Below are 72,089 nucleotides of genomic sequence, written 5' to 3' on the forward strand. Positions count from 1 at the left end.
TCCTTGAAAGGTGATGCTAGTCGGCTGAAAAGGTTATTATTTGAGGCAGACAAATCCTTCCCCAGACCTTTTTATCTCTCATGCAACAACAAAAAGGAGAGGAATCAAAAGAATAGAGGATTTTCTCCCCCACCTCCTTTGTTCCTGCTTCCATTCTGTTCCCTTTCAATTTCACTTCCACTGAGATGGCTGGAGATCCTTTTACATTTGGCATATATTAAAAAGCAGGGAGAGGACTGGCAGCGTTCAGATGCCAAGCTCTGGGAGAGGGAGATGCTGCGACTTTGCTTGCATGGTAGAAAATTGCATTAGTTTTCTATTTATACAAAACCACCAAGTGGAGATGCAGGTGACTGAAGGGAGATCAAAAAAACAGTGTCATCCTACAAGAACTGACGTGGTTGGAGAAGTGGTTAAATACTAGGGCTGAGCACGAGTCTCCCGATCCAATGCAGGGCCTGAAGCAGCACTTCAGAGTGGCCCCCACCTGACCTGGGCAATCCAAGGTTGACCACACCCAATTGGGGGTTCATGTGTTTAATCTCAGTTTCAAACCCTGATTAAACATGTGGTTGGAAGCAAGGTGAGAAGAAGACACACACAGCCTGCTTGCCTGCCTCTGCCACCCTCCTGTTTTCCTCGCCGCCAGACTGCCTCGTTTTGACCCCTGGACCATTCCAAGTAGACCTGAACTGGGATGATCCAGTAGAGCCTCAAGACAATGTGGCTGAATTCCAGGTCAACCCAAATTAGCCCAATTTGGTTCATTATGTAGGATTTGGCATGATCTGGTGCACAGTCCTAGTAAAGACAGCAGCAACAATGTTCTTCATGGAACTGGAGATTAGCAACAGGTTTTAAGAAAGCGGAAGGTATTGTGAGGAACAGCAGGGCTTGAAGGTGGACTTCATGAGAAGAGACTGGGTTTTGTGAATGGCCTGAACTTAGTGGACAGTTCTCCAGAAACACTGTCAGATGCAGATGGGAACAAATGAGCACAAAATCACACTGAAGCCAGTATAAGTTGCACTTTCAGCTGAATTTGGGGAAACCAGCATCCATTGTGTTGAGATATTTCAATTGATTTTGTTTGATTTGCTCATTGCAAACAGCTGGAAGTCTGTAAAGCTCTAAACTCGATTTCCAATGGGGATTGAATAATTTCGATTGCAACTGTATATGCAGACCCTCCAAGTGTCCCTATTTTCCAGGGACAGTCCCGGATTTACAGAAGCTGTCCCAGTTTCTTATTTGATCCCGGAATATCCCGCATTTCCTTAGGATGTCCCTATTTTCACCAGAGAAATGTTGGAGGGTATGGAGTTATGCGACCTCTGAGCCAAGGAGATAAATAACTATAAAACCTTTAGAAGACATTTGGAGGCAGCCCATATAGGGAGGATTTTTAAATGTTTAATGGCTAGCATATAAATAATAAAGTGTTATTATTATTATCACTATCATTATTATTATTATGGAATAGGATGTCCCTATTTTCACTGGAGAAATGTTGGAGGGTATGTATATGGTATTTCTTTTAACTTGGTTATGTCAATTATGATGATGATTTGGTGATTAGGTGTTATAAAAACACAATTAAAAATTATACAAATATTTGTGTGTGTGTGTGTGTGTTCTCACATGAAAATGACAGCACATTATCACAAACGTATCCAGCATTCAAGGAAGGGCCTGTACCCCAGAAGTGCCTAGTTGCAGCCTGAGGGCACTACATTGCCTACGCTGAAGGAATGCGAGAGATTTCTTTTCCAAGCTGTGCTTGGCTCCATTTAATCATTCTCTCCCTATTCAGAATGTCAGGCATTCTTCAGTGTTCACATATAATGCCGTGAACTGTTGCATTTCCATCAGGGAACGCTAATTTTTTCAACCTCTAAAGGAAATGTTGACAGAGTCTGGCTTCTTCCCTTCATTTCTGGAAGATTACCGGTCATAAGTAGAGATGGAAAACCTCCTCATGTCCGGAAGGCAGACTGGCCTTCAATTTTATAATGATTGTGCTGCTAACTGGAGTTATACTGTTCCATACTTCTTTTTTTCTAATCTCTTCTGCCTGCAAATCACATAATCCACTTGGTACACAGAGAGAGGGACTGCTCTGTACTGCAAACGCTGGATCAAGATCCACTGGCAAATCTCGGAATGATTTGCAGCTGATCAGCAGGGATCTTAACTCCCAGCTGTTTAATAGCAGCAGCAACAAACGGAACATTTTATTCCTTCTAAATTATGCCCCAACGAAGCTCCTCCAGGTGTCCTTTTTGATTGTGCATTTCTGATCACTTGTGCTCATGATTCTATCAGGTTGGTCATACACGATCCCACTTTCAATAGTATTTGCATCTGCAAAGGTCTGGAGGTAGTCATACTGCTCCATTTCCCATTAGTACATAACCTACTGAAATTCCACAGCTTTTCCTACCACAAATGTTCTATTTTGGGTACTACTTTTGTTTTGCTGTAGCCCCTCCAGACATCAATAATGTAGTCGCACTAGGGAAGCATCCCAGGGGAAATCAAGGGGTGAAATCCCCCCTAATGCATTACTGACCCTATTCTCAGCATGTGTATTCTCGAGACCCTGTTCTAGAGAGCCAGCGTGGTGTAGTGGTTAAGAGTGGTGGACTCGTAATCTGGTGAACTGGGTTCGCTTCCCCACTCCTCCAAATGCAGCTGCTGGGTGACCTTGGGCTAGTCACACTTCTCTGAAGTCTCTCAGCCTCACTCACCTCACAGAGTGTTTGTTGTGGGGGAGGAAGGGAAATGAGATTGTGAGCCGCTTTGAGACTCCTTAAGGGTAGTGAAAGGTGGGATATCAAGTCCAAAGGTGGGATATAATGTCCAAAGGTGGGGTATCAAGTCCAAACTCCTCTTCTTCTATGTGCACAAACTCAAAGCAAATGGTGCCTTTCTTCCCCATGAACTATGACTCCCTTTGGAGGGAAGCGGTCATGTTCCTGATGCATCTTTGGAGGAAAAGAAGGGGTTAAACAGTCTCGTTTCTGAGGTCCGGCCAATTCTCCGGAATGCTGCATGAGAGACCAATCAAAACCTGCCTGTTTCTCATCACTGGGCCAGCCTTGTTTTCCAGACCCCGGCTGCAGTGATTGATAGAAGTGATAAGGAGACATTGAAATAACACACGCCTGCAAACACAAGCAGAAATGAAGCCGTTGGACATGTTACAAACGGAACGGGCAGACATGTGCTCTGAGCCAACCTGTTGTGTTTTTGAATGCGATTTTGGATAAGCCTCTGTGACCTTTAACATGCACGCAGCTCAGAAAGGGGTTTTGGGAGCTGGTGGAGGCTGCAGCAAGCTCCCCGATTTGATCCTGAATTTACATCAAAAGAGAACGGGTCCCTATGAAGGGAAATGTACTGCCTTCCATTCAAACAGCAAAATGAGTCATCTCTTCATTTCAAAAGGAAGCCGGCTCCTCCAGAACCAGCCCCCCTGGAGAGTTTTGTGCTCCCAGCCCACATTCTCATGCGGCTTACAATGCAGTTACCAGAAACAACAGTCTGTTTGCTGAACGCATGAGAAGGCAGATCTGTCATCCCACCCGTGTCTAACGATGTGTTTTATGCAAATAACTTCCACTGTTGTGAACTAATGGCAAGGGAGATGGGGAATCTTGAATGCAAAAAACGCACACAGAATCCAAGGCAATGCTGGTGCTTACAGTACAACTAAGGACACATTGGTGGGAGGGTGTCAGCAACCCAGTGATGGATGGTGGTGGCCCAGATCCAAGTGGTTATGCTAAGACGAAGCCTAATGCAAGAGAGGGGCTTACCTCTAAGCCAAGCCTGCGCAGGACAGAACAAACCATATAATCATCAAGGCAGTGGATTGGTCTATTGATATTGTCTGGTAAGTAAAGAACGGTAAAGCCCATCAATGCTATGAGTACAACCAAGGTCAGTTTGATGAAGTCCTGTCTAGGACCTCAAGAACTTCCTGTATCCTTAGAGATGGAAGAGCATCCACACACAGAGGACTCTTTATGGGGCAGACTCACCTGTTCGTCACACTAAGTCCTTTGAAGCAGGTGGTGCAAGGGAGAGAGGGTGGAGCTCATGCCAGAATGACGGGTTCTTGGTGAGGTGGGCTCAGAGATTGACCACAATGTAAATACAAATTTTACTTTCTTTTTTGTGGGGTGTGGAAAGAAGGACAGGAGGACCACTGGGATGGCTCAGTCGGTAGAGCATGAGACTATCTTGATCTCAGGATCATGGGTTTGAGCGCCACGTTGAACAAGAGATTCCTGCCTTGCAGGGAGTTGGACTTAGATGACCCTTAGTTCTTCTCAACTAGACTGATCTGTCCATCCCTCCCTCCTGTCGTCTGGGCTGCATCAGCTGTTGTAACCAAATTCTAGGGACATATTCCTTTCTGGGCAACATCCTGGGGGCCACACACAGCGATGGCTGAAGCCAGAAGCAAAGTGGGCAGATCCACAAGTTTAAATTTCACCTTTATACCTTTTATACAGTAGGGTGGTTTCTACCTTCACCCCCTCTCTATCTTCCATCCAGGAGAGCAAGAGGTTTGTGGTGAGTCTTGAGGGTAAGACAGAAACTTAGAGGGCTGAATTCAGTTAATTAATTAATAATAATAATAATAATAATAATAATAATACTCCACCCATCCGGTTAGATTGCCCCAGCCACTCTGGGCAGCTTCCAACACATATAAAAACATAATAAAACACCAAACATTAATAGTAACAATCTGATCCAATACAAAAAGTCACAATAGCTTTAAAATAATCAGTTTATACAAAATAAAGCAATATTAAATAATTCATTAAAATCTAATAGTAAACAGTAAAATTAAACATAAGAAATAATAATTAAACACTTTACACTTATCACAATAAAGTATTACTAATTACTCATACGTAGAGAATGACTAATCTATAACCAATAAAAATCACATCAAAATCACAATGTATAAAATACCACAAAACATACAAAAGGATCATACTGAGAAACAAGGACACACAACTTATAAAATTATTTATAATTTTGAGTAGCCCAAGATCACCCAAAGAGGGAGCTTCATGGCAGAGTAGACAATGGAACCCTGGTCTCCCGGGTCCAAGCCCAACACTCTAACCACTAAACCACACTAGCTCTCTCAGACATGCTGTCTCAGCAAGTCCAAAGAAATGATTGCTACTATCCAAGGGTTTTGTCTTTCCTAGCAAGCAAACAAACCAGACATCCATTAAGGATAATTTCTCCCCCTCCTGCAGTTCATTTTCCTTCACCACCACCAAAAATCAATGCAAAGAGGATACTTTGCCTCTCCTGTCTACCCTTTTTATAGCAAAAATAAAGCCTGTGGACCTTTTCCTTGTTATTTACCAGAGCAGTTGTGTTTTTTTAATGTGTCTTTTCCCACCTTTTAAATACATCAAAAGCAACTGGAGGAGATATTGTTAGCGACTCTGTTTTATTTTTAAAGGCACCAAACTGGTGGCAAGAATTCTAACTGACAGGCAGAACTTTCCAAAGCAGCAGGAGATGATTTTATACTCTTTTGTTTTTGTATTCTGCATTCATCTACCAAGCATTTCCATGAGTCAGGACCAATCCCTGCAGGTGAATCAGGTTATGAGCTCTCGGAAGAGGTTCTTTGATGAAGAGAATGCCTTTATCTTTATTTCTTAGGTTGCCTTGTGTAGCTGAGATGGGCCCTGGGTAACAGTATGACCTGAGCTGGGAATCCAGCTGGTACCCAGGAGGAATGAAGCAGAAGACAGGGCTGGGGGTCAAACCAGGAGACAGGACCAACAAATAATGAAGGATACCAGAGCTGAGGAAATGAGCAATTAAATAGGCCTGAGATGGTATGTTTGATGTTGTTGAGTCCAGTGATGGTGTTGTCTGGGTGTATGCAGCAGCAAAGTTGGCATCTGGGTTTATTGCAGGCTCTAGTCCCAGTGTCCATATTAAGTCTGGTTGCTGTATTATTGTGGGTGAGGAGTCATTTAAGGTTGGATGGTTGTCTGTAGGCAATGAAAGGTCTTCCCCCTAGAGCTTGAGAAAGAGAGCTGTTGTTGTCCAGAAGAGGTTGTAAATCTCTGATGATGCCAACAACATCAAGCATACCATCTCAGGCCTATTTAACTGCTCATCTTCTAAGATTACATAGAGCTGAGGAAGACTGCGTTGCTCAGGTGAGGCTCAACCAGAACAGGAAGCCTTTGATACTTCTTCCTGTCCAGGAGGATTCAGTGACCTACCTGGGCTGACAGTCTACAAGCATCAGAAGTTTGTAGTTCCATATTATTCATTTTCTTTTCATTTCTATACCGCTTTATAACAGTGGGTTTTTTTCTGGGGGTACTCAGGGATACATATACCCCCTAAAAGTTTTGTGAATCTGAGTTTGGCTTCATTGAGGGGCAGTATTTCAATATAAGTAGGAAAATGAGAGTACCCCCAAACATTTTTTTTAGGGGGAAAAAATCACAGGCTTTATATTTTTAGGATGGGGAAAATCTCAGAGCTATTTGCAACCTGCATTAAACCATAAAGCAATCCAGAAGAAAAACATGACAGAAGAAAGTCAAATATAACATATATATTCAAAGCCAGCTACTGTAATTAACAGGAAACCAAAATGTTATCTTAAAGATTTCAAAATGAAATATTACAAAGGTTGTAGGTCAGCTACAGAATGCGCATTTAACATAGCAAACTTAACAAAAAAAAGTCACATTAAATATTTCAAAAGAAAACATTATTAAGGGAAGTCAAATATAAAATGCACATTTCATACAGAATAATTAGCAAGAGGAGAATACACACACACACACACATATCATAAGCACAGACGGTACCTACTACCTTTGCTTGCAATCCTGCCAATGGTGGTTCAGGCAGGAGGAGGTTTGGGAAACTCAGGCTACATGACCTGGGTCTGTATCAACAGCAGCCAAGATGGTCTCTGTCCTCTTCTACAGCCTCAGCTTTTGTAGCTGGAGTCAGTCAGGCCCTTCCCTCCTAGGTGGGTGGGAAAAGGCCTGCAGGATTCACAGCCGAGATAACTGTTTTTTGGACTGTTGTTAGACTGTTTTTAAATGTTTTTGCAAAATGTTTTATTATTGACGTGTTTGCTACCCTGCACTCCTTCAGGAGTAAGGATGGGATATAAAATGAATTATTAGTACTATTAGTATTAGTATACAGTGGTACCTCGCAAGACGAATGCCTCGCAAGACGGAAAACTCGCTAGACGAAAGGGTTTTTGGTTTTTTGAGTTGCTTCACAAGACGATTTTCCCTATGGGCTTGCTTTGCAAGACGGAAACATCTTGCAAGTTTATTTCCTTTTTCTTAACACCGTTAATACAGTTGCGACTTGACTTCGAGGAGCAACTCATAGCACGCGGTGTGGTAGCCTTTTTTGAGGTTTTTGAAGACTTTGGTGATTTTTGAAGCTTTTCCAAAACTTTCCCGACACCGTGCTTCGCAAGACGAAAAAAATCGCAATACGACAAAACTCACGGAACGAATTAATTTCGTCTTGCGAGGCACCACTGTACTAATAGTCATCCCAGCAGCTGCATGTGGAGGCGCAGGGAAGTGAACCCGGTTCACCAGATTATGAGTTCACCGCTCTGGCTCTCTGAAAACAGTAAGATGTGTGGGGTATAAATAGCAAAATTGTCATTATGGAATACAGTGGTACCTTGGGTTAAGTACTTAATTCGTTCCGGAGGTCCATTCTTAACCTGAAACTATTCTTAACCTGAAGCACCACTTTAGCTAATGGGGCCTCCCGCTGCGGCTGCACCACCGCCACACGATTTCTGTTCTCATCCTGAAGCAAAGTTCTTAACCCGAGGTACTATTTCTTGGTTAGCAGAGTCTGTAACCTGAAGCTTATGTAACCCGAGGTACCACTGTAGGACGTCCCTACTTTCATCAGAGAAATGTTGGAGGGTATGTTCTTTATTTCTATACTAGATCATTTCATCAGGCTTTCCTCACCACACTGCTTCCTCCAAATCAGGGCAGTCCAACTTTTCATTCCAAGTGGGCTACAAGAGTACTTCAACACAGAACCTGTGAGCCACAAAATGCGTTGTCACATGTGGAGTAGTTCAGTTGGGGACTGCAAGGCCAAAATTTGAGGGGGTGGCCCCAGCCTCATGCTACCTTCCCAAAGCCAGATAAGTAAGGCACTAGGCTTTGGGAAGGACCACATGTGGCATCCGGACCATGTGTTGGACCATGCTGCTCAGACTACAGTTCCCATCATTCCTGAGAAGTGGTTGTGTGGCCTCGGTTCATGGAAGCAGGAGCCCAATAATGTTCCGAGGGCACCAGGTTGGGAAAGGCCGGATTGCACAGGGCAAACTCTTGACCTTAAACAATTGCTTCAGTCCATGCATGCAGAGTGCTAAATAGGCTCTTCCTGCTGTGGCAGACCCACTGACAGATAAAAACCTCCCTCAGGAGAACGTCTACAGACTGGGTAAATAAACTGTGAAGTGTCCACTGGGGTCTGTGCCTCAGGATAGCTAAGGAAATGTTTTAAGAGAAAGCTGAAAATGTGATCTGTCTTTTTCGATTTGACCTTGGCATCTCACTGTCCTTGGCAAGTCAGCCCCGGCAGATAAAGCTGTTGCACATTGGAAATTGGGATTGATTTATTATGAAATTGATCTCACTTCCAGACTCGGGCTGATGCTAAGGCATTAGTGATAATGATATCCGTTGCCTCAGCACTTTAAGCACACAGACACCCCAAAGGATTTCCCAACAGTTCGTTTCTGGTGACAGTCTTTTCCAGACCTGACATACAGGAGACATGATGACCCTCACGGCCACAGAAGTCTGTGGATTATTATTCATGTTTGGGTTACTTCTAGTATGAAGTCCATTTCCCCAGAGATTCTTCGACATATGCTGCCTCAGGAAAAGGGCAGCTGCAAGGGGCACCTGAAGGCAGAATGTTCCGGTGCGGAGTGCTTCGTTTCAACTTTCCATCCAGCCATAACCTCCCCTAGAATACTCCATTCACCTTCCTCACTGCTTTCTTTTTCTTCCAATAATTTTTTTATTAAGGTTTGAAAGAAAATGTACAAAGGTTAGTATCAAATATCCATTTTTTTCATATCAGAGATAAAACCACAAACCAAAGGAAGGAAAAGAAAAAAGAAAAGAAGACAAAGGAAGAAAAAAGAAAAAAAGAGAACAGATTCTTTGTCTGTCAAGAGTATTCAAAACATCCACTCCACGATACCATTCAACAACTCCGCTTTCTATAAACCAATATTTTCTGCAGTCCTCAGTGGCGTAGCATGGGTTGTCAGCACCCGGGGCAAGGCAAGTAATTTGCGCCCCCTAACCCGTGGATTTTAGCACCCGAGTGCGAGCGCGCGCCCCCCATGTTGCACCCGGGGGCGGCCGGCACCCTTGGCACCCCCCCACGCTACGCCACTGTTCCCACATTCAGCTTCACTGGATGCCCACGAGTTATATTGTACAGAGAGAGGGATAAAAACTTTCCTCTCTGTCCACTCTCTCCTTGCCATGCCTTAGTTTTGCAGGCTTCTCTCCTGTCGCCTCTTGCTTGCCTTTTCTCTAAACTAAAAACAAACCCATTGCTGCCGCCTTTCCTCAGGGCACCGGCTCCATCCCCTTGCTTAGATTCCCTCTACCAAAGCTGAAAGCAGCCTGAAGTTCCTCCTGATCGTGAATGGGAAACAGCTGGCGAAGCTGGCGGCCTGCCAGGGAAGGGATCTCTTCCTAACCTGCTCCACGGAGCCCGTTCCTTGCAAGCGCTCCGTGTCCCTCGGATGGCGAGCGCCTTTGGAAACGCGGAGCAGGCGCTTGCCGGCGAGCAGCCCCCCCCCGCCCCTTCCCAAGCTAATCCTTTTAAAACCGAAAGCCCCTTAACCCGCTGGCGAGAGGCTTAGCCGGGCCTCGCCCGCCCACCGGCTTCCTCTCGGAGGTTTTTGGGGAGCGCAGGGCGCAGTGAGGCCCGGCGGCGCGTCGGGGTGCGGAGGCTGCCCGTGCCGGCCAGGCGTCGGTGGCGGCGTCGGCGCTGCTGCAGCGGCTGCTCCTCCTGCGAGCAGTAAGTGGAGCGCAGCTGCAGCGGCGGCGGGGGGCGCGGGCACGCTAGGGCGCAAGGCTGGCGGTGGCTGCGGGGAGCCCGGCGGAGGAAGGAACTTGTCCCTTCCCTCTAGACTCGCGCCCCCCAGATGTTGCGCCTGGTGCGGCCGGCACCCTTGGCACCCCCCACGCTACGCCACTGGCAGTCCTCAAACCCAGATATCTTAAGTTCATTTTCTTTTTTTATGCAAAAAGCCTATAAGGAGTTTCCAATCTTTAGTAATATCGACAATGATTTTTCTCTGATTAGATATGTCAACTTTGCCATCTCGGCTAAGTCCAGTACAGTGGTGCCTTGCTTCTCTAACTTAATCCGTTCTGGAAGTCTGTTCCAAAACCAAAGCGTTCTAAAACCAAGGTGCGCTTTCCCATAGAAAGTATTGCAAAATGGATTAATCCATTCCAGACTTTTTTTAAAAAAACAACAACCCCAAAACAGCAATTTAACATGAATTTTACTATCTAATGAGACCATTGATCCATAAAATGAAAGCAATAAACAATGTACTGCAGTCTTACAATCAATCAGTAGCTGAACTGGGTTCCACACAGTCACAAAAACAGAACAAAAAAGCCGCAAAAATAAAAACACAAAATAAGTAGCAAAAACAGACAGACTTCAGCAGTAACACTCAAAATGGAAGTGTGTCACCCCAAACGGAAGTGTGTCACTCAAATCAGAAGCGTAACACTCAAAATAGAGCACATTCGGCTTCCAAAAAAAGTTCGCAAACTGGAACACTAGCTTCCAGGTTTGCAGTGTTCGGTTCCAAGTTGTTTGAGTATCAAGATGTCTGAGAACCAAGGTACCACTGTAAGTTTAAAAACCGTTCCTTCATCATAGGTAATGATGAATCTTTCCATCTTTGTGCATATAAAAGTCTCACCGCTTTGACCTTCCCCATTGTTTTCTGTACTCTCACATGCCCAGTGTTTTTTTCTCCCTAGGGGTACTCAAGGGTACGCAGTAGCAGCACCCCTCTTTTTTGTTGTTAGAAAGTGTGGCACTTACTATAACAACTCCATGGTGAGTACCGACACCTATTTTTCTAGGAAAAAGGCACTGTCCATGCTCTCCATCAGTCAGCCAGCATGGCCGCTGATCAGGCTTAGCTCTCATCAGGCTGTTTCGGGGTCTCTCCGCCCCCCTATATTTTTTTCTACAAGGTTTTTTAAATATGTACTTCTGCAAAACTTTAGATTCCCCTCCAGCCTGCATATATGTACAGATTGTTCCATTTGGATACGTAAGGATCCAAATACTTGGAGAATGATGACACATCAATAGTCAGGGGTGGGTAAATCGCTAAGAAAGGTGAAAAGTTAGGGGTCTAGACTACAGGAAAAGTTGATTTTTATCCAGAGCCCCAAATTTCTTTCTTTGGACCTGCTGGTCAGTGGGAAAGGTACGCTGTGGTCTAGTGGGCTAGAAGCAGCACATGTGGAGGTGGGGGTGCAGACTGCGGACTTCTGAACAAAATGTAATGGAAGGAGGACATGTTTCTTGGAGATTTTGCATACTGCCTGGAGAATGTGCCTATTTGCCTGGAGAATGTACAAAAGGAAGTGTAAATTTCCTGAGGCCTGTTGGGGATTATGCATAATGATTAACTGAAAACATGCAACATTTAGCTGATATATGCACATTCCTCAAGACCTGTTGATTATGCTTAATGGCCAGAGAATGTACAGAATTCAGTCATTACATGCACATTCTTCATGAGCTGTTAGTGATACTGCATAAAGGTAAAGGTAAAGGGACTCCTGACCACTAGGTCCAGTCGTGGTCGACTCTGGGGTTGCGGCGCTCATCTCGCTTTATTGACTGAGGGAGCCGGTGTACATCTTCCGAGTCATGTGGCCAACATGACTAAGCTGCTTCTGGCGAACCAGAGCAGCGCACGGAAATGCTGTTTACCTTCCCGCTGGAGAGGTACCTATTTATCTACTTGCACTTTGATGTGTTTTCAAACTGCTAAGTTGGCAGGAGCTGGGACCGAGCAATGGGAGCTCACCCCGTTGCGGGGATTTGAACTGCCAACCTTCTGATCGGCAAGTCCTAGGTTCTGTTGTTTAACCCACAGCACCACCCTCGTCCCTAGTGATACTGCATACTGACCAGAAAATGTGCACAATTCCCTCTTTATGACTGGATTAAGTGCACATTCTCCTTGGTCAAGATGCACATTGGGTGGTTGTTATGCACATTAACCTCTCAAGTTATATTCCCCCTAATACATGCACACAGTTTTGGATCGTGACCAATGGACATTCATAGGTTTCCATCACATGAGGCCTTTGTGAGTTGTCAGAGAAAACTGTGTAGACCACACTGATGCGGCCTTTTGTTTTCCTGGATTCCTGAAGGCATACACTTATCTGGCTGTATCGATTGTCCTGTTAATGTTATCTGATGAACAAGGGGCATCTTCAGCCCACAAGCTAATGCTACCTTGTGTCAGTTTTAATTTGAGCACCTCCAAATTGAAAGCGATCTTTGCGCAAGCCCTTGGCTCAGCCTCTGCCACTTAGCAGCACACAGTATAAATGGGAGACCTATGCCATGAGCCTTCTCTGACGTTTCTTGCTGGAACCAGCTTGGCTGAAGCATCTGAGTATGCATAACGCTGTTGTTGGAAATGTGGATTGTACACAATCACAGTCATCTTAATTTTGGCTGTAGTTCCAAAGCCACCTGATAACTGGTTGACTGTTGTTGAAGTGGACCCTTTTATGGTGCATTTATCTTACGGCAATAATGAATGACAGGCTGAGATCCAAGTAGCCTTTATTTCATGGAGGATATATCAATCAGTAGCCATGACAATAAATGTAATTTCCAGATTTAGAGGCAATATCCCTGCGATTATCAGATGCTGAGGATGAACAGCAGCAGATGATTCTTTCCAACTTGCTTTCAGTGGCACTCTTGAAGTCTTTCCCTGGCATTCATGAAATCTCTAGGTGCCCTCTCTCACTGCCGCCTTGGTCATGGAGTGGTGAATGTTGCTCTTTTTCTCTTCTTTGAGAAGTACATACATGAAGCTGAATGAGGAAGTTGGAAGAGCAGTACTCTTTCCCAATGGAGAAGGACCATTTCTCAGTGGTAGAACACCTGTCTTGAATGCAGAAAACCCCAAGTTAAATCCCTGGCAGCCTGTGTTGTTTGAGAGATAATATTTCTGTCTGAGACGGGGGAAAGTAGCAGCCTTTGTTTTTCTGGGCTCATTACTGTTCAGAACTTCCTGTGTAACCCAAAAGAGGAATTTGCCTTTTTGTTCTTGGCTTGTTGCCATTATATCACTTAATTGATTTCCCCCTCCCTGGAGATTTCCAATTGCCATAGTAACTCTTATCAAATAGCTTCCCACAAACAACTCTGTCGCTTCCAGGGTGTCTTGACAGAAGACAACTCTGACACTGCATGGCTTAGCAGGGTAAAAGGTAGTTGGTTTTTCATCTCCTCCCTCCTTCCAGGTTTCCTACTGTCAAGGTTAGATAGAATACATGTCTTCTTTTCTTTGAACAATCAAAATGGTTGACCCAGGGGTGAAGCAAGGTGGGAGCGGTGGGGGCAGGCCGCCCCGGGTGTCATTACCAAGGGTGGTGACATTCGGCGTGCCGCCCGCACCTGATTTCCACCTATGGTGATCCATCGGGGAAGGGGTGAAGTTGTGCCACTTTGCTGGTGGCCTTCTCCCTTCATTCTGACAGTCCTGTATCCCTGAGCTGCTGTAGGAGGCATGCAGGCAGGCAGGGAGAGGACAGGAAGGAGGCAAGTGAGCAAACAAGCAGAGGGTGACTGGAAAGAGAGAAGCAGAATCTCCCTCAACTCAGGACCCCAACCCTGTAACCCTGTAACCCCCTACTCTGAGTAGATCGCAGTCTCTTGGGAGTCCAACTAGATTTCAATGTGGGGGGAGGGGTGACAAGAAATTTTCCGCACTGGGTACCACCTGACCTTGCTACGCCACTGGACTGACCAGCTCAAGGAAGAGTGAATACTCATGAGATCTGGCACAAAGAATACGGCAGTGAATCTGAGGCCCAGGGTCCAATTGTAGTCCTCCCCCCCCCATCGCTACCTGTCCCTAAGAATTTGCTCAAGACCACTCTTATCTTCCAAGCCACACCCCTCGCAGGCCAGGCTCCACATCATAAATGTTTGTGCCTGGCTGGAATTTGCCCTTGAACCATGATATCGCCTTTTGGTTGCCTGGATGGAGTGGGTGTCTACCTGAAGGAGCATCTTCACTCCCATCGTTCAGCCCAGACACTGAGGTCTAGCTCTGAGAGCCTTCTGGTGGTTCCCTCATAGTGAGAGGTAAGGTTACAGAGAGCCAGGCAGAGGACCTTCTCGGTAGTGGCACCTGCCCTGTGTAATGCCCTCCCATCAGATATCAATGAGATGACAACCTTTAGAAGACATCCGAAGGCAGCCCTGTATAGGAAAGTTTTAAATGTTTAATGTTTTATTATGTTGTTGTATATGCTGGAAGCCGCCCAGAGTGGCTGGGGCAACCCAGTCAGATGGGTAGGGTACAAATAATAAAATTAGTAGTAGTGGTAGTAGTAAAATTTACATTAACTTGCTCCACCGCTGGTGCCTGAACCTCTGATGCTTGCCCAGAAGTGAAGGGTTTTCCATCCCCAGGGTTGGAAGATCAGCAACACAGCCTATCTGAGAGATCTAATGCCCAACATGTAGTCCTAGTGCAGGGATGGATGGGGGACTTCTATACATGAAATGCATGTTTGTTTTTCACCTCAGGCAGCAAAACATCTCAGGCAAGCCTGGCCCCTAGCAAAACCACCATGCAGAGAGAATGGGTTGAGCTTGGCTTGGTGGTTCACAAGCTGCGTGTGCCAATTCCAGTCCATGGAACAATTGCTGAAAACTCTTTTAGCAGGACGAGGGAAACATGGTGCTTCCCTGCCTCTTCGCATTCCTTATCCTTACTTCTTTTTCTTCCTTTCTTTTTTTAGCAGAAGCAAAAGAAAGAAGAAAAAGTCACCAAGGTTTTCTTCTTATTCAGCTTAAGAGAAAGGGAACGGAGTTGCCAAGTGCTTTGGTTCAGAAATAAGGAAAGGTGTTTGGGGGGGGGCAGAATCATCAAATGCCAAAACACAGCAAATGTGATTACACAAAGCCAAGAAGACCATAATTAGATCATTACCATGGAAACAACCTAATTACACAGGGAAAGCAGGAAGGCCTGAGTTACAGATCTGAATGAGCATTTGCTGCTGTTCGACAGGGCAATTGCACTGTGCGGGCTCTTTTCCATCCTTTCTGCGTCCTTTGCTACGATTGAACTTCCTCAGGGAGCAAAGCATATTGAATCCTGGAATCATAGAATTGTAGAGTTGGAAGGGACCCTAAGGATCATCTAGTCCAACCCCCTGCAATGCAGGAATATCCAGATGTGCCATATGGGGATCAAACTTGTGGCCTTGGCATTATCAGCACCATGCTCTAACCAACTGAGCTGAATCAAATGTTGTTTAAACAGCATTGCCATGCGGGATTCATCCCTGACCACTGGCCCTGCTAGCTAGGAATGATGGGAGTCGTAGTCCGTAGTATGTTTCCGAGCACAATTCAAAGTGTTGGTGCTGACCTTTAAAGCCCTAAACGGCCTCGGTCCAGTATATCTGAAGGAGCATCTCCACCCCCATCGTTCAGGCCGGACATTGAGATCCAGCACTGAGGGCCTTCTGGCAGTTCCCTCATTGCAAGAAGTGAGGTTACAGGGAACCAGGCAGAGGGCCTTCTAGTAGTGGCACCCACCCTGTGGAACACCCTCCCTTCAGATGTGAAGGAAATAAGCAGCTATCCTAACTTCAAAAGACATCTGAAGGCAGCCCTGTTCAGGGAAGTTTTTAATACTTAATGCTGTATTGTTTTTAACACTTGATTGGGAGCTGCCCAGAGTGGCTGGGGAAACTCAGCCAGATGGGCGGGGTATAAAAAATAAAAAATATTTTTATTATTATTATAAAAACAGCTGGAGACCAAAGTTTGGGAAACCGTGTTCTAGTCTATGTTGCTCATCCATGGAGCCCTTCTTTGGGGGAATGGAGTACATATTTTTTGTGACCTTCGTAAGTAAACAAGAAGGTCTCTGTGCCTTATAGTCATTGGCCACTGCATGTACACATGGCAAAACAGGCACACATGCATGCACAGCACATTCCTGGAACGATGCCTGCAAAGGTTGCATATGGTTTTCCCACACTGTACTGGCATGCCCAGGGGAAAACTTGTCCATGTTCATGCGGATCAAGCTGGCAACCTATAGTAATTGTAGCTTGTTCAGACAGTATCCTGCAGGTGGTAGCTCGTTTGAAATTGAGGTGTATTTTTAGCATAGCAGTGTTGGTGATTTGTAGGGTGTGTGTGGAAAGTAGGGCAGGGAGTAAAATGGGAGTATTCAGGCTTCTGATGGCTCCATGGAAAGGCTGGAAGTCAGGTTTGGCCAGGGATCTTCTGTACAGAATGCAAAACCTGCATGGAAACTGACTTGTTTTGCGGGGTGGGGTGGGGTGGGCAAGACAATCTCAGCCCCACTTAATAATGCATTTTCTATCCTCTGCACTATTATATCACCTGCACTTGCTGAAACAGACAAAGCCTAGCATTATGCAGCTGAACTAGCTAGCCCTGGGGTCATCCATGTGGTACCCAAGAGCGCTATGATGTCCTAGAGGTCTTTCTGCATGGCCACAAATGTATGGTGCAGATGGGACCTTAGATTTGTCTTAGATGGTTTCATTGATTTTTCTTTCTTTCTTTCTTTCTTTCTTTCTTTCTTTCTTTCTTTCTTTCTTTCTTTCTTTCTTTCTCTCTCTCTCTCTCTCAATCTCTCTCTCCCTCTCTCTCCCTCAGTTTACAAAATTATTGATACTTATTCAGCGATTTACCCCCCAAAACCCATACCCATTACAAAGTATATTTTTATAATATACAGGTGTTAAACAGCTATTTAATCTAAATAAGAAGAAAGGCAGGAAGGAGAAAAAGACAAGAAAAGGAGAGCGAAAACAAGAGAAGAGAAAGAGAGAGAAAAGATTAGAGAAAAATAAAGAAGAATAAGAGGACTTCTGGCTCTCTGTCCTGCAGCTAACTATAGTATTCACTCCTTAGGACCCAACCATTCTATCTACTATAAACCAGTGTTTTTTCAATCTTCAAATCCAGCTATTACAAGTTCACTTTCTCTTCCATGCAAAAAGTACATAACAAATTTCCAGTCCATAATAAATGTCAGTCATGGTTTTTCGCTAATTAAACATGTTAAATTTGCCATCTCAACCAAGTCCAGGCATTCTTCCAAAGTGGGTAGGGCTGTATCTAGATTTTATCTTTATTTCTAATTATGGCTTTATGTATATTTGTTTTTAATTGGTTTGTTTATTTTAAGTTGTCAACCACCCTGAGGTTTATGGATGAAGGGCAGCCTACAAATTTAATCAATATTAATAATAATTCTTTTTTATTTTATTCATGCTTTGTAAAGAATAGGACTTGTACACCACTTGGAGAAGTTGTTGAGCAACTGGTTTATACATGCTCTAAATAACAAACTAGCCTATTAATTCCATTGCCAGCTACCCAGCCCCAGTGAAGCTGAGGGAGACAGTCATGGCTCCACTTAGCCTCCCAGCGAGTTGAAGGCTGAAACATAAAAGAAACCTCTTCACAAAAGAGAGAGGAGAGGCTGCGGTCAAAAACTGATGAAGAATAAGAAGCAAGCACACCAAATGAAAGAGCTCCTATGACATGATCTCCTTTTAAAATAACCTCTGTTGCTTCCATCTCCAGGCATGACTTCCAAGCAGTAACGTCTGAGCATCATATTCGGTAATATGTTCCACATTGATTTTCTCCCGTACTCTCTGCTGACTGTACATTTTGCAGAAAGCATTGACCCCAAAGTCAAGGTTAAGTCCATGTTCCCTGAATCAACAAAGCAGAGGGAGGAGGCTGGAAGAGAGTGAGCATTTATGCAATGAAATAATCAAGAAAGTATGAGAACAAAAAGTTATCTACACAGGCCATTGTTAAGGTGGGGGATATGTGTATTCAGTGTGTGTGTGTGTGTGTGTGTGTGTGTGTGTGTACTAGAGCAAAATTATAGTTTTGACCAGACCTGAGTACTGACACATTGGAAAACCAGAAATTGCAGAGAGGCAGTAAATAAACTTTCAATTTTGACATTCTTTTTTAAAATACCTTTTCTTTTGTCATGCAACATTCCATCAAAAACAGCAGTCAATTGCCAAAGGACCAAACTAGATGAAATGTTAAATGTGTGTATGTGTGTGTGTGTGTGTGTGTGTGTGTGTGTATATATGCATTCAATATATTTTGTTCTCACTTTGCAAAGAACAGTTGTGGGGCCGGGAGAGATCAGGATAGGAACCATGTCATGAAATGAAATAAAATAGCCTAAATGAAAACTCTCTCACACATGCATACTTCAACAGCTAATTGCTCCAGGAAGGAAGATCCCATTAGCAGCAATGCACAAGGAGAATTCGTCCACCTACACCCCAAAAAAGAGAAAGAACAATGGACTGACTTACATTGTCCGAATGGGCAAGTGGAGGTGCAGTTTCTATCCTGCTATGGTTTGGCAGTACAGAGGTTGTCTTCTGGATGGGGGCTGCTGGAATGCTGGCCTGGAAACTGGAGCTAGTGAACAGTGCAGGGGCCGTTACACACATTGGCGCAAACTATCACTATCATAGAATCATAGAATCATAGAGTTGGAATAGACCACAAGGGCCATCGAGTCCAACCCCCTGCCAAGCAGGAAACACCATCAGAGCACTCCTGACATATGGTTGTCAAGCCTCTGCTTAAAGACCTCCAAAGAAGGAGACTCCACCACACTCCTTGGCAGCAAATTCCACTGTTGAACAGCTCTTACTGTCAGGAAGTTCTTCCTAATGTTTAGGTGGAATCTTCTTTCTTGTAGTTTGGATCCATTGCTCCATGTCCGCTTCTCTGGAGCAGCAGAAAACAACTTTTCTCCCTCCTCTATATGACATCCTTTTATATATGTTATGCTGTTGCTGAAAGAATTGCGTGGGCTGCCAGTTTACTACTGGGTTAAGTTCAAGCTGCCGGTAATGGTGTAAAAAGTCCTATGTATCTACACTAAACAATCATATTACCCCATATTACTTCAATCGATCACTGCTAGGGTTGGCCAGTGCTGGATTTACGTATAAGCTAAACAAGCTATAGCTTAGGGCCCCACTCTCCTAGGGCCCCCCCAAAAATGTACAGGGAAAAAACCTGGATGTATATTTCCAAAATGTAAAATAAAAAAAACCAATAAAATAAAACCTACACACAGCAACAGTGTTTTATGTTGTGTAGGCTCCTATGATGTAAATAATGGGCCCCACCTGCTAGCCTGCTCCCTAAAATATCACTGGTTTGCTCATTTCTATATCAATTACTTTGATAAAATACATATTTTGTTGTGTGGCTTTAGATACCTGTTAGGTCCATAAATTACCATATAGCATATATTCAACACAAAAAAGTGACAATTTGTTGTTGATAAAGGACAGCTGGACATATAAAAGGCCCCATTACCTTCAGTAGCTGAGGACCTAATCAAACCTAAATCTGGCCCTGGGGTTGGCATATCTTGAAGAGGAAAAAAGAGGGCACATTTGCCAAGTTCTAACTATGGATCGCTATGACAACTCTACCCATGAAAACAAGGACGTGTCCTAGGAAAAGAGGGCATATGGCAACATTGGCACTGACACTCTCCAGGAGGGGGCCTTCTAAAGATACCATCCGATTGGGAGGTCCATTTTGTATGATGTACGAATCAGGCTTTTAATGTGGCAGCATCTACCCTTAGGAACTCCTTCCTGTTGCGTATCAGGCAGGTGCAATCCTTATTGTAATTTTGGTTCCTGCTGAAGACCATCCTTTTATAATTGGAGAAATCCAGTCTGTATTGGATTTTCCACTGTTTTTATAGAAGAAATTGTTTCGTCTGTGTTTTTACTGCTTTTTTTTATTGTTGAGATGTTTTACAGGAAGCAGGTCTTGAAATAAAGGAAACGAAGAAGCAAATACATTCTAGGACTTTTATCCTAGGCTACTAATCTCACCTATACCAGAATTTCTTGCATTCAAAAATGTAGTGGTCATGCCTAAGTTATCTCCCGCTTGGACTACTGCAATGCGCTCTACGTGGGGCTACCTTTGAAGGTGACTCGGAAACTACAACTAATCCAGAATGTAGCAGCTAGACTGGTGACTGGGAGTGGCCGCGGATACCAAATAACACCAGTCATGAAAGATCTTCATTGGCTCCCAGTACGTTTCTGAGCACAATTCAAAGTGTTGGTGCTGACCTTTAAAGCCCTTGGTCCTGTATACCTGAAGGAGCGTCTCCACCCCCATCATCCAGCCCGGACACTGAGGTCCAGCGCTGAAGGCATTTTAGTGGTTCTCTCGCTGCGAGAAGTGAGGAGACAGGGAACCAGGCAGAGGGCCTTCTCAGTAGTGGCGCCTGCCCTATGGAACTCCCTCCCAGCAGATGTCAAGGCAATAAACAACTATTTTACTTTTAAAAGACAACTGAAGGCGGCCCTGTTTAGGGAAGTTTTTAATGTCTGATGCTGTATTGTTTTTAATATTTGGTTGGAAGCCGCCCAGAGTGGCTGGGGAAACCCAGCCAGATGGGCAGGGTATAAATAATAAATTATTATTATATAAGTTATAGTCAGGACTTTTTCCCAGTCGGAACTCATCGGAACTCAGTTCCAGCACCTCTCAGGTGGGGGCCATTGTCATTCTAAGAGAACAAAAGAGGTGTTCATGGTGAGTTATGGCACCTCTCTTTCTAGAAAAATAGCACTGGTCATAGTCATTCTTCCAGGATTGTTAATTTGAGCTAACAGTCCTCGCCTTCTTCCCCAACAAGGAGTTCCCAGACGTTTAAACCACACACCCTTTGAAGATTAATTAGGGTTATTTCATAGACTCATGTTCTCTATGGAACTATGACTCCCAATAGACAGAGAAGATGTCTGAACAGTCACCTGCTGGGGCGAAGGGCAGGTGACTTAGAAGTTCCTAAGCTAGCCAGGAATTGACAACTCCTATTGAGGTCACTAAAAATGTTGATTCGGCCACTGAACATGTTAACAGTAATTGGTTTTAAAAGCCTCTACCAGAACAGGTTTTGAGGTATCTCAGTGGTCATGGGAAGCAGACACTTTGCCTATGAAATTACTATGAACAAGCTACCATTCATAAATCATAGAGGTTGTGATTTGTGAATAGACCCGTTTCTCAAGTCTGTCCAATTTTAAGTGCCAAAATTAATATCTAGTCTGTTGGAAGGAGAGTTTACAGACTACTGACACCATCTGAAAAGAAGAAGAAAGCAACCATCAAGTACCCTCTTGAAAAACCACTGCCAATGTTTATTTCTAAACATCACAAAACCAGAAAGGGAACTCTAGAAGGACTCACCATATGCTGCCATTTTTATTTTTATTTTATTTTATTGCAGAGTCAACACTAGTGGGCAGAGCCATTGTGGGAAAGAATGGACAGCATTATAGTAACAGCCAGACATTGCAGGCAGGGAATATGGCTTCAGTGCTAAAATATGCCAACTATGATAATGTAGATAATTATTGATCTAAATAGCACCTACATTTCAGTGGTGTGCCATTATTATTATTATTATTATTATTATTATTATTATTATGCCTGTGGTATTGCACTCTGGAAAAGCAGGAAAAAGGAAGGAATTTTAACCAAGATAGAAAAAAGGTAAGGTCGCAGACGACTCTGGGGTTGTGGCACTCATCAAGCTTTACAGGCTGAGGGAGCTGGCGTACAGCTTCTGGGTCATGTGGCCAGCATGACAAAGCCGCTTCTGGTGAACCAGAGCAGTGCACAGAAACGCTGTTTACCTTCCAGCCAGAGCGGTACCTATTTATCTACTTGCACTTTGACATGCTTCCGAACTGCTAGGTTGGCAGGAGCAGGGACCAGGCAACAGGAGCTCACCCCCTCGCAGGGATTCAAACCACCGACCTTCTGATCAGCAAGCCCTAGGCTCTGTGGTTTAGACCACAGCGCCACATGGGTGAAAAGATGAGTTTTCAAATTATGAACATTGTGAATTCTAGGCAGAACAGAATTCTGTAGAAAAGAAGCCAAATAGAGATGAATAAACAGAAGATGGGACTTCTTGTCAGAGCAGGGAGGGAGTAACTACGGCCTTCCAGTTGCCAGAAACATAGGCTATCTGGAAAAATACCCACAGGGAGGTAGAACCAGTAGAGGCTCCCCACAGTGGGAGCCAGTGTGGTGTAGTGATTAAGAATGGTAGACTCGTAATCTGGTGAACCGGGTTCAATTCCCTGCTCCTCCACATGCAGCTGCTGGGTAACCTTGGGCTAGTCACACTTCTCTGAAGTCTCTCAGCCCCACTCACCTCACAGAGTGTTTGTTGAAGGGAAAGGAGAATGTTAACCACTTTGAGACTCCTTCGGGTAGTGATAAAGCAGGATATCAAATCCAAACTCTTCTTCTTCTTCACAGAATATACAACTGGGAACAATCTTGGTTTGCTTCTGTGAATTGCATGAAAAAGCCCAGCTTTCCTCTCTTGGCCTCATCCACACTTTCATTTGCCCCGTGATTTCTAGACATGGATTCAAGAGATTTATTTTATTTATTTTATTTTTTGTCCCGCTGCTTTCCCCGGACAAACCTGCTATTTACTACTGAATTGGAACAAAAGTCAATATGCAGAAAACCCAACTGACATCTGTGGGACAAAAAAGGGATCTCTTGGACCCATGACTAGAAATCGTGCAACAAATGGAAGCGGGGATGAGCCCTCTATCGCAGCATCAATGACTCTGTTGTGTTTACACTAGAGACTGGTAACAGGTGACTCTTCAAATGTTGTCGGAGTACAAATGCCGTCATCCGTGTTTCTTCAGACAAACTCCAAGAGAGGCATCCAAATTTCTGTTATTTTGTGTATATCAAAAACCCAAAGTCTGAACCATCTGAAGCTCAGTTGATCAGGAGAAAAACATTCCAGATGCTATTTCTGAATCTTGTCTATTCTGGAAATCTTATGGCTCATATTTTTACACCACCCTGATAGGAGTGGAAAAACCAACCCATTTCCCCTAAACTTTCCTCTTGCTCTTCTTTCTGTTGCTGTTCCTAACAGGACGTGCTCTCTCTCTCTTAAAGAGAGAATATGCCTGGAATGTTTTCGTTTCACTTTATCGCTTATGAAACCAGCGAAGATTTAATACCTTAGACAGATTCTTGTGATGGGTAGGAGAATTTCTGGGCTATATTTGGCTCTGTACATTTTTCTTTTTCAGACTGTTAACTCCAAGCACAGAAGAGAGTTCAACATTCAAGGGAGTGACATGCAATCCTTGCTCCACTTGTAACCACAGTCATCTTGCCGTAGGCCTTAGAATAATAATAGGAATGGAAATTATTCAGTGGCTCATGATTTCCCAAGGAAAAGAAATCTCTTTAGCAGCAGCGTGCCACTGAGTCATTGCGGTCGGCCTACAAGGTCAGGGTTGCAGAGCTGTCTTTGCCATTCCTACCACTGAGTAGCAACCGAAGCCTGGGGTATTAGGAAAGAATGGGGGAAAAGCATGGCTGGCTACTAGTATATGCAAGCGGTACTGACATTGCACTTCAGATGACCCCAAGGCCAGCTGACTGTCTGTGGAATCCCCCGCTGAGATGAGTTTCAACTTCTTTGCTCATTACTGTCGCAAATGGAATGGGTTGTCAACAACTCTTAGGAGCAGACCAGCTCTGGGCTCCAAGGCACAAAGGCAACTGTCTGGTTCAGCATCCCAGAAATTGGTATCTAATGAAGAGTTTGATATCAGGCTTGCCCTCAGTGTCCTGCCTAAGGCAAAATTCAAAGTGAATTTGCGTGTTTTTCCTCAGGAAAAAAAAAATGTCTGGGGAAATTTGAGGAAGCCCCCCAAAAGAGCATAAATCTGTACTGCTTGCAAATTGACTGTGATGTTTGAAACCATTTATTTTTTAACAAATGCCCCAAATCCCCTTATGGAAACGTTCGTCTGTTTTAACAAAAGCCTAGTAGGCACGTTGTCACCCATCAACTGAGTGCTCAAAAACCTAAGTGACTTACACCTCGAATATCTAAAAGACAAATCTCCTTCCCTGCAGACCCTCTTGAGTGTTAAGCTCAGTAGAGAGGCCCTCCTGGAAGTTCCACCACCTTCTGAAGTTTGGGGAGATGATGTGGTGGTCAAAGAGATGACTTTCTCTGTGGCAGCCGCTAAGCTGTGGAATTCCCTCCTTGCAGAGGTGCATGTGGCGTTTTCATTGTATAGCTTTTTTGACATGAGCCAGCATGGTGTACTGGTTAGAACGCTGGACTAGAAGCTAGGAGATCAAGGTTCTCAGCCATGAAGCTGTCTCTTCTTTCAGCCTAACCCACCACAAAAGGTTGTTAGGAGAATGAGACAGAGAGGGGCAGAACCATGTATGCCATCTTTCCTGGAAGAAAGGTAGGATGTAAATACAATAAGATAATAATACCCTCCAACAAGTTACCACAGAAAACCTGGATGCACATCTTCCAGGATGCTCGCCTGCATGAGTCATGTGAACTGTGTGAGATCACAGCACCCCCAAAATGCATGGTTTTAGACACTGCAATCCCATGCAAGATCACACCCTGAATGTGAGAGCACAGTCTCTGTCAGGCTTTGGGGAAATCTGATCCCTCTCCAGGTGGCAATAAATAAACAGATCAAACGGAAGGAGCATCCTTACCAGATAAGCTCTTTAATAATCACAGCGAGAGACAAAGGAATGCAAATCTCTCTAAAAAATGGTGTTACTCCCAGTAAAGGTTTACCCCCTCTGTCCCCATTAATCTACATTACTCCTACATCAGGTAATCTAAGCTTGTTGTCCTTGCACTTACTATTCTATCACTTTCCAAGTCCGTCTAGTCTTGGGCGAAGGTGGGTCAGAGATGTTGTCCAAGGACACTGAATCTGCCAGCTGTCTCTCTCCTGGTGTCTCCTCTTCTAGCTGTTCCTCACCCAGTATCTCCCAGCTTTCCCTATCTGGCCTATGCCCCTCTGCAAACCACTGTTCTAAATCAATTCTGTCCTCCTGCCCTTGGGAAGGTTCAGAAAAAAGGGGTGTGTGGCTCCCACCTTTCCTCCTCAGTCCAATCCCTGGCAGTACCCCAAAATGGGATGCCATGATTTAATCATGACAGTTGAAGGGTATGTAGTTATTGAAGAAGTGGTACCTTGGGTTACAAACACTTCGGGTTACAGACTCTGCTAACCCAGAAGTAGTACCTTGGGTTAAGAACTTTACCTCAGGATGAGAACAGAAATCACGCAGCGGCGGCGCAGTGACAAAGCGAGGCTCCATTAGCTAAAGTGGTATCTCAGGTTAAGAGTGGTTTCAGGTTAAGAACGGACCTCCGGAACGAATTAAGTTCATAACCAGAGGTACCACTGTATCTGTACCCTCGACTTTAACAGAGTGCTATTGCGCTCATGTCCAGTTTGCAGGCTTCCCACAGATGTGTGTCTTCAGTGGTCAGCCACTGTGAGAACAGGAGCCTGGACGAGATGGCTCATTGGCCTGATCCATCACCTTCTGTTCTTATGAAACCTGCTTTATTTGTTTATAAAAATATTTATATTATTATTATTATTATTATTATTAGCAATAAATTAAAGTGGTTTACAACAATCATACATAAAGCTGTACTGTAAAACAGAATGGCAAAAAAATAAAACCAGAGATCAATGAAGTATGTCTGTTCAAGTTGTGATCCTTGCATCACAGGGGGTTGAACTAGATGACCCTCAGTGTGTCCAGCTCTGTAGTTCTATGATTCTGTTATGGAAGGGCAGTTTCTTAATTGCCAGCAGTTCTATGATTCTGTTATGGAAGGGCAGCATAATATTCTTCTGCTTGTAAATTATTATAACTGATTTTAATCTGGTATTTTTATATTGCCGTAACTTAGCTTCTGACTTTACAGCGAAGGGCAAGTAAGAAATCCAAGAAACAAATTATGCAGGGAAAATTAATTACATGAGGAAATAAACAGTTTGGGCCATGTGGTATTGGAACCACACTTCCTGTTCGATTAAAGTTTTTTATTTGTTGCTAACAACAACAACAACCTCGAGACACCACAGCAAAGGAGGACACAAAAAAACAGCAGATATAATTAGTCCTTGGAAATTCAAGACAATCTGTTCCTGTTAATTCTGCCTGTAACAGCCTAGGAGTGAATAGTGCAGGGCGTGACAACTCCTTCTTTGTTCTTATCAACTCCAACTGAACTTTGCAAGAAAATATGTCTAAGGGTCATATCACTGCCAAAGCACACGGTTATAAATTAACCAGGTCTGTTTTATAATAATATGGAAAGCCTGTAGGAATAACACAAATGAATCACAGGAAAGAGTGAGTGCCAGGTGTGACAGGGGTCAGGTTGTTATATAGCAGCAAAGGGCAATTGGCCTCATCTGCGGCCATTTTGCATCGCCGGAGCCAGCAACATTTTGCTCATTGCAAGTCATGAGATCAAAATTTGACCAAGTATTTGAAATTCATTACACACACCGTATTAATCACACACACACACACATTTAGATGATGATGAGATTTGGATTGGACATTTAGATAAATGGTGTGATTGCAATGGTGGCAGACAGTGAAATTGGTTGAACATATGATGCAGATGGTGAGTCTGACCACTGGTTTGTCCAGGCCAATGTTGGTTCAGCTTTCATTCAGTGTGGTGTAGTGGTTAAGAGCAGTAGATTCGTAATCTGGGGAACCGGGTTCGCGTCTCCGCTCCTCCACTTGCAGCTGCTGGGTGACCTTGGGCCAGTCACACTTCTGTGAAGTCTCTCAGCCCCACTCAACTCACAGAGTGTTTCTTGTGGGGGAGGAAGGGAAAGGAGAATGTTAGCCGCTTTGAGACTCCTTCGGGTAGTGATAAAGAGGGATATCAAATCCAAACTCTTCTTCTTCTTCTTCTTCATTCATTCCATCCATCACAAACACTCTGAGGAACAGGATTCCAGTCACCATTTTATTTACCAAGAATGCCCCAGACATGCCATATACAAGGCTAGTTTTAATAATAATAATAATAATAATAATAATAATAATAATAATAATAATAATAATAATAATTTATTTATTTATACCCTGCCCATCTGGCTGGGTTTCCCCAGCCACTCTGGGCAGCTCCCAACAGAATATTAAAAACACAATAAAACATCAAACATTAAAACTTCCCTAAACGGGGCTGCCTTCAGATGTCCTCTACAGACACAGTCACCCACCTCTCTCTCTCTCCTCCATTCAGCCAAGCAAGAGTCTGAGCGCAAGGACACATTCCAGTCAGGCAAAAACACCCAAAGGCCAAGGCAGCGCCAGTGAGGGGTTGCAGCCTGGGGAGAGTTCCAAGGGCCAGATAGAAAGGCCCAGAGGGCCACATTTCGCCCCCTGGCCTGAGGTTCCCCACTCCTACCATATTCCATGCCTGCTGCGATATTTAACAGTTTTTCAGCAGACAATTGTTTTTGTACAGTTGTTTTCAGTGTTTTCATTTGTTACAATGATTGTATTTTTATTATGCTCTATGATACCCTGTGCTCATTTGGGAGGAGGGGCGGAGCAGAAATGAAATAAATACATATAGAAATATAACTCCTCACCAGTGTTCGAAACTCCCCTTGTTCTAGGCGCATTTTGCGACAGGGAATTTCTTCCGTGCGAGCAGTTTCTGAGCTCTGGGAGCAGTACTGCGCCTAAGATTTCAGATCAAAACTGCCACAGCTGGGACAAAAGGAGGACCTTTTCCTGCCTCCCCACTTCCAGCTACTCTCTGAGGACTGGAGAAGGGACCTTCATAAGAATACAGTGGTACCTCGGGTTACAAACACCTTGGGTTACAAACACTTCGAGTTATAGACTCCGCTAACCGGGAAGTGGGACGCGGGTGGCGCTGTGGTCTAAACCTCAGAGCCTAGGGCTTGCCAATCAGAAGGTCGACGGTTCAAATCCCCGTGACGGGGTGAGCTCCCATTGCTCGGTCCCTGCTCCTGCCAACCTAGCAATTCGAAAGCACATCAAAGTGCAAGTAGATAAATAGGTACCACTCCAGTGGGAAGGTAAACAGCGTTTCCGTGCGCTGCTCTGGTTGGCCAGAAGCAGCTTAGTCATGCTGGCCACATGACCCAGAAGCTGTATGCCGGCTCCCTCAGCCAGTAAAGCAAGATGAGCGCTGCAACCCCAGAGTCGTCCCCAACTGGACCTAACAGTCAGGGGGCCCTTTACCTTTAACTGGGAAGTAGTACCTCAGGTTAAGAACTTTACCTCAGGATGAGAACAGAAATTGTGCAGCGGCGGTGCGGTGGCAGCAGGAGGCTCCATTAGCTAAAGTAGTACCTCAGGTCAATAACAGTTTTAGGTTAAGAACGGACCTCCAGAACGAATTAAGTTCGTAACCAGAGGTACCACTGTATTAGGGGAGCAGGCAGGGGAAGTATGGCTTTGTTTTTTGCAGTCTTCAGATGAGGACTAGACCATATGAAAAATGAATATAAGATTTTAGCTGCAGTTCATTCGTTTTCAGCTTTGTATTATTCTTACCAAAAAAAGCACCTAGACATTCCGTTGTAGAGCCCACAATCTAGGTTTAAGGTGCCCCTTAGCTCCTAGCTTTCATATCACAGTTTCTAAAACTGGTCCTCACCCCAGACATTACTTCTTCAGGTATCACTGGATGGAATAATGTTTTTAACCGTAACTGTTTTTACATTTTTAAAAAACTGTAATTCCTTTTGGAATACTTTAATTTGTTTTTCTTTTTAAATTGTTTGCCACCCTAGACTTCTTCTGGATTGAAGGGCAGGATATAAATTCCATAATAAGCAAGCAAGCAAGCAAACAAACAAACAAACAAACAAACAAATAGGGTGTCACATGGCCACCCTAGGCTAATCAGAAATGATATTTTTTTAACAACTCCTCTCATCTCCAACAATGATGTTTAGCCAACAAAATACCTGATGCCACACCTGAGGCTCAAATACTGAACAAGCAGGTAGCATTCCTGGCAGCTGGCAACCTTAGCAGTGACTAATTGCTGTTAGGCGATGGGCATTGAAAACGCTTGCTAAGAAGCTTGGCTTTTTGTTGTTTTTGTTTTTAAAAAAGGAGAGTGTTAATCTTATTGTCGGGTACTTTGTTTCCATTGCAAGGTGGAAGAAGAAAGATCTCTGAGACAGCATTTTGCGGCTCTCCAGAGACACATAAGTGCAGTGAGGGTTTCTGTTGGCTGTTGCCGATTTGCCTGGTTTTATTTTAATAGTGCAAGCAGCGCCACATGCTCTGGGAGTCATGTACTTAGCAAAAATCAATCCCCTCCTTTGTATACAGATAGACACAGCAGACTGGCAACGGCTGAGGCTTTTATTGCCTCACCTAAGCTGAGAATTCCTAATAAGATTAAAATTTACACTTTCTGCCACTGACAGATGGTGTTTTCTGCCAAGTCCCACTGCATTCCTAAAAAGTAGATCTGAATTACAGGAGTTTCTTCTCTCTCTCTCTCTCTCTCTCTCTCTCTCTCTCCTTTCCACTCCTCTACAATCCCTCCTTCTTTGGGATCTCTCACCTACTTTGCCTTCTCAATACTTCTCTCGGGTAAGAATATCTCCAATGGTAAAAAATAGTTTTATCAACTTTTCCAGGAAGATGATGGTGTTAGGGTAGACTAGGACATATTTTCAAAGTGACAAGCCTACCACAAAATTGTTGTACTACTACTACTACTAAATTTTATTTAGACAGTGGTATCTCGGGTTAAGAACTTAATTCGTTCTGGAGGTCCATTCTTAACCAAACTGTTAACCACTTTAGCTAATGGGGCCTCCTGCTGCCAATTTCTGTTCTCATCCTGAAGCAAAGTTCTTAACCCAAGGTACTATTTCTGGGTTAGAAGAGTCTGTAACCTGAAGCGTCCGTAACCTGAAGCGTCCGTAACCTGAAGCGTCCGTAACCCGAGGTACCACTGTACTCCACCCTCCCCGTCCAGAGCTGGGCTCAGGGTGGCTAACAACAGTAAAATTACAGTAAAAACATAATGGGGGGGGGCAATTTAAAATCCAGGTTAAAATGCAATTTAAAATGCAGCCTCATCAAAATCATAAGGGGAGGGAAACATAAGGGTCAGACTGAGTCCAAACCAAAGGCCAGGCAGAACAGCTGTCTTGCAGGCCCTGCGGAAAGATGTCACGTCCCGCAGAGCCCTGGTCTCTTGTGACAGAGGGTTCCACTAAGTCGGGGCCAGTACTGAAAAGGCCTTGGCCCTAGATGCAACCAATCTAACCACCTTGCGATCTAGGAGCTCCAAAATGTTGTCATTTGTGGACCTTCAGGTCCTCCGCGGGGCATACCAGGAGAGGTGGTCCCATAGGTACGTGGGTCCTAGCCTTGCTGCCCATGTATATCAGAGGAGGAGAAGGTGGCGGCAGTCTCCTCCAAATGACAAAAAGCTTCCCTGCTGTTTGCCAGGAGGCCTGCACCAGGGATAGGAAAGTTGCCCAGATGTTGCAGGGCTACAGCTTCTATTCCTGCTCACCATTGGCCATGCTGGTAGAAGCTGGGACTCAAAGAACATCTGGAAGGCAGTACATTGGCTGCGCCCCTTCTGTGGTAGTGGGGGACTATTGCAGCAGTGAGGAGGTCTGTTTGGGCTTGGCAGGAGTCCACGTTGACCCGCAAGGTTGCTTTCCCCAAGCCATTGTCAGCTGCCCCATGCCTGACATCATGTGTGGTAGCATGCATGGAAAGGGTAAAGACAAAGGCACAATCAGGGTTCTTAAAGAATGCTTCCAGCCTTTCTTTCCTTTGAAGTCAGGTCACCTGACATCATAGTGGTTCCGAGGGCGGCAACACAAGGGCGAGCCTTTTCAGTGGTGGCCCCCTGGTTTATTTATGTGTTTATTAAATTTGTATACTATGCTTCATCCAAAGATCTCAGGGTGGTTCATAGCACAAAAATACAAAAATGCACTCACCAGGGAGGAGCTCAGTCTACGTCATCATTACTTATCTTTGGGTGCCAGGCAAAAACATTTCTTTTCTTCCAGTCCTTTGGCTTTTAATTATCTGTGGCCTAGGTCAAGGGATGGGATGTTTCAGAACTGACATTTAAAAATATGAATGAGTTTTAGATTTTTCTCTGTTTTGTTTTTTGCGGCTTTTAATTGGTGCTTTTTTATTGTTGTTAAGTCACTGCGAGAAGTGAGGTTACAGGGAACCAGGCAGAGGGCCTTCTTGGTGGTGGCGCCCGCCCTGTGGAATGCCCTCCCATCAGATGTCAAGGAAATAAACAACTACCTGACTTTTAGAAGACATCTGACTGCAGCCCTGTTTGGGGAAGTTTTTAATGTTTGATGTTTTATCATGCTTTTAATATTCTGTTGGGAGCTGCCCAGAGTCGCTGGGGAAACCCAGCCAGATGGGTAGGGTAATAATAATAATAATAATAATAATAATAATAATAATAATAATAATAAATGTTATGAAAGTTATTACTGTAAAAAGTGCCAGTAATTCATTATAACAACAGCAACAACAAGAAGAACACTAGGTGATTGACAGGTGGTCAACCCAATCCACTTGTCAAAGCAGCCTGGGTGGGAAATGAGGAAGCTCAGGATCTCCATGCCTGGCCTGCATCATTCCTAGAAGCATCTGATGAACCACAGCTGGACCTTGGGTATGCCCTAACAGGGCTCTTCATATAATAGAATCAGAGAACTGTAGAGTTGGAAGGGACCCCAAGGGTCATCTAGTCCCAACCCCTTGCAATGCAAGAATCTCAACATGCGGTCCCCCATTCAATTTGAAGCCATACCGGACCCTGCTTAGCTTTGCAAATGTGCTGGCAGTTTTATTGCTTTGGAGTCGAAGACAGTCATGCGAATGGAACGATGCCCATATTTAGATGTTTTGAGATCTGGGCTCAGACAGGCTTGGGAAGATTAGTTTCCTGAGCCATCATTCTCTGCTTGCAAAACATGGAACTCCGGCTGACGGCGGTCAGCAAGAGGAAATATTAAGCTCCATGGGCCATTGGTCTTGCTCAGCATGGCTTTTCTCGCCACCGATCATTTTCGCAATGTGACGATGACATACAGTAGGAGTTCCTCCTCTCTGAAACAGAGTTGCCTCATCAACAGAGCTCAGACGCCTCGCTCCAGTGAAGCCCAGTGGCGGCACGACGTAGTCAAAAGATTGCAACACCTGCTGATTAGAACAACATTTTGAAAGCCCGCGTCGCTTCCAGGGTTTGGCCCTTAATGGATGCTCTGAGCCTAATCAGCAAGAACCGAAAGCGGATCGAGCAGGTCTTCATTGAGATGTCAATAAGGCTGTCTTTTTATTTCATTTCCTAATGGGTTATCAATACTGGTAATTTGCCCCTGATAATGTTGCAAATTATAAAAGGGGAAATTTAAACAAGTACCGATGAAGGAGAAAATCAGCCTGACAGCCCATTTTGTTCTGGCGTGTGAGCTCATGATATACACGGGCGCTGGGACCGCAAGCCTTGCCGTCTTGCAAGAGGCCTCGTTATTCACAGCAGAAAATTAGGTGGTGGTCATGCTTTGGCCTCTAACAAGTGTACCCATTTGTCATCAAGCTGATTAAGGACTGGTGAAGCAACTGTTCGTGTTAGGAGCTGTTAGCCAATTACACGTTCCCCGCGGATTAATCACCTGCCTTTTAGCCAGGCCTGGTGGCAGCCTTTGCCAAGCAAGCAAATAAATATGTTAAATTGTATTATTTATTAGAAATAAAAATTCTGCATCAGCCTAATTCAAATTCTGTGTCAAGAAAAACTCAATTCTGCAACTTGCATAAATCTGGTGTTATACACACACACAAACACACATTCAGCCTTGGAGATGGTGAATCCGTTTCCTGAATCCTGCTCTGGTTTGTGATGAAAGTGTATTCATAAGTATTTTATTCATTTAATCAACTATTTCATTAAAAAAATCAACATGGATTTATTTAAAGTATTTATATCCCACAATTTCACCAAAAAGGCTCCCAGAGTAGTTTATAGGAATTATTAGTAAGACTGTTCCTGCCCTCAGGCTTATAATCTGAAATGACATGGCACTCAGGGAAAAGGGGGACCAGTTCTTATTGTTTTGATAACACCATTACAAGGTAGGGCTGCCATATGTTCAGTATTCCTGTATCATGGCGGAATTTCTGAAAAGCTGCTAAAATGTCCAGGAAAACCTGGGCATATGGCTGCCCACATCGTAAGATTTTTTGGTTAATTTTTTTTTTAAAAAAATAGCTGAAAAACTTCATCTGACTTCCAGTTGTTCATGTTGCTGCTGTTTCCTTGGTGGCAGAGGCTCCTGCCCAAGACATGGCAGCAGGTGCACTTACTCATATGTAAAAAAGCCGCACTTTATCAAAGCTGATTAACAGCACCAGCTCAGCAGCACGAAAGAGCCAGTTCTGGTCCAGGAGTTCTTGGAAGGCGAAGGGTTGGCAGGAATATTTCTGGTCTAGGTGTAAGGGCCAGAGTTCACAAGTCCACGATCAGTAAGAAGGGCCTGCCCAGGAGCGGCAAAATTGTTCCAACAAGTTTCCCAACCTACCCACCAATCTCTTCAGCAAAAGTGAAGAGTGCTCTGATATCCTTGTTCAGCGTGACTTATCTTGGGTTTTCCTTGAAGTTCCATTGTGCATAACAGAACTTGCACACCATTCTCTTGCAACTGAAGCACCTTGTGCTTTCATTGTTCCTCAACACTTAGCTTTGGAGCAAGTAGTGGGTAAAAATCTCCCTTTTCCTGCTCAATGGGTGGCTCTAGGACTAAAGACGGGGGCCCTGCAGGGACCTTGCTGCAGGAACAGTCATGGGTCTTTGATGCCCTCCCTGACCCCAAACTACTATTTCAAGCTAAGGCACTATAGGCAAACTAAGGCCCGGGGGCTGGATCCGGCCCAATTGCCTTCTAAATCCAGCCCAATTGCCTTCTAAATCCGGCCCGTGGAAGGTCCGGGAATCAGCATGTTTTTACATGAGTAGAATGTGTCCTTTTATTTAAAATCCATCTCTGGGTTATTTGTGGGGCCTGCCTGGTGTTTTTACATGAGTAGAATGTGTGCTTTTATTCAAAATGCATCTCTGGGTTATTTGTGGGGCATAGGAATTCATTCATTTTTTTTTTCAAAATATGGTCTGGCCCCCCGCAAGGTCTGAGGGAGAGTGGACCGGCCCCCTGCTGAAAAAGTTTGCTGATCCCTGCCAACTGGAGTGCAAATGTGCTGGCAGTAGCAGCAAATTTCTTCTACTGGGGCATCTGCATTATGCCAACCTCACCACCTCCTTTCCCCCCTGGTAAGCAGCAGTGATGTGACTGGCCAGAGGTCAGGAGATCAGGAATGCCTGGTTAAGGTCACCTACCAGGAAGGAAAAGATGGCCGCTCTCTGAAGCACCAACAGTTCCCTGCCTATGCGTGAGAAGTCTTTGGATGTTTAATTGGGGCAATCATGAGCAAGTCCTAGCCTCTGCTTGGGGAAAAATTACCTCCACTCTCTTACAATAATTTCTATACTACAAAAGAGCTATAATTAAAATAATAAGGAATAAAATGTTCTCCAGGCAGAGAGTTGTTTGCTTGGGGTGGGGTGGAGCAAAGGAAAGAATCTTCTTTTATGCGGCCATCATTTTAAAATCACACCAGTTAGAAGCTCATGAGAAATTTATTCACTTATTTTAAATTGCTGTCTTCTGTCTCTCCCCTGCCCCAGGTTCAGGGCATAACACTGAAAAGGGATAATGTAGAATTTAGCACATAGAATGTATAAAGGTAAAGGTACCCCTGCCCGTACAGGCCAGTCGTGCTCATCTCACTTAAGAGGCCGGGAGCCAGCGCTGTCCGAAGAACTTCCGGGTCACGTGGCCAGCGTCACGAAGCTGCTCTGGCGAGCCAGCACCAGCGCAGCACACGGAAACGCCATTTACCTTCCCACTATAAAGCGGTACCTATTTATCTATTTGCACTTAGAGGTGCCTTCAAACTGCTAGGTGGGCAGGAGCTGGGACCGAAAGACGGGAGCTCATCCCCACGGGGATTTGAACTGCCGACCATACGATCGGCAAGTCCTAGGCACTGAGGTTTTACCCACAGCGCCACCCGCGTCCCCTATAGAATGTATACTATAGTACAAAAAAAGTATGCTATATGTTTTCTGGAGCTTGAGAATTAGCTGAGCTGTTATCTATCACTTCTCTGTTTCCTGCATTCAGGATGTGAATGCTGTTGCTTAGGAAGTCAAAATAGTATCACACATACACCCACAAGAGGGGAGGTATCAGCTCAGCTGAAAGAACCCCAAGCGGCAAAAATGTCCCACTGTTGACTGAACATGCTCAGCGGCCATGGGAACACGGGGTGGGGTTGGGGACTGAATGGAACATTTGGAATCCTGAACAGTAGCACTCTATGCTGCAGTATTTCTGGCAGGCCCCAATTGGTCTACATAATAATCTAAGAAGATCCTGACTTCAGGAAGAAGATGATCCAGGCTCCAGAAAGAAGAAGATCCAGATCCAAAGACCTGCCTAGTGTAGCATCTTGCTCTCGCACTGGCCAACCTGATGCCTAAAGAAAACCTGCAAACAAGATATGACTGCACTTGCCGGAAGCTCGGCTCTGCCCTCACCAGTCTTGGAAGGATCCTTTAAAAAAGTCCCATGACCAGAGAATTTGTGCCCGTCCATTGGGGGATATAGGAAGCCCTGAACACATATTTTTTAGATGTCCCTTTTACGATGAGGCACGTAGAGAAACCATTGACCCCCTGCTGGTGAGGCTTGCTGACCTCCCGGTAAAGCAAAAATTCGATCTTCTCCTCTTAGGCAAAGACCACAAGATGACCCAGATTGTCACCAGATTCTGCGCACAGATCTGTAGGCACAGACCATCCCCCGATTCAATCTAGTTTGTTAAGAGAATTCCCAAACTTGGATCCACAGGTGACTCTTGGTCATTTCTCTAAGGTAGTCTATCTTAAAGTTTTTGTGTGTTCATATGCCTATCGCACTTTTAAAATCCATTGTTGTATATTGTTTTAAATGTTTGTTTTGCTATTGGGATTGTTGTTCCATTTGTGTTTCACAAGCTGGTCTCCGGCCGTAATAAATTTCATGTTCATGTTCATGACTGCGCTATCAGATTTCCCACTCATGATCGCCAGAGGTCATACAGGCGCCATGACTAGTTGCAATGGACAGTCTTTTACTCAAAGAATTTGCCCAACCCTCTTTAAAGCCATCCAAGATACTGTCTCTCCCTGAATTCCATAGTTTCACTATGCAGTATGCGAAGAATTCATCCTGAATTTTACAACATTCGCCTTCAGAGTGGCATGATGTGGGGTCCTTGGTACTGACAAGGGGAGGGTACTGACATTGCACTTTGACTCGAGAGGAGGAAATAACTTCAGTTCACCCGATTATTTGGTGCCACCCCCCCATTATGTATTTTTCTGAGTCATACAGAGTGGTGCAGCAGTTTCACCCTCAAGTCCTAGTGATGAAGTAGACTCCACACACAAGACTTTGAAGAGGACTCTTGCAGAATGGCAGCTATTAACAATCAGTAGTATTCATACATATCAAGTCCAATGCGATGTGTTTCTCTCTCTTGACTCCAAGAGAGGGTCTTCTTGCTTCTGGCGTCCAAAACTCCTTTGTGGCAGTGCATAAGTTATCAGTCCATTGCTTGTCTGCCCCCACAAACTTCTTCAGATACAGTATCTGCTTGAGGTTTCCACACTAAGCGAAACAACCAGCCAACCTTCAACTCCTAGTCCTCCCCTCCTATCTAAAACACACACACATATGCTCACAATTAAAATAATTAAATAAAGGAGTTAACCAAGTAACAAGGGAATGATCGGGCGTTTCTGTGACCTTAATTGGAGACACAAGATTTTGCAGCTGTTCCATTACATAGGTTTTCTTTCTCTCTCAGTACAATTCATTCTTTGTAAAATACATTTTCTAACAAATACAATACAAATGCTAACACACACACCTCTTAGAATCAAACTACAACCTTGACTTCATTTCTCCATGTTGGCTTTCTCCTTTAATGGCCCGCACAGAGAAAATTCCAGCCAGTGAATGTCTTCTTGGGGATGCTTCTGAGTTTGCCGTTTTTAACTTCTAATACGGAAGCTCTGCATTACTGTAGGTTTTATGAACCCCCGTGGAAAGAACTTTAATTCACTTTCTCAGAATATCTTCCTCTCCCCACCTTGCCACTACCTACAGACAAAGTACGGGGTAGATAGACATTGGGTCATTAACAGCAAATCCCAGTCTTACCCTGAAGACCTCGCATAATTGCAAAATTTTGTTTTTATGAACATGAGGTTGGAAGCAGTAAAAGCTGGCGTAGTGGCTAAGAATGTTTGCCACCAAGTCTGCAATATGTACTGTGTTTTGTGGGGGTGGGGGGGGAGTTTTTCATGCACTCCTCAGGCAGGGATTTGTGAGCCCCTTCTCGCTTCCCCCTCCCAATTAATTGGTCTTCTCAACTGCTCCAGTCAATTGCATGAAAATCCTTGGGAAGTTTTGCAGTAACAGCTCTCAGAAGCACACACCATGGTCCATTTTTAGTCTTTAAGATGCCACAAGACTCTCTGCAGCCCTCTAATTCAGCTAGTCCTCATGAAGGGTGACATGATTCCCTCTATCTCAAATGTTCAGGCTGTGTGTGCCAGTTGCCTATGAGGCCAGAATTGCACCACCCAAGCACAAGAGGAATAATAGAATTGTAGAGTCGAAAGGGACCCAAAGGATCATCTAGTCCAACCCCCTGCAATGCAGGAATATGCAGCTGTCCCATACAGGGATCGAACCTGCAACCTTAGCATTATCAGCACCACGCTCTAATCAGCTGAGCTATCCGGGATGAAGGTATCAGCATGCTCAACGGAACATCATTTGCAGAAGTACATTTCGGGGTGGGGGCCTAAACGGAGCTTTCAAAAGAGGTGAAGGAGGACTTGCCATGCTTGGCATCCATGGAAGCTTGAGTAACGGCCAGGAGAAAAACGGGAAAGCAAGTGAGCCTCCTGAACACGTTGCGAAAATTTGTAGCAGACGCCGGTCCTTGACGCCTAATATGCCCGGGCAGTGTCTCTCGTGCATTCTAGAGCACACTTCTCAGTATTCTGCAATGAACTGGAGTCCCAGGGGAGTCATGTAAAATATGCAAAGTCTTCTGTGCGAAGAGAGGAAAGGAAGTCTAAGAACCACTTTTGCAGAAGGTAAAGATGGTTGGCAGGGAATGAGCAAACCTCATTTATGACAATGAAGTTTTATTACCTAGTAATATTTCAAAGGGAGAGGGAGAGAGAGAGAGAGATGAATTGCTTTGTTTGTTTGTTTTTCCTTCTTTTTTAATGCATTTTTATTAAAGGTTTTCTTGGTTTACAAAAGTATGTGCAATGTCTCTCTCTCTTTCTTCAAGTAACATTTTTTTACAGATCAGTTTCATTTGTTGATTCCTCTTTTGGAATTTCTTCTCCTCCCCCTGCCAGGAGCCTGGTGCCATCCTTAAGGCAGACCAACCACATAGAGCAATCAGTTCTGACAGGCAACCCGCAGCTGCTGCCACGGAGCCTTTGTTATTTGAAGTTTTTATTAATCATTTACTACATTTTATGAGGTTAGTCACCTGCATTGTTCCTCTGCTGACACAATCGTTTGTCATGAGGAAGAAGGGTGTGGAGAAGGAAATCAGGAGGGGGGGAAGGAAACGGGGTGGGGAGGAAGGGGACAGTTCTGTTACCAGCAATTCATAAACACTCATGATACGGAGTTACCGAAAAGGGTTATGGAGTCCGTGGCTCTGTAGAGAAATCAAAATGAAAGGCCGGGGGATGGGAATTCGAGGGACATTGGTAAGGCTATCTCAGAGGATCAGGTTCCTGCAGAATTGTAGGGTGGTCAATTATTCAGGAACATGTAGGTGTGTTGAATGTTGCTGGCTATGGAATTATAAAGTGTTTATTGAACCAATGCAGTGTGGGAGTTATTCCTTTGGTCTGCAGTTTTCAACTGTATGTTATTGGAGGCCCACTGAGAAGGTCGATGCTCACAAACTGTTAGTGTCAAGAAAAATTGAGAACAGAACCATTGCTTGGGAGGAGAGCTGCCTGTATATGCCCCCCCCCATGGCATGGACCTATGCAAATCACAAAACAAAAGCATGGCATTTATATATATGCTGTACACACACACACACACACACACACACACACACACACACACACAACTAGCCAAATGCCAATCATTGTGAGTGTGGAAGATCTATCTATCTATCTAGCTATCTATCTGATATAAGTAAAAAACAACAACTGCTCCTTTTCCCAAGAGCCCATATAGAGTCCTTTTCTAGGTTCTCTATCAGTAGGAGAAAATAACAGAGACCAACCAGAGAATATTGAGAAGCAAAGCAGCAGCTAGTAAACCTGATCTTTATTAACTGTTGCAACAGGGTGCTCCCCTCACACGCAGGAGAGAGGAGGACCCCGAGCCATGCTTGCAAGCTCTTATATAGATATTTTTAAATTGCCCGCCCTGAAGTCCAAGACCACCCCCAGAAACATCATTCCTACATCACAGAAAAGGTGATCTACAACAGAAATCTGAGTGCGTTGTTTATCTCCTGTCTGGCAAGTTACCTGATTGCATTATCTGGGTTTTGGCCACTCTTTTGTTATTATAACTACTTAATTCCTGAATCTAGGTCACAGGCTCAGACCCTGTTGATATCTTGAATGTGTCCTTAAGACAGGATTTGTGAGGAAAGAGACAATGGGGAGGTTTCCCACTTTGACCTTGCAGAGAAATATTTGAGGTCAATTGTGGTATATATATATATAGTTATGAACATTTATATATATATATGACCTTAAAATTCTTATAACATGTCTATCATCTGTCTGTCTGTCAGTCTGTCAGGTTGTCAAGAACAGTATTCTTCAGCCAGAAAACACCTGGGTAAACAGGAATGTTTTCAATTCCTCCAAAAAATTTAATAACAATGGAGCCCAGGGCGGGGCCTGAAGGACTCACAGGGACTGCTGCGTTCTGCTGCCCAGGAGGACTCTCCTGTGTGGGTGTCTGAGGGCCCTGCTCCTTCCTGCCACTCACCATCTGGCCCGGGGCAGGGCCTGACAGGCCTCACAGGGACAGTTGCTATCACTGCTGCTGCGGCCCAGGGGGATCCGGAGGGGCGCAGAGTTCTTTTTAAAATGTTTTAAAATGTTCCTTTTCCTTTTCCTTTTATTTTCTGTATATGCGGGGACGGGAATTGGGGTGGGATGGATGTTTAGTTGGGAATTTGTTTGATTTTAATGGATTTGTAATTTTTATAGTTTTTCAATTGTATTTTTTTTTTTTTTTTGTTTTCTGGGGTTTTTTATTGTTTTAAGGTCTTATTTTGTTCTTAAGGGGAAGGGTCAGGGCTGCCAGGGAGTGGGTCCCAGCCAACAAAATGGCTGGGGTATGTTCCACAGAGGGGGATGCACTGGGACAACCGATCTCAGTGATCACGGGTAGGAGGAGTTACGCTAAGACCAGACCATGTCATTACAGAGGAGGCAGGTTTAGCCGTTTTCTGAGGACTATCCCTGCCTCCGGGTCTGGTCCTGTCCAGATGGCTACTAGAATCAGCAAGGGATACCCACATAGCCTGAAGGTGCTGCTGTGCAATGCCAGGTCAATGATTCATAAGACCACTGCCATCCATGACTTGATCATGGATGGAGGATTTGACCTGGCATGTGTAACAGAGACTTGGTTGGGTGAAGCAGATGGGCCTGTTCTTGCCGCTGCTTGTCCACCAGGTTTCTCTTACGCACAGCAACCCAGGTCATGTGGGCGGGGAGGGGGGGTTGCAGTGATTTTTAGGAAGTCATTAGTCTGCACCAGGCGTCCTACTGGGAAGACCCAGTTTTCTGAGTGCATGTTCTGGAAGTTGGGCAATAGGGGCAGTACAGGATTCCTTTTGGTGTACCGACCTCCCCGCTGCGCCAAGGATTCCCTGCCCGAGCTGCTTCAGGTCGTGGCGGATGATCTCCTGGAGACACCTAGTTTGGTTGTCCTAGGGGATTTTAATATCCATGCCGACACGACCTTACAAGGGGCCGCTTGGGACTTCGTGGAAAGCATGGCCTCCATGGGGCTGTCCCTGAATAAGTTTGGCCCAACCCATAGCCGCGGACATGCCTTGGACCTGGTGTTTACCTCCATGGATGTTGGTGTTCTGACACTAAGAAAAAGCGAAACAAAAGAAGTGCCATGGTCAGACCACTTCCTGGTGCAACTTGACTTCTCCGCGACCCTTCCCCTCTGCAGGGAGGTGGGACTGATTCGGATGGTCCGCCCCCGCCACTTAATGGATCCAAATGGTTTCCAGAGAGCAGTAGGGGATGCTTTATCCCATGTTGATGGCCTTTCAGCTGATTCCCTGGTGGCCCGCTGGAACGTGGAGTTAACCAGGGCTATTGACTGTTTGGCTCCGAAGCGCCCTCTCCAATTGCATGGAGCCCGGACAGCCACGTGGTTTTCCACGGATCTGAGGGCAATGAAACAATCATTGAGACGGCTAGAGCGCCGGTGGCGGATGACCCATTCTGAAGCTGACCGGACACAGGTTAGAGCTCAGTGTCGAGCCTACCAAGTGGCGGTAGCGACGGCGAAGAAGGCTTTCTTCGCCGCCTCTATTGCATCTGCAGAAAACAGCAGCAGGAGACTTTTTCAGGTGGTCCGCAATTTAGCGGAACCACCTGCTACATCGGGGCCCAGTACGGGCCACATGATCTCCTGCAATGATTTTGCAAAGTTTTTTGCAGATAAAGTCGCTCAGATTCGGGAAGAGGTAGATGCCACCGTGGGAGCAGGGCCGGGGCGGGAGAGTGCTAGAGTCCTGTCTAGTCAAATTGCGTGGGATCAATTCCAATCTGTTACCTCCGAGGATGTGGACAGGCTGCTTGGACGAGTGAAACCAACCACCTGTCTCCTTGATCCTTGCCCATCCTGGCTTATAAAAGCTAGCCGGGAAGGGCTGGGCGATGGGCTTCGTGGGGTGGTGAATGCTTCCCTCCGTGAGGGAGCCTTCCCAGACCCGCTGAAAGAGGCGGTTATTAAACCGCTTCTTAAAAAACCATCTTTAGATGCGGCCACGATGGCCAACTATCGCCCAGTCTCAAATCTTCCATTCCTGGGCAAGGTGATTGAGCGAGTGGTTGCTGAACAACTCCAGGCACGCCTGGAAGAAGCGGACCATTTGGATCCCTTCCAATCAGGATTCAGGCCTCATCACGGGACGGAAACTGCCTTGGTCGCACTGGTTGATGATTTCCGGCGGGCTAGGGACAAAGGTGAGAGCTGCTTCCTAGTTCTGCTGGATCTCTCAGCGGCGTTTGATACCATCGACCATAACATCCTTCTGGACCGTCTTGAGGGGCTGGGAGCTGGGGGCACTGTCATACAGTGGTTCCACTCCTTCCTCCTGGGCCGTGTTCAGAAAGTGGTGGTGGGGGATGAGTGTTCAGACCCCTGGGCTCTCACTTGTGGGGTGCCTCAGGGTTCTGTCCACTCCCCCATGCTTTTCAACATCTACATGCAGCCGCTGGGAGAGATATCAGGGGATTTGGGCTGGGTGTTCATCAGTATGCAGATGATACCCAGCTCTACCTTTCTTTCAAATCAGAACCAGTGAAGGCGGTGACAGTCCTGTGTGAGTGTCTGGAGGCGGTTGGAGGATGGATGGTGGCAAACAGATTGAGATTGAATCCTGACAAGACAGAAGTACTGTTTCTGGGGGACAGGAGGCGGGCAGGTGTGGGGGATTCCCTGGTCCTGAATGGGGTAACCGTGCCCCTGAAGGACCAGGTGCGCAGCCTGGGAGTCATTTTGGACTCACAGCTGTCCATGGAGGCACAGGTTAAATCCGTGTCCAGGGCAGCTGTGTACCAGCTCCATCTGGTACGTAGGCTGAGACCCTATCTGCCCGTGGACTGCCTCGCCAGAGTGGTGCATGCTCTGGTTATCTCCCGCTTGGACTACTGCAATGCGCTCTACGTGGGGCTACCTTTGAAGGTGACCCGGAAACTACAACTAATCCAGAATGCAGCAGCCAGACTGGTGACTGGGAACGGCCGCCGAGACCATATAACACCGGTCTTGAAAGGCCTACATTGGCTCCCAGTACGTTTCCGAGCACAATTCAAAGTGTTGGTGCTGACCTTTAAAGCCCTAAACGGCCTTGGTCCAGTATATCTGAAGGAGCGTCTCCACCCCCATCGTTCTACCCGGACACTGAGGTCCAGCACCGAGGGCCTTTTGGCGGTTCCCTCACTGTGAGAAGCCAAGTTACAGGGAACCAGGCAGAGGGCCTTCTCGGTAGTGGCACCCTCCCTGTGGAACGCCCTCCCACCAGATGTCAGAGAGAACAACAACTACCAGACTTTTAGAAGACATCTGAAGGCAGTCCTGTTTAGGGAAGCTTTTAATGTTTGATGTATCATAGTATTTTAATATTCTTTTGGAAGCCACCCAGAGTGGCTGGGGAAACCCAGCCAGATGGGCGGGGTATAAATAATAAATTATTATTATTATTATTATTATTATTATTATTATTATTATTAGTCACACCTCACTAGAAAGCGCATTCCACAAGCAGGAAACCACCACTGAAAAGGCCCCATCATGAAAGGCTGTCTGGCCCAAGCTCATTTTAAAGTCACTAAAAGCATCATTGTAAGACTGTAATGTGAAATGGTTGTCAACTGTACCTCTAAGCTCAGATGTCCAGATCTTTTAAGAAATTAACACCATTCCCCAAAGACATTCTTCTCGAGCTCATAATGTTTGCCTGTCTTGACTGGACCCAAAAGACCTCGTTTTTTAGTTCAGCAAAGACATGGTGCATGTATTGCAGCTTGTCACAACAGACTCGTTTTATGCAAACTCTGACATCCATCAGTGCAATGGCGGCAGCAGGGGGGGGCAGTTATCTAGTCTTGAGAACAATCGGTCCCCCTTTCCTCCCTCTTTCTCCTTGGAGCTAGCATCAATCAGCCAGACAACACCATTGATTTTCTAATTAATCTGGCATTTGTATCAGTTTCAATAACGACACAAAGTTTAAGAAGGTCCCTGCTGTATCTTAAAATGTTTTCTCTCTTTCTAGTGCACTACATTTATCCTCACACTTCAGGAGCTTTTCAAGAGAAAGAAAAGATGTCAGCCTTGTCATTTGTTCCCAGGATGGCTCAGTTGGTAGAGCATGAGACTCTTAAATTCAGGGTCGTGGGTTCAAGCATCACATTGGGCAAAAGATTCTTGCATTGCAGTGGGCTGGAAAATATGAACCTTGTAGTTCCTTCCAACTTTACAATTCTATGATTCTATCAATCTCTTAGTTGGTTTCTATTACGCCCTTGAACTTCCCTGACTATTAATATCTTCAGCAAGCATCACTCAGGATGTCTGACCTGAGCAAGGTCCATATGACTGGTTCACAGAGCAGAGCCTTCTCAGTAATGGCACCGAGGCTGTGGAAAGCATTTCCCAAAGTAGCTTGCCTGGTGATATCCACTAGACTCTTTGAGGCAACTTGCAGAGACCCTTATTTCTGGCAAGGTGGTTTCATGCTGTGGGTTGATCTACCCTCAGCTATGAGTTATCTCACCTTCTGAACGAAGTCTTGCTTTCTGCCAACACTGCCAAAAATAGGAACATAGGATGAGGCTGCTGGATCAGGACAAATGCCCACCCAGCTAGTCCTGCATCCTGTTCCCACAGTGGCCGACCAGATGCATGTGGAAACCATGCAAGCAGGACCTGAGCAGAACAGCACCCTCAGATTCCCAGAAACTGGTAATAAGGGGCATGATCCCTCCAACAATGGAGACAGAACATTGTCATCATGGCTAGCAGCCATGGATTGTCTTGTCCTCCATGCATCTGTCTAATCTTCTAGTCCATCCTAGTTGGCGGCCATCACTCTCAACTTTGGGAGTGAGTTTCAAAGTATAGCATATATAACTTCCGTATTTTTTCCTCCATAAGACTCACTTTTTCCCTCCTAAAAAGTAAGGGGAAATGTGTGCGCATCTTACGGAGCGAATGCAGGCTGCGCAGCTATCCCAGAAGCCAGAACAGCAAGAGGGATTGCTGCTTTTGCTGCGCAGCAATCTCTCTTGTTGTTCTGGCTTCTGAAATTCAGAATATTTTTTTTCTTGTTTTCCTCCTCCCAAAACTAGGTGCGTCTTATGGTCTGGTGCATCTTATAGAGCGAAAAATATGGTACTTTCTCATCTGAGTTGAAGCTTCCAACATTCTGTGATGTCACCTCTTCCTTGCCTTTTCTCTAAACCAGGGGTAATAATAATAATAATAATAATAATAATAATAATAATAATAATAATTTATTTATACCCCACCCATCTGGCTGGGTTTCCCCAGCCACTCTGGGCGGCTTCCAACAAAACACTAAAATACAATAACCTATTAAACATTAAAAGCTTCCCTAAACAGGGCTGCCTTCAGATGTCTTCTAAAAGTTTGGTAGTTATTTTTTTCTTTGACATCTGGTGGGAGGGCATTCCACAGGGCGGGTGCCACTACCGAGAAGCCCTCTGCCTGGTTCCCTGTAACTTGGCTTCTTGCAGTGAGGGAACTGCCAGAAGGCTCTCGGCGCTGGACCTCAGTGTCCAGGCAGAACAATGGAGGTGGTACCAACTTAAATAAAATATTGGGGGGGGCAGGTAAGCTCCGCTCCGCATAATTGATCACAAGACATAGTGCACACACACCATTTGAATGCCCATCCACTTTGGGGGTGGTGGTCCCCCTCAAATATTTTATGGGGGGTAATTAACCTTGGTCCCTAGAAGTTGGCGCCTTTGCTCTAAGCTAAAAAGTTACAAATGCTGCAATCTTTCTTAATCGGGGAGCTGCTCATTGGGCAATGCCCATTTATCACCATCATTCTGGTTGACTTTTTTTTTGAACCTTTCCCACTCTGTAACTTTTTGGGAGTTGACTTGAACTGTACACAGTATTCCAAACACAGTCATGCCCCAGATTTCTGTAACAACATTATGGTATCGGCAGTTTTATTTTCAATTCCTTTCCTAATGATCCCTAGCGTGGAGTTTTCCTTTTTCGCAGCTGCCACACTGTGGCACTTTTATTTGGTGAGCACAGAGTTTCTCTCTCTTATGCTCCCAACCCAGTACAGTGGTACCTCGGGTTACATACGCTTCAGGTTACAGACTCCGCTAACCCAGAAATAGTACCTCGGGTTAAGAACTATGCTTCAGGATGAGAACAGAAATTGGCAGCGGGAGGCCCCATTAGCTAAAGTGATACCTCAGTTAAGAACAGTTTCAGGCTAAGAACGGACCTCCAGAACGAATTAAGTTCTTAACCAGAGGTACCACTGTATAAGGAACAGAGGGGCCCAAGAAACCAAAACTGACCATTTCTCCTGCTTTACATTCATGCCAGATAGGCCTGGTGCTATTTTCCCCCCTAGAAAAATAGGTACTGGAACTCACCATGAGAATGGCAGTGGCCCCCACCTGAGAGGTGCAGGAACTGAGCTCCGTTGAGCTCTCGCTGGATTTTTTAAAAAACCTGCATGCATTTTTGTTTTTCTTTTCCTCCTTTTTAAATCTCTCTGTACCTTTTCATGGGCTTAGATGTCCTCTGGAATTCAAGAGTCCTTCACTTTTGTCATGCAGGAGCAGAGATTCTACAAATGGCCACCATGAATGAAAGGGAATATTTAAAGAGCCCCTAAACTGGAGGGGAAACCAGCTTTAGAAAGTCTGCAGCTGTGGAATGCCAGCATAACATTTGTGTGTGTGACCTTCTCCTGTAGCGGAGACCCAAGGGAATAAAGCTGAAACCGGGGAGAGAGAAAACACATTTTTCTCCAGTCTTTGTCACCTGAGAGCTAAGAGAAGGGCTTAATGCCTCCTTAATGGCTTGAATCTGTCGCATTGCTGGGAAACTTCTCTTGGCACTCAGGCAAAGCTCCCATTGACCTCCAGGCCCCCTGCAACAGCAGAAAGAGAGGTAGGCACCATAAATTCACCTGACCTGATTTGAAACTTCTTTCATTTTATTTTTTAAATTTATGCACCAGCCTTCACCTGAGGATCACGAGGTAGTTTACAATATAAAACCACAAAAAATACAGAACATAATGACAAAACAACACCTCCTACACACACAAACACACACACACACACACACACACACAGAGAGAGAGAGAGAGAGAGAGAGAGAGAGAGAGAGATTTTAAAAGGCCATTGTTTGTTGTTTAGTCATTTAGTCATGTCCGACTCTTCGTGACCCCCATGGACCAGAGCATGCCAGGCACTCCTGTCTTTCGCTGCCTGCAGCAGTTTGGTCAAACTCATGTTAGTAGCTTCTAACAGGCCAAAGATTAATTAATTAGTCAAAGGCCAGGGGGGAAGAGGGGTGTTTTCCCTAAAGATCTGTGATGAAGGTGCCCTGAAAGCCTCCCTTGGGAGAGAATTCCACAAACGGGCAGCCATCACAAAAAGACCAGTTCTTGTGTTGCCACCTTCCAGACCTCTCGTGGAGGAAGCACATGAAGAAGGGCCTCAGATGATGATCCCAGGGTCCAGGTTGGTACATATGGGGAGAGGCAGTCCTTGAGGGGTTCACTGAAGCATAAAGACGTGAGGAGAGTCCTGATAGATCAGTGCAAAGGTCTATCTATTCCAGCATCCTTAGGCCAACTGGATGGTCATCATGGGGTTATACCAATTCCTAGCATGATAATGAGGGAGGTCATATCAATTCCCAGCTGTGCGTGTCAGAATACCCGATCCCTGTCTTGATTTGCTCAGCATGCTCAAAGGAGGTTTGCTCAGGGTCTTGTGTTTCTCAGAATCCACCTTCTCACACCAAGAGCTCAAGCTTCTTTTGAAGCTGAGGGAGAGCTCAAAAGCTATTTGTAATGTGGGTGGGGGAAGCTGCCAATCAAAGGAATCAGAAGAAAAGCAAACTCTACCAGGCATCTGATGATGCTACAGTCATCTTAAACCAGGGTCAGAGTATTTGTTCCCCTACACCACCATTGTCTGTTCTAGCTAGCAGAAACACTCCAAGGTTTTGGGCACAGATCTCTGACTTTTATGTCTCCTGCCATCGTATCCTTTAAACCAGAGATGCTAAGGATTGAACCAGAAAGGAGAAGGGAATGAGGGTCAGTTACTTCTTCAGTTCAGTAAATTCGAGAGCAGACAACTCCTAATTTTATCCCCTGCAAACAGACCTGTGTGAGGTCAAATGACAATTGTGGGGTTTAATTGACTATGGCTATTAAATGTAATGTGGATGGCAGCAGTCATACAGTCTCCTCTAGACCCTTACAGCTGGGCTGCTCTGCCAGATTAGATTGTAAATCAGGAGGCCAAGTCTATAAATCAGTGCAGGATTTGGCCAGTAGCCTCTGAGAGCTGTCTAGAGAATGAATGAGCATCAGCTTCTCCAAATAAATACATTCGCTCCTTAGATCCACTGTACTCTATAAACCAACTACACAGGGCAGTTCCTCTGCAACCTTTTCCTGCAAAGACCCCCGACTTTTCTCTGAAGCCTTTGGCATTACTATTTAGCCCCTATCCCCTGCTGTGCCTAAAAATTAAGAATGTGTAACTGAAATGAGCACATGGTCCACATTCCTCCACTATTAACACTACTGAATCCTTTCACCATTTCCTGAATCCCATTTCAGGTTGTGAGCTTGCCAGGGCAGGGTCCATATCTCCTGCACATTGTGCAACAGCTTGCACACTGAGGGTGCAGTGATGATGATATCACAACCAACATACATTTCCCAGACTTGAACTTAAACTATTATTCTATGTTCTTGTTATGTACTGAAGTTCTCACCCTGGGCCAGCAGGGGGATACTGTAGATAGTTATGCAAATGAAGGATCGAAAGTGACGTTCAGTGATTGGATAGTTTTAGAAAGTTGCTACAGTAACGTTGTACTGGAGCTCTATATAAGCAGGCTGACTGAGCCCTTCAGTTCTGTTCTGTTCTGGCCTCTGAATAAACAAGAGCTGTTTGAAGAATCGCTGTGTCGTCTGATATGTTCACCCACAACTTAACAGTTCTCTTACATGTGGGTTTAGGGTAGTGCAAGTGGTGCAGGAGCACTGGACATGCAGCTGAGGAGTGTGCATTCTCAAAACATGGTAAACAGTTGCCCAGCTTTGGGAAGGAGGCGCGAGGGGCTCTGACAAGGTCCTAGAGTCCTCCTTCGCCTTCCCAAAGCTGAGCAAGCACTTACCTAGCTTGAGGAAGGTGGTGGGAGAGTTCTAGGACTCCGCCAAAGCCTCACACCTTCTTTCCAAAGGTCAGTGCTTTGTTTACCCGACGTAAGCAGGCACCGCAAGGGCTGGGTGGGGGGATCAAATGTTGGTCTAACACAGGGGTCAGCAACTTTTTTCAGCTGTGGGCTGGTCCACCGTCCCTCAGACCATGTGGTGGGCCAGACTATATTTTGAAAAAAATATGAACAAATTCCTATGCCCCACAATTAACCCAGAGATGCATTTTAAATAAAAGCACACATTCTACTCATGTAAAAACACCAGGCAGGCCCCACAAATAAACCAGAGATGCATTTTAAATAAAAGGACACATTCTACTCATGTAAAAACATGTTGATTCCCAGACCGTCCGTGAGCTGGATTTAGAAGGAGATTGGGCTACATCTGGCTGCCTACCCCTGGCAGCATATTTGTCAACTTTACTATCGCCTGCTTGCAAATATGTGTACCTTAGGCAAAATTGCGCACGAAAATAGGTATCATTTCAGGAAATGCACACAGAAATGCTTTTGCAAGGGCTTCTTGAAAGAGAAGTCTGCAAACTGATGCAGAAATGTAGGAAATGAAACTTAAGATTGGGGGGGGGGGAATCAGATACTGAGAGAAACCAACATTGACAGATTCATTCATCCCTACAAAAAGTTCTAAAATAGTGTGTGCACAATGAAGATAACAACAATCAATACATCTGCGCGTGTTTTGTAATGTTTAAAAGCCTGGAAAAAATGTATACTTATATTCCACCTTTCTTCCCTCATGGAACTCAAAATGACCTGCATGGGGGTAGGGGCGGCTTCCAGGTGTCGGAGCAGGTCAGCAATAAATCACAAGGTGTGAGTGGAGTAAACTCTTTATTCAAGGGAACAAGGTCTGCTCAGGAGGCCAAGCCTCGTGCACACAGCAACTCTTCCCAATACAGTGGTACCTCAGGTTACATATGCTTCAGGTTACAGACTCCGCTAACCCATAAATAGTACTTCGGGTTAAGAACTTTGCTTCAGGATGAGAACAGAAATCGTGCTCCGGTGGCGCAGCAGCAGTAGGAGGCCCCATTAGCTAAAGTGGTGCTTCAGGTTAAGAACAGTTTCAGGTTAAGAACAAACATCTGGAGCGAATTAAGTACTTAACCCGAGGTACCACTGTAGCTCTTGTCCCTATGAGGCCCATGTGGGCCTTCCCACAGTACCCTAAGTCTCCTCTTTCCTAGGATCCTTCTCAGGCAATCTGAGACTTTGTCACCTTGCCTGTCTTTGTTCTGCCCTCTTCATACCTGGGAGGCCAGCAGGGAGGGAAGTTGGTCACAGTTGGAGCAGGGAGACAGCCCGGCTTCTTCACAAGCCTGCCTTGTCTCTACCTCTTCCCTCCCCTGCTCCCCAGCCTCCTTTTCTGCCTTTGGTTCGGGACTGCCCTCTGTTCCGCCTTCCTACTCACTCATCCATGTTACCTCTTCAGTTACTGACACCTCCTTCTCCCCACCTGCTCCCACTTCTCCTTTCCACTCATTGTTGTCCCTCCACCAATCCCTGGGCTCTGAGCCTTCTTCCATTGGGGGTTCCTTTGGGGATCCCTCAGCTGGTGCCTTCCACCACGCCTCTGCACCCAGCCAGTCCATGACACCAGGTAGTGATGGGAGGATCTGTCAATCACATTTCTCTCAGATTCTCCTTTTTCTAATCCTGAATTCAGTTCTCCATGTTTCTGCAGCAATTTATGATTCCTTGCCTGGAAACAAAATCCTCATGAAAATCCATTGATTCTTTAGTGTAAGAAGCACAATTTCCTATGCAGTTTTGACTAACGTACACATTTTTGCAAGAAACTTTCCCTAAACTTTCATTAATGTATTCATTTTTATATATTCTTTCCCCTAATATATATCTTTATGTAAACACTGTTTGGTTGGAGAACTGCATCAGAAGAAATAGAGATCACAGTTGTACCTTGGAAGTCGAACGGAATCTGTCCTGGAAGTCCGTTCAACTTCCAAAACCAAAGTGTGGCTTCTGATTGGCTGCAGGAAGCTCTTGCAGCCAATCAGAAGCCACGGAAGCCCCATCAGATGTTTGAATTCCAAAGAACGTGTGCGAACTGGAACATTCACTTTCGGGTTTGTGGCATTCGGGAGCCAAAACGTCCAAGTACCAAGGCGTTCGGGATCCAAGGTGTGAAGAGCTCTTTGCTGAGCACCAGAAGTACATTAACATAGGCAACAGCTGAAGACTTGTCTCCACATACAATCAAGGATGGCAGTGCTTACCTAACCTTCTCTCACTGGTTTCTCTTCAGCTTACCCAGGAGCCTGAGGAGAGAGGCAGCAGTGAGTTTGGTGTAGTGCAAATGCATCAGCAGGAGCATGGGATGGGCTCCATCAGTGTGTTTGCACCAGACTGACCTCACCACCTCCTTTCCCATCCCCTTCTCCTTTCTGGTAACTTGTGGTGCTGGTGACAGGCCGCCGTGTACTGATTGTATGTGGAAACCAGTCCCAAAGTGATTAATATAGTTAATATATGATGTCAGGTGTGGGGAATGTGAGTTTGACTTGTGGCCCCTGTCTGGTCCAGTTTCATCCCCAGACCTGAGGTTAGACAGTACCCTGAAGAAGTCTTTTCTTAGCACTGAAAAAACATTCATGGAGGCAACTTCTGATCTCCACATGTGTTGCTTGGTTTCTCATCACATGATTCTATGATCACCCAATGACTGGTTACTGAATGTATGCATAGGATTCACTCAAAAAGCGTTGCAAAGTGAGGATATGAAAGTTCTGGTCTGCAGCGTTCTATCTCCAATGGCTCCATTCACACGTGTAAGTCACCTCACCACTTGATGTCATCATGATGTCATGCAACGAATCCACATATGCAAATCAGTCAACAAAACAAAACACAGATAATAATGTCTATTCAGCTTGCTCCGATCTGGCTTGCGGAATTTTGCTTCCCCCATTCACAGTCTCTTGGCTTCTTGACCTGCAGTAAAACAACACACCGGCTGTGTGCATGGCAAGGGGAAAAATATAGCTGGCGTTTTAAAGACAAGCTGGTACAGCTAACAGTGTGAAAAACAGAGGCTCTCAATGGGGAGCTTTAAAGCCCAGGCAAGATTAAGATGACACATCTGGCTGGATCTGTTCAACATGGCCGGCAGCAGGTGTCTCCGTGGTCACTCTCCAGTTAAGCGTTCAGTGCCTTTGTTTCCCTTCTGTGAGCCTTGATAAGTGGCAGGTACCTTCCACCTGTTGACCAGGGCATCACCCAAGGCAAATGGCTGTCCTGCATTGTAGCCTTCAGTGAGCCTAGGGGAAGGAGTGCAATAAATCTCCCTTCTGCCTAGCAAGAGGTGGCAGTGTTAACCCAGCAGAAAGAGCACTAAAAATCATGGCATTCCTGCCTGGTTGGCTTCCAGCATTTCTTTGTCACCTTGCTTAACCTTTCTGAATGTTCATCTTCCTCTTCCTCTGTCAAATGGGGATGCTGCTAAGATTGTCCTCATTTGGATTCCTCTGAGCATCTTGGACTTGGGAATCCCCTGAGACCTCTATAAACACCCAGGTTCTCACAAACAGCTGAGCTGTACATTCGTCCAGTTATTCAGATGCAACCTTCCTGTGCAGTCTGTGTACTGGAGATGTACAAATCAATGCATGACTCACTCACTCACTCACTCACACAAGTACTTCTACATCTGCAGAGTCCACTTGTACCAGCTCAGTATAACGTGTGAGCAAATTTTCTGAATAAATTTCTACAGCTCAACACCACAGGCACAAAAATGGCATGCCTGTTGAATGTCATGTGAACATTCCTCTCGTCTCTTTTTGTCATGCTTTGGTTGTTGTTGCGTGTCGAGGTCCCCAAGCCACCCCCCAATAACTCATCACATCACACATCAACTTTGTTTTAAGGTTTTTGGCATGATTTTGGCCACAACTTTATTTAAATACACACATGTGAGTGGTTGCTTAGGCATTGGTTATGACTATCTGCCCTTGCCCCAGGGACAGAAATGACTTCCGGATTCCAGCGGAAGCCAGTCAGGGAAACAATGTTGGGGAGAAATGAAACTGGGCATCAGCCCCTCACTTCTCAGCCGAATGTTCCTGGGGGCTTGCACGGCCCAAGTCCGATGCCAGGGACTAGGATAGGACAAAAAGGATGGCAAGCCCCTGGATTCCTTTAACGGAATTCCCTCGCAGCACCACCATTGGAGGGATAGGCACTTTCCCCTCCACCAACCAATTTTAACCAATGCCTAACCGCCAACCTTACAAGTTGTGATGATTTGCTACGCAGTAGGCAAAAACCAAATGGCACCAGCCAATCAGCCAAATGAACAAAATTCCTACCAGGCCCCTGCCCCAAAAGCAGATGACCCCATGATAGGCATAGCAAGGTCAAGCAAACAACCCCCCCCCCAATTCAGGGAGGGTGGGCGGGTGATCCGGTGCAAGCAGCCAAGAGGACGCTCAAAGCTGGGCATCCAGCATTTAAAACCTCTGTCCCCTCCTCCAAATTGGCAACAATCAAATCTCCCCAGAGACCCAATTTAACCAATCCCTGCCTGGGTCTCTCCAAACACCTGTCCAGCAACAGTGGGGTGGCCTGTAAGCCCCCACCGCAACACGTGCTCTCTGTGTCTCCCAACAGGTGTTCCCCCAAAGCAGTTTTCTGCTGAATGTCTATAGTCTCTGAAATGGGTGAGGGACATTATGTGCTTGGGCTGGGGGGTCAAGTGGGGGATGGAAGCAGAGCTGCCATTGCTGTGATGGTAGGTAGGGGGAGATATCTGTGTTTGTGAGGAAGGGAGAAGGAGGTGGTGGCTTCGGTGGTGGGGGTGGCAGCAGTGGTGTATGTGTGTGTGCCATTTTCTGTCTTGCCTCAAGCGGCAAAACGTCCCAGGCTAGTCCTAATGCTCTGGTAACTTCCAGATTGGACTACTGTAATGTGTTCTACTTGGGGCTGCTCTTGGAAACTTCACTTGGTTCAAAATGCAGCAGCCAGATGGCTGGCTTGGGTTCCCTTCAGCTCTCATAAAACCCCCATTTTAAAGCAGCTACACTGGTTGGCAATTCGTTTCTGGACCCAATTCAAGGCGTTCACAGTAGTGTTTCAAGTCCTACATGACTCAGGCCCAAAATATTTGAAAAACTGCTTTCTTCCCTACAGACGAAGGGTGCTTAGATCAGCAGAGGGGGCCCTCTCAGTTGTTCCACCACCCACAAAAGCTCCGGGGCGGAGGACCAAGAGAGAATATTTTCTCTGGTAGCTCTTAAGCTGTGGAATTCTCTCCTCCCCGCAGAGTTGCGTTTAGCACCTTCATTTTACTCTTTCAAAAGAGCACTGAAAACATGCCTCTTTGTCCTGGATTTTGACTCTTGAGTTTCATTTTTAGGACCCACCTTATTTCTGAATTTTTAAGTTGTTTAAAACTGTTTAAAATATTGTGTAATGTTGTATTTTAATATTATTGTTGCGTTTTAATTGTTGTAAACCGGTTAGGGACTTTAGGGTGAAGGGCAGGAAATAATAATGATGATGGGTACGTGGTTCTTTTCTTCTAAAAACTGCATGCAAGTGCTTCTCTTTTCAATAAAAATATAGGCATTACAAGATGGTTCCCTGAAGTAGATGACTCAAACTCATTTAACCTACATCATCTCAGCTGTTCTCACAAAGAATAGAATCTGTGTCCATCAATCTCTGGCAGGTTCAAGCCTTTTACAGTGGTACCTCAAGTTACATATGCTTCAGGTTACATACGCTTCAGGTTACAGACTCCACTAACCCAGAAATAGTACCTCGGGTTAAGAACTTTGCTTCGGGATGAGAACAGAAATCGTGCTCCGGCAGCGCGGCGGCAGTGGGAGGCCCCATTAGCTAAAGTGGTGCTTCAGGTTAAGAACAGTTTCAGGTTAAGTACGGACCTCCGGAATGAATTAAGTACTTAACCCGAGGTACCACTGTAATTTGCTTTTTTTAAAAAAACACTATTCATTCCCACCATTGACTTGCATCATTTGGAAATGAGGAACAGCCACATTCATGTTTAATGCTTGCCCCTGTAGGTGGTTTGGTTCTGGATTTTACACAATGTGAACTCTTACCGCACCTTCTTAGCAATAACAGCTCCTTTATCAGGTTGTTAACTTGACTCATTTACCTTCCCTTAACACTGCCGTATCCTTCCAGGGGAATTTGTCATCCCTAATTAATCTCGGATCATGTGATATTTTAAGGAATCACCATATAGGTGGCCGTAAACGCAGGAGAATCTAGAGATGGTGTTTATACTTTTCGCCTGTTCCCTGGAAGGGTTCCAGTTCAAGTCATTGGAGATGGGGTAGGAGAAGCTATTCTCTGCTGAAAATAAATAAATAAAATGCTGGTTGCATGTGTTCATTTAAAAACAACAACAATGGCCCAGGTTATCTAATTGATGCTATTATTCTTCTTCTTAAATAATTAAATTTGAGCAGCTTCTTTCCAGTTGGGAAATTGTTTTTCGGTTTAAAAGAGAAAAATAAAATAAACCAGTCCCCGAGGCATTTCGATATCGGGCAAACGTCTCAAAAAAAAAGAAGCATTTATTCACGATACCTGAATGGATGGCACTTTGATGTAAGTCACCCTCTTCCCTGCTCTTCTCTTCCATGGAAATCCAATAATAATAATAATAATAATAAAGCAACAAGCACTCAGCTTTATCTAAACTCCTGCCTTATCATGGAGCACGAAGGAATTTAATAAAAGTATTCCTTATCCTATATAAATATATCAGGAGCAATGAAACAGATTTGATATTTAATGGATTAATGGTGTGATGTGATCAAGCCCAGGAGACAACTTTGCAGCAGCAGCAGAAACTGCCATCACTTGTCCCTTGACCTCTCCTGCCTCTCTCTCGATTTTGGTTGCAGGTTGCTTTGGTTTGCCTTGGGTAACGCAACTAACAAATTTAATAAATAATAATAATAATGTCTCTGAACAGTGTGAGGAACTACAGGGGTTCACTTAAGAAATCAGACAATGGCCAAGTGAGGGTTCTAATCCAGAGATCTTCATAACAGGGAATGAGAATGACTGAGCAGGGTTCAGACCTCCTCTGATATACAACCATTTAAAATTTAATTTCTGCCTTTCGTTTTCCTTCCCCTGTGCCCTATTCAGTTTAGTTTGTGAGTCCTTCAGGAACAGAGCCCTATCTTTTAATGTGCAATTGCTGTCACCTGTCCCAAGCTCCAGAAATAGCCCCCGTTGGCCTATAAATCAAAGCAAATAAATAAGGCTTTTACAGTCCTCTCTATCAGAGCTGAGATAATAATTCTCCGAGGCCTCCAAGCAAGGAGGAAGCTTATGTGTCTGCAGCTGATAGTTAATGAGACCCAAAATGCCATAGGACCTCAGTGCCACCTGTCTATATTTGAGACATGCTTCTGGTATCTCACCCTGGTCAATACTACATATTCTACTAAGAAGTGGGATACTCTGATTTCTGCACTGCAGGGAGTTGGACTAGATGGCCCTTGGGATCCTTCCAGCCCTATAATTATGTGAGTCTATAAGCCACAGAGAGCCTAGGGCTTGCCAATCAGAAGGTCAGCGGTTCGAATCCCCACGATGGGGTGAGCTCCCGTTGCTCGGTCCCAGCTCCTGCCCACCCAGCAGTTCGAAAGCACGTCAAGTGCAAGTAGATAAATAGGTACCGCTCCGGCGGGAAGGTAATCGGCATTTCTGTGTGCTGCTCTGGTTCATCCTGGCCTAGTCATCCTAGCCACATGACCCGGAAGCTGTACGCCGGCTCCCTCAGCCAATAAAGCGAGATGAGCACCGCAACCCCAGAGTCGGCCACAACTGGACCTAATGGTCAGGGATCCCTTTACCTTTACCTTTATGGATACAATTGGACCCCATTTTGAATCAAGATGGTGGACTGAACCTTTCAAAACAGCACTGATTTTAACAAAGTTTTGCATGGTGGTTCCTGAGATCATCAGCTTTTCGTCAATGTTTGGATATGATCGGACACCATTTTAAATGAAGGTGGCAGGCTGGACCTTTGAAAACTGCACTGATTATAACAGCTGATTTCAAAACCGTACTGGTTGTTGTTGTTGTTGTTGTTTCTTAGAATGCCCGAGCAACACTGGATAAGAGGCTGCTAGTTGTTTATTATTTTGAAACCCTGACGTAGTTTACAATGATGCATTTAGCATCATGTGCCGTTTGGCTCTGAAAATTAAAAGCAGTAGTAAAACGATGGAAGAGCAAAATAAAGCATAAGGGGTAGGCAGGGGAGCTCTGAATGAAAATTCACTTCCACTCTCTCTCTTAAAAAAAAAAAAAATCCAAGCAGTTGCCCCCCAATCTACAGAGAGTAATAGATACATTTTGAATGCATACTCCCCTTGCTATATCCATTTACTGCTGGTTTTCTACAGGTATCATTTACTTAGAAGCTTTTTCTCCCAACTAGGCCATAGATGGAAAAGCTGTATGCCAAACAGATTGCCCTGTGCACAGAACTTCTCATATGAACGCTAAGATGGATTAACATGCGGAACAGAAGGCTTATGACCCTGGGAGACAGGGGGACCTGAAATAACCTTAATACCCTGTCAACTCGCATTACCAAACCCCAGTGAACAGGGTGAGCTTATTTAGCAGTCTGTCTTGGAAGTGAAGGGAGAGACTCCCTATCTTTCATCTGGGTGCTGCTTTCATCCTTACCAACGTAATGGTAGCAATCCACGTTTTCCTCCCGTCTCCCCTGCATCCCATTTGCCTTGCCCTGCAGATACGCTTTTTTTCACTGGGATACAAAAGTTAATTTCCCTGCATATATTTTTAGCCATGGCTGCATCTGCTATGAAACTCTCACTGTCAGGGTAGAGGCCAAGTATTTATCAAAGCCGCCATGAGTAATGTAGCTGAACTTCTCTCTCCCTCTCTCTTAGTACTGGCGAGTAAAGCGGATTGGCAAGATAAACTGTGATTTTTATATTCAGCTGTTAGGCACTAATAACAGTTCTTGCAGCCAACAGTGCAATATTTATAATATATGGGTTGTGCGTAGTGGGGACGGACTATTTACATTCCGTGTCAGTCTTCTGTTTAGAACATTTCCTATCTGCCCTTCAACATATCGTGGGTTACAACAATATGATACACAGTTATAAAAGCAAGCAAAACGATTGGAATTATAAGTAAAACACTTAAAAGATAACCAACCCTGTTATAATAACCAGAACACAAAAGTGTGGGTGGTATTCAATTACTCAGAGTAGTCCCATTGAAACTGATGGACCTAACGGCACTTCCGGTTCGGCGCCAGCGCTAATGGCTGCTCCCTCTCCGAGCTCCGGAGAGAGGACGGCTCTGCGAGTTCGGGTCTGACCCGCTACGGCAAGCGGGGGACCCCTAAAATCACAGGAACGGAGCCTGTGAACAAGGAGATTCGGTGGGCACCTGAAGCGCCCCCCTTTACCGCAGAAAGAGCCTTTTTAAAGGCTCCGGAACGACAACGGGGAGCGCGGTGCTGAGAATCGCTACCCAGCCCGCAGGGTGAAGCCGCGTCGCCATTAGTGGAGAGCGCCGATTCCTTCCTGAATAATTTGGACAAAAAAGACCCGTAAGATTGAACCTCTATTCGTGTCAAAACTACTTGAAATTAGGCTGAAAACGGGAAAGGCGAAAATTAAGGAAGTCTGCCTTCCCCCGACTGCATGACAATTAAAGCAACGAAAGTTACTAAGCTGCATCCGTATGGGATATTGTTTTTAATTGCTTGAATCCGACATCTGGACTTTGACTATCCCCTCTAGCTTGCAGGGCAGAGGGGAGGAAAAAGCGACTTTATAAGCTGCATGATCAATTTAAAGGAAAAGGAAATTCTCTGCAGCCTCCAACCTGGCACAAACTGCTTATAAAATAAAGGAACACTGAACTGACTCTAGATTCCTGTGAAAGTAACAAAGTGGAAGTCTTACTGCTTACTTGATACAAAGTTTTGGGACTCTGTGGCTACAATATATCAGGGAAGGCTGGGACTGTATCTATTGGGAAAGTGTTGCAATATACATATAGAAGCCTCCTGATATACAACTTGCTTTTTAAATACTCTTTGTCTTTGTTTGTGGACATTTTGATTTGCTCCCTCTAGAGGGTAAATTAAAAGTTGCTATACCTTGGGACAGTGGAATTTTCCTTTAGGAGAAGACTCCCGTGGGAAACGACCTTGGGATATGAGTGGCCCAGCAGACGAGATAAGCACGAGAGCCAAGACAAGGCAACATCAACAACAGCTACAGCAACAAAAGAAAAGAGGCTCGATCTCAGGCATAACCCCTACAGTGACAACAGGACAAGAAAAAGGTACAGCAGTCTCCATGGATGCAGTGTCGCAAGCCCTTCTTAAGATAAACCAATCTCTGGAGAATCTAACAAAGCAGACGGCAGAAAATACCAAGAAATTGACAGAGAATTCACAGAAATTGACAGATTTAACAACAAGACTTGACCTGAATACAGAATCTATAAACAGGCTTACGCAAGAAAATTCCGCCACACGTCAAATTGCGGAGGAAGCCAGAACTATTGCTGGAGAGACCCAAGAAAAATTAGAACCGATTGCCAGGAAGGTCTATGACCACGACGCAACTCTGGCATTGTGGGAACTACAAAGAAAAGAAAGGAATTTGAAATTACGATCAATTCCAGAGGACGAAGGAGATAATCTTACGGACTTCTTAACGCAAGAGTTTGCTGACGCCTGGGAAGATCTAGAGGAAGACGAATTTAAAATCACAACAGCATTTAGACTGGGGAAAAAACAGAACAGAAAGGCACCGAGAGACTGTTTGATTACCTTGAGATCGAAGGAGGAAAGAGACAAAATTTTAAGACTGCATTTTGAAAAAGCCTTACAAATCGGGAACTCACCGATACAGATCTTTAAAGATATTCCTAAACACATTCTGGACTTGAGAGCTTCTTATAAGGATTTGGTCTACCTGCTGAAGAAGAACACCATTCTCTTCAGGTGGGAATTTCCACAGGGATTGTCTTTTGATTACAGGGGGAAGAAGGTGAAAATAAAGACGATACAGGATAAAGACAGGTTCCTGCAAAGAAATCAAGAAGACTTACAGAAAGGAACTGTAGACCCAATTGCTGAGCAAAAGAGTGTAATAGACATCTTGAACCTCTCGTTTGGACAGAACCTTCCACCACCAACAGAGGAGGAACAACAATTGGGAGCTGTTGGAGGAATACCAGAAAAATAACAAGATGGCCCTGCAATTCCTTAGTTGGAATTGTAATGGGATGAACATGCCTTTGAAGAGACGACAAGTATTCCATATTTTGTACAGAGAACAACTGGACTTGATTTGCTTACAGGAAACTCATATAACTAGAGCTCACAGGAGACTGCTTATAAATAAAAGATTGGGACAAGAATTTATTTCGTCGGACAAAGTGAAAAAAAGAGGAGTTGTGATTTATGTAAAAGAGAAGTGGGCCCCAAAAATGATGTTCAAGGATGAACAAGGAAGATATTTAGCGGTGGAGATACAGGTACAAGGAGAAAATTTTTTGATAATTGGGATCTATGCACCAAATGAAGGTAAAGCAGAATTCTTCAAAAAACTTCATGAAACCTTGATGGACTATTTGGAATATAATATGATAATTATGGGAGATATGAATGGCGTAGTCTCTACAAACATGGACAAGACACAAAGACTGACACTTACTAAAGAAGGGAGACTCCCGAAGACCTTCTTTGAAATGACTGAAAATATGGACTTAATAGACATCTGGAGAACAAGGAACCCTCTTGAAAGAGAGGGAACCTTTTTCTCCCAAGCAAAGATGACCTGGACCAGAATCGACCAAATATGGGTTACTAGTGGAATGGCTCCGAAGATTAAGAAGGTAGAAATCTGCCCAAAAACCTGCTCCGACCATAACGCCGTGAAGATGGAAATGAAATTTACAACAACTGGTCAGTTTAGATGGAGAATGAATGACACCCTGTTTCGAGATAGAGAGATCCACAAGAAGGCCCAAAAAACTCTAAAGGACTATTTTGAAATTAATCTAAAGGGCGATGTGGAAAAAAGAGTGATCTGGGACGCAAGTAAAGCTGTGATGCGAGGATTTTTGATTCAACAAAACTCAATAAAGAAGAGAAAGCAGAATGAGAAAAAGGAAAAACTTTTGGAAAAGATAAAAGAAGGAGAGAAAAAAATAAGATCAAAACCAAAGTCCCAGGAGATTTTAAGGGAGATTAAGTTATATCAAACACAATATATGGAATTGATGAACCAAGAGATAGAGTGGAAAATAAAGCAAATGAAACAAAAGACATTTGAGTCGGCAGACAAATGTGGTAAACTTTTGGCATGGCAACTAAAGAAAAGACAGAAATTAAATACAGTTACAAGTTTAGAAGTGGATGGAAAGACTATATCTAAACCCAACGAGATAAGAAATTGTTTTGTGAGCTATTTTAAAAAACTTTATTCTCAAGGACTACAAAATGAAGAGGACATAGATAAATTCCTTAATAAATTTGGATTACAGAAAATCTCTCATCAAAGCAAGATGGATCTAAACCAGAGAATTACAGAACAAGAGATAGAGGGTGCCATTCAGGACATGCAATTGGGCAAATCTCCAGGGCCAGACGGACTGACTTCCAGATATTACAAATCTTTAAAGGAATGGCTGATACAACCGTTAAAGGACGTCTGTAACGAGATCTTAGAGGGAAAAAGGGCACCCGAATCGTGGAAAGAAGCATATATTTCACTCATACCAAAGACAGAGACTGAAAAGACTCAACTGAAGAACTACCGCCCAATTTCGTTACTCAATGTGGATTACAAAATTTTTGCAGACATTTTAGCAAAAAGATTCAAAAGAGTACTGATGGAGAAGATTCACAGAGACCAAGCAGGCTTTCTCCCAAAGAGACACCTCTCAGACAATGTTAGGAATATAATAGACATTTTGGAAAAGTTAGAGGTGAACATAAATACTAAGGTAGTTTTGATATTTGTGGATGCGGAGAAAGCCTTTGACAATATTTCTTGGAGTTTTATGAAAAAGAATCTTCATGGGATGGGGGTAGGACAAGGATTTGAGAATGGTATGGGTGCAATATATTCCGAACAAAAAGCTAAGTTGATTGTAAACAATGTAATAACTGAGGAACTTAAGATAGAAAAAGGAACACGACAGGGGTGCCCAATTTCTCCATTGCTTTTTATTTCGGTCCTGGAGGTGTTGCTGAACATGATTAGAGAGGACCAGCAAGTTAAAGGTGTAAAGGTCGGAGCCAAACATTATAAGTTAAGAGCGTTTGCAGATGACTTGGTATTGACCTTACAAGAGCCAAACACTAGTACAAAAAGAGTGTTGGAAATAATTCAACAATTTGGACAGGTAGCTGGATTTAAACTGAATAAACAAAAAACTAAAGTCTTAGGGAAAAATCTAACAGACATGGAGAAGAATAAGTTTCAAGAAGAGACAGGTTTGATGGTGGTTAAGAAGGTGAAATATCTAGGGGTTAATTTAACATCTAAAAACTTGAATTTGTATAAGGATAACTATGAAAAATGTTGGTCAGAAATTAAAAAAGATCTAGAAATATGGTCAAATTTGAGATTGTCAATGTTAGGCCGAATTGCAGTGATTAAGATGAATGTATTGCCTAGAATGTTATTCTTATTTCAAACTTTGCAGATTATTGACAAGATGGACTGTTTCAAGAGGTGGCAGAAAGACATTGCGAAATTTGTCTGGCAGGGCAAAAAGCCCAGAATAAAATATAAAATACTAACAGATGCAAAAGAAAGAGGGGGATTTGCCCTGCCGGACTTAAAATTGTACTATGAAGCAGCAGCATTCTGCTGGCTGAAAGAATGGATGCTCCTCGAGAATACAGATATCTTGGACTTAGAAGGTTTCAATAATGCATTTGGTTGGCATGCATATCTATGGTATGACAAAATTAAAGTGCATAGTGCCTTTAAAAATCATATTGTTAGGAAAGCGCTGTTTAATGTTTGGATGAGATATAAAGATCTGTTGGAAAACAAAACCCCTAGATGGTTGTCACCTTTAGAGGCTAAGGCACACAAGAAAGTCAATATGGAGGTCGGATGGCCAAAGTATTGTGAGATTTTAGAACAGGATGGAGAGAAATTGAAATTAAAGAGCTATGAAAAACTAAAACCCAAAGTACAAGATTGGCTCCACTATTATCAAATAATGGAGGTTTTTAAACAAGACAGGAAAATTGGCTTCCAGGTGGAAAAATCAAAACTTGAGACAGAACTGTTAGAACCCAATACTAAAAATTTGTCAAGAATGTATAACCTGCTGTTGAAATGGAATACACAAGATGAAACAGTTAAATCAGCTATGATTAAGTGGGCACAGGACATTGGTCATAATATTATGTCTGCTGACTGGGAAAGGTTGTGGAACACCGGTATTAAATTTACGGCATGTAATGCCTTAAAGGAAAACGTGATGAAAATGATCTATAGGTGGTACATGACCCCAGTTAAGCTAGCAAAAATTTACCATTTGCCTGATAACAAATGTTGGAAATGTAAGGAAACTGAAGGTACTTTTTATCATCTTTGGTGGACATGCCCGAAGATTAAGGCTTTCTGGGAAATGATATATAATGAAATGAAAAAGGTATTTAAATATACCTTCCTTAAGAAACCAGAGGCCTTTCTCTTGGGCATTGTCGGCAAATTGGTGCCAAAGAAGGATAGAACTTTTTTCATGTATGCAACAACAGCAGCAAGAATACTGATCGCAAAGTATTGGAAGACACAAGATCTACCCACCTTGGAAGAATGGCAGATGAAAGTGATTGACTATATGACATTGGCGGAAATGACGAGCAGAATCCGTGACCAGGGAAAGGAGACTGCGGAAGAAGACTGGAAGAAATTTAAGATTTACCTTAAGGACTATTATAAACTTGATGAATCTTAGAATGTCGAGATTTTACAGAGAGAAAGGGTTGCAGCAATATAAGATTAGATTAAGAAAGGACTATGATGAATTAGGACGGGAAAAAACATTTACAAGTTGCTATAAAAATTTGGACATGAGGATGCAGAAAGGGGAGGTATGGGGAAGTCCGAGGAAAGAAGTTTATGAAAGGACATTATGAAATTATACTTGTTTGTTTGTCTTTTGTTTTTTTAATGTTTGTTTGTTATAAAAATTTTTGTAAAACCAATAAAAATCTTTAAAAAAAAGAAAGAAACTGATGGACCTAACTTAGCCATGTCCTTTAATTTCAGTGGCTCTACTCTGAGTAAAATATGCTTGACTATTACCCTATTTTATTATTTACTGCTTAGACAATTCATATACCACTTAATTACAATTGTCTCTAAGCAGTATACAAGGAATACATTTTTTAAAAAAACTAGTTAAAACGGTATAATCAGAATTTAGTTGAAATGCCTGCTGGGATAAAAAGTAGTATTCAGTGAGCACTGGAAGTTCAACAGGAAAGGGAACCTGATCTTAACTGGAAGGGAAATCCAGAAAGTTGGGCCCACACTATTGAGCACACAGCAGTCAAGGTAATAATAATAATAATAATAATTTTATTATTTGTACCCATCTGACTGTGTTGCCCCAACCACTCTGGGCGGCTTCCAACACATACTGGTTCCCTGTAGCTTCACTTCACGCAGTGAGGGAACAGTCAGAAGGTCTGAATCTCCTTGTCCAAGCTGCATGTGATATCCTTCTAACTCTTGGTTCCAGCAAATGTTAAAATATAAGCCAGGCTAGCTTCCTGTGTTGAGGTGATAGCCTCGGTGATGGGTTATCAAGGGAAACAAAGGAAAGGGGCTCTGTGTGAGACAGCAAATGGGACCCGCCACTCCCCTGGCTTGTAGTTAGTTAGAAGGACAAAATGGGATTAGAGTTGAGTTGTAGTGATGTGAGCCAGAAGCAAAGCAGAGAATGAGAGAGGCATGCCAGATCTCTGCTTAAATCCAAGGCTGTAACTGTGGAATAAACAATACCGTTTTGGGGTGTTAATGCTGTGAACCCCTCCATCATAGGCTCATGCTGTATATAAACCATATATCCTAAAGACACCTCAGTCTCTGCTGTGCCTCATTTCAAAAGGAAAAACTCCCCTGGAATCTTGCACTGCTCTGAGACTGGGTGGCATGCAACAGTATTTTGCTTTGTAGGACCCATCATTTTTGTTTTACGCTATACTTCATGCCCCTCTTTTATAGTGCAGGGTTTTAAAACTAGTCAATATTCTAATTATCACGGGACACGTTGAAAGGTTACAAGCGGGGTCCTCTGGTATTTTAGCCAAGTGATGCACTGGAGATGATTTTCTTAACAAGAGGGAAGCATTGCTTAGAGCCAGGAGTGACTTATTTATAACTGCAACGTAATACTCTTCCTTCCATTGTGTTCTTCAGAAATGAAATTGCTATCTTGGATGCAAGGCATAAGCTTTTGGTATGATGTGCTCTTTTGGAAAGAGAGTAACGATTCCCTCTTTTGACTGTGGCTTTTTTTTAATGCAACCACAATGAGAGGAATGATGCACATAGTCAACTGGAAAAATGCTTAGTGCAGGCTTACACCATTTGTGTGATCCACCAGATCAAACTCAACCCTCTTGTGACTGTAGAAACAGCAGAGTAGAAGGGTGTTTCCAACAGCTGGTAGGTCACAGGGCAAAGCCTATATTCTGCATCGTGGGTGATCAGTTGAAATGAAAATTGATCCAAATATGCCCAATTTGGCCGTTGTTCCAAAACACATATCTCTTATATTAAAACCTGCCCCCCCAAAAAAAAATTCTTTAAAAACCGAAAATGCTGAAGTTGGATTAGATTACACTTGGGGTACCTTCCAACTCTATAATCCTATGATTCTATGCTTTTTTCTGCCTTATTCACAGGGCATATTAGAATTTCTTTAGAATTTCAGCAAATGTGAGGTTCTGAGGTAGATGGTGTTGCGTTTTTCTTCTTTACATTCAATATGTAAAGCCCTAAGGAAGTTAGATTATCCACCAGGGCCAGGGCCTTCTCAGTGATGGCTCCGACCTGGTGGAATGCTCTGTCCCATGAGACCAGGGCCCTGCAGGATTTAACTTCCTTCCTCAGGGCTTGTAAGACAGAACTATTCTGCCTGGCTTTCAATTTGAACATGGTCTGATCTTTTGTTCCCCTTCCTTCCCTCCCCTTCCCCTTTTTGTGAAGATTGCCCGCTCTGGGATCCCACTGCTGGTTCTCCCCTGGTCTCCTCGCTGGCCCAAGTGGGACTAATTTAGCCAGCTAGACCTAGAATCATAGAGTTGGAAGAGACCACAAGGGCCACCTAGTGATCATGTAATGTTTATTGGATGGATTTCCCCCCTAAATTGTTTTTTGATTCTTGATTTTATTGTTATTTACACTTTATACCGTATTTTATGCTGTTTTTTTGGTAGCATCAATTCAGTGTTTTAAATTTGTTGTTAGCCACCCTGAGCCTGGTTTCCTGAACCAGGAAGAGTGGGGTATAAATAAAAATTAATTTTATGATTATGATTATTATCTCTACAGCCCTCTGCAGCCTCCCCAGCTGGAAGGGTTGGATTCACAATTCTATAGAACAGCTCATTCAGCTCAGGGGTGAGCGGTGCCCTTTGGGACTGGCAGAGCAGAAGGCTGGGAGCCCTAGAGTAGGTGGAGCCAGAGTTGATGACTGGCAGAAGCACCATAAGCTGTAGGTAAGAAGGCAGATGGGTGGCTGAGGGCAGGCTGGGGTTGGTGGGGCAGTCTGCCTCATGGGCAACCCAGCTCTGCGAAGGGCAACACAGACTGAGGAGAAGTAAGTAGACATGAGTAGTAGTAACAGGAACATATCTCTCGTCAAACTCTCAAGCCCCTACTCCTTTTAGTACTGACAGGCAGTGCTACCCCCAGACTGGATGAAAATACGAAGGCAGGTTGGTGGGGATGGGCTGAGGGCAGACTGAAGTTGGCAGGGCAGTTTCCCACTTGCCTTAAGAGACCAGTCTTCGCTGGTTCAACCATGAGGCTCTTTCCATATGTTCGGAAACACGAAAGCAAACAAACGAAAGAAACAAATGAAAGATGTATTAGTTTCACATTTCAAGGTCCAAAGCGCAGCTCTATAAAACAGCCTCATGTCCAAACAACTGCAGGTTCTGGCTTAAATGTAAGCCTGGCTAAGCATTCTTGTTGCCTCCTGAACGGGAAAGTGGTTCGAGGGGATTATGGCTCCCTGCAATCTGTACAACAGATAGATTGCATTTTATATTCCTATATCCCTTCAGGATGGGAGTAGCAAATATCACTGTGTCTGGGGAAAGTAGCTGCAAGGACTGTGAAGATTTTTTTTTATGAAAACACATTAATATCACACTTCATAGGCTCCAGAGCCGAGGTCTGGAGCTGAAAACAACTCTCAAGGGTCAAATGAAGCTCTGGAAATCCGTCCATCCATCGCCTCCTCCTTCTGTTCAGGCTTTTCTTCGCCTTCTTACAAACCTTTGGCAGAAGATTCACGTTCCTTCTCCCTCGCCCAGTTTTGAGAGCCTCACTCCGGCTACAATTAAACCTGCCCCTTTGTGCTTCTTCCTTAAATACATTTCCACAGCCTCCAGTCCTTAATACCTTCAGTGCCGGAGATAATCCAGCCCTTAAATCCAGCAGCATCTCAAAGAAATCCCAGGGAAGGCATCACTGCAGTCGGAAGCAGCACACCCCAGCGGAAACCACACCTGTTTCCAAGACCCACAACAAAAAGCCAGGAGTGTCGTAGGAAGGGATGGGAATTAAACATGAAAAGAGGCAGAAGGCCGGCTTAAGCTTCCAGTGATGCTTTCATGAGAAGGTGCAGCCTCCAGACTGTCATTGTTTCCAGGAGGGGTGCAATCGCATGCTGACGAGTCAATGTGAAATTCTCGGGCAACAAAGCCGCTTCCTTCCCCAAATTGTTTTTGCATTAAAGGAAAGTGCACGGGAAAGAAGGCTTGAACCCTTTGCCACTGGCGCTGCTTCTGTGTGGATGGGTGCACCTGCCATTTTCCCCAAAGGGGGATTGTTATATATTGAGGTTCTCACCCTGGGCCAGCAGGGGGATACTGTAGATAGTTATGCAAATGAAGGATCGAAAGTGACGTTCAGTGATTGGATAGTTTTAGAAAGTTGCTACAGTTACGTTGTTCTGGAGCTCTATATAAGCAGGCTGACTGAGCTCTACAGTTCAGTTCTGTTCCAGCTTACAAATAAAGAGCTGCTTTGGAAGAATCGCTGTGTCGTCTGACATGTTCACCCACAACTTAACAGGGATGAAATATACTCAGAGTCGAGAGTGGATTTCATGCTCTTTATTCAGCTCATAGTGGTGAGGAGGAATGGAATTTCCCCAACAGTATCTGCTTTATATACATTATTTACACAATGGGCTGCACGTGATTGGCTAATTCCGGGATTCTCCTGTACGCCAATCAGGTTGTGGATTCACTTCCATCTGGAGCTGGATTGGGTGGCACCTGCGGACCAATCATACTGCTGCATTGTTCTAGGACTGCTGCATTCTAAATTCTATTGTTCTGGGACCAATCAGACTGCTGCATTCTGAATCCTATTATTCTAGGACCAATCAGACTGCTGCATTTTGGGTCCTATTGTTCTAGGACCAATCAGACTGCTGCATTTTGGATCCTGTTCAACTCACTACATAACAGGGGAGAACTACCATTTGCATCTGAGGCTAAAATTGTAAAAAAAACATACTGTTGCAGATGCTCCAGTCTCTGAGTGGCAAGAGACTCCAGGGGTTCCTGTGTTCAGTTTCCTTGGAATGAAGGTCAATGGAGACTGTGGTGTCTTTAAGGTTTATGGTTTTCTTTACACTTATGCACAACCTGAAGGAACTCACAGCATTAACACTGCAGATGATCTTGCCTCCCCATTAGATTCCCAGGGAGATCCCCAAGCAATAGTTTATGGTACAACACTGAACAAGACAATCTTCTGTGTCTCCAGCTTCCAACATCAGCCAACACTCTCTCACACACAGCTCCCCTTGGGCTATTGTTCTGCATTCCAGGTTGATAGAGCATTCAGCCAAGTGAGGTAAGGAAAGGGCCATCCATTTGTGTCCATGGCAACAGAGCTCACTTTTTAAGATACAGGTGATAGGTGAACTTAGCAGCTAAGTCCATTACCTTGACAAAGGAACTAGTTTGACTGGTTCAAGAATTTTCTTCTTTTAGATTCTAGCTTCACATATGCATGGTCACAGGTTTACAAGGGACCCAGAAGTTGTCAGGAAAAAGCAGCAAGCATCCAGACAGATCCCCACAAACCTCTAAGAATACCTATATAGTAATATACATATATGTTTATATATATATATATATATGTATATATATAGTCTAGCAGCAGCCATCTCATCAGTCCACAAGAGGAGAGACGGGACTTTGAGGGCCTCTCCACCAGCTCTACTGGAATGTTAGCAATTTTTGGCTTCTCCTCTCTGAATCGCTCCATGGCACCTGGTCATTGTAAGAACTGAGGCCTAAGCTTGCTTTCTTCCTCTTCCCTCCCTATCCCTTTTGTGTTGTACAGTGGTACACTGAGTTAAGAACTTAATTCATTCTGGAGGTCTGTTCTTAACCTGAAACTGTTCTTAACCTGAGGCACCACTTTAGCTAATGGGGCTTCCCGCTGCCACCCCGCCACCACCACGCGATTTCTGTTCTCATCCTGAAGCAAAGTTCTTAACCCGAGGTACTATTTCTGGGTTGGCGGAGTCTGTAACCTGAAGCGTCTGTAACCTGAGGTACCACTGTATCTTTTAGATTGTAAATCTGAGGGCAGGGACTGTTCTATCACACTGGAAGCTTTTGCTGTCAATGTTGAAGAATAGGATTTAAAAAAAAATGTTTAAAACAAACAAATAAAGATCTAGCAAGCAACTGCAACAGTGTGCATAATCTGGATAAGGACCACAGTGGAGGGAAAAGATTGAAGTTCTCCTCCCCACTGCCCATTGCAATCCCAATTCAGATGGGGTACCTGCAGCTGCTGCTTAGTAAAGGAACATCAAGTACCGTATTTTTCGCTCTATAGGACGCACTTTTTCCCCTTCAAAAATGAAGGGGAAATGTGTGTGCGTCCTATGGAGCGAAGAAGCCATAGCCCCGTGACCCTCTCCCGGCTGGAGAGGTGGCGTGCGGCTATGGCAGGAGCCTCTTTAGCCGCACACCACTTCTCCAGCCGGAGAGAGGGTCGCGGGGGGGCTTCTTTAGCTAAAGCAGCCCCCTGCGACCCTCTCCCAGCTGGGGAGGTGACGCGCGACTACGGCAGGAGCCTCTATAGCTGCGTGTCACCTCTCCAGCCTGGAAAGTGCGCGGGGGGCTATGGCAGGAGCCTCTCCACTGCACACCTTTCCCTGCTCCCCGACCTGCTCTTTGGGGCTGGTGGTGGGCTTCCCCCTGCCAGTCCCAAAGAGCAGGTCGAAAGGAACCTGAAGCCTGGAGAGTGAGAGGGGTCGGTGGGCACCAACCCCTTTCGCTCTCCAGGCTTCCAAGGTACCTTAAACGGCACCTTGTTTTAGAGGGGGTAAACAAGAGGGGGAAAGTTCTCCCCCTCTCTGCACAGCGCCTCCTGCTGCTTTGCTGAAGGGGTGCTGGGCAGAGAGGGGGGGAATTTATTTTTTTCCCCTCTAAAACAAGGTGCGTCCTATTGTCCGGTGCGTCCTATAGAGCGAAAAATGTGGTACATTAGGGCCAGTCAGGCGAGCAATGTCGCATCTAGCACCGAGCCAGGAAATTTACCGAGTTGTTGTCCCCATTATTTATTGCAACAGAATCCACGAGGTGCTGCATATTTAAAATGCAAAGAAACCAGCATGTAAATGCCCTGAGTTGCATTGCTAACTCCGCCCTTGTGCAACCTTCCTTTGCCCAGCTGCAACTGTTTATATATATATATATTTATTTTTTTCAAAATCAGCAAAGGTGAAATTGACAGAAGCTAAGGAACAGTCAGAAGAGGTCGGAGTTCAAGGCACGGGTAAGGGAAATAAACCCCGGTACTAGGAGTCTCCCACTCGAATTGGCAGCTCTGCAATTACATCGGTGCAAATGGGTCGTGCTTATGGTTCCTGGGCATCCTTGTTGAAGGCTGCAGAGGAAAATGTGTTAATGAGGAGCAAAGAGGGCGGGAGTAACAGGACAAAGGTGAGAGGGCCAAGTCACCAGGAGTGAAGAGAGATGAGCCT

The 72,089-nt window shown here is 44.5% G+C and overlaps 1 long non-coding RNA gene across 1 annotated transcript; it reads right to left on the bottom strand.

Annotated features, from left to right (window-relative positions):
* Positions 1–17,642: 17,642 nt before the first annotated feature.
* LOC309533356 lies at positions 17,643–30,960 on the bottom strand. Its single transcript, XR_014220163.1, has 3 exons — positions 30,887–30,960; positions 23,499–23,664; positions 17,643–18,123 (listed from the first exon to the last, which is right to left on the bottom strand). It is a non-coding gene; the product is annotated as an uncharacterized lncRNA (long non-coding RNA).
* Between the last annotated feature and the right edge of the window lie 41,129 nt (positions 30,961–72,089).

The sequence above is a fragment of the Podarcis vaucheri genome (assembly GCF_965113315.1).
Source record: "Podarcis vaucheri genome assembly, chromosome: 5".
In the NCBI taxonomy this organism is placed as follows: Eukaryota; Metazoa; Chordata; class Lepidosauria; order Squamata; family Lacertidae; genus Podarcis; species Podarcis vaucheri.